The following is a 72,089-nucleotide window of genomic DNA, read 5'->3' as shown; positions in this document are numbered from 1 at the left end:
TTTGATTTTACCGAGGCTTTGACTGCGACTCGCTGTCATATCGCCTCTTCTCTTCTAGAAGGGGATCCGTCGATCAGGTCCTCACTCCTATTCTGTTAAATAACTTTACAATTTTGCCTAGCTCTTCCGTCTTACCCACCGCCAGGACACCCTTCAATTCGTCGACATTCTCATAGATATCTGCAATTCGCAGCTGTACTCTGTGAATTTCATATTTGGGGCATTGCAGTGCTATATGTACAATGTCCTCTAAAACATGACATTCATCGCAGAGCTGCGATTCGCTTCTTCCCATGAGGACATCAAATCTTTTGCCCATGGTGTGCCCTGTTCTTAGCCTCAGAATTAACTTAAGCTCATTCCTCGTCAAAGAAGACTCTACAAACCAGGGCACCTCTCGTGGTGATGGTAGAATTGACTTACTCCATTTCCCCTTTTCTAATGATGCCCTATGGTGAAAATCTATCCACATACTATGGCACATTTTTTTTATAGCCTCATTCCAGTCCAGGTTTTCTGGTATCCACTGATGTGGTACCCCTGAATGGCCGGCTTCCTTTGCCAGATCATCTGCCCTTTCATTTCCCTCAATGCCCATGTGCGATGGGATCCATTGAAGGCATAGATCTCCTCCTCTATTTTTCTTGGCGTCGATCTGGTCAAGGATGTGGTATGCTATGGTTTTACTGTTATGTGAGCGAGTTGCTGCGGCAAGATGTTGTAAAGCGCTTTTGGAGTCTGTTAAAATGACAGCGGATTGCGCCGAGAAATCATCGCTTAAAGTGTATTTAATTGCTTCGTTTATCGCGATGAGTTCCGCCGTCATTATTGGTATCGCTGGGTTTAGCTTCCAACTCTTGTTTATACCTACTTCTGGTATCACAAGAGCTGCTCCTGCTCTATTCTGATCTTTGGATCCATCTGTATAAAGGTGGCTCCATCCTGCGTACCTCTCTGTCAGCATTTTTTCGACACGCTCTCTTGCTTTATCGGATACTATGCTCCGTTTTGGTTTGTCTATTCCTTTGACCTCTAGTTGGATAACAGAGCTGAGGTCGTAGGTACCAACTGGCCTCCTCAGCGAATACATACCTAGGCATTTTGTATTTAATACCTCCCAACTTTCTGTGGCTTTAAGGATTCCTACCAGTAGTGGGAGCTTTCTTTTCTCATAGTATGTATTGCTTTCAACGAGCTCGTATAGGAGTTTCACCTTTGCCAATATGGGGTTATCTATTATAGATTTCCACTTCATCCATGTCTTGGTAGCCAGTGCCCATCTCCTGACATTCAGTGGAGGTACGCTGAGTTCCGCTTGTAGCACGTGAATGGGCGTTGTCCTGATAAATCCTCCACATATTCTTAATGCTTTGGACTGGATGCGATCTAGCCTCACCGAATTAGTTTCTGCAGCGGAGTGGTAAAACATGCTCCCGTAATCTAATCGGCTTCTAATGAGTGCCGTGTATAACCTTCTCATATGAATGGGGTGTACGCCCCACCCACCTCCCGCCAGTACTTTGAGTATGTTCAGAGGTTGTGTCAGGCTATTCGCGCAATGACTAATATGATGCTTCCACGTTAGTCTATAGTCCAGGTTCATACCTAAAAATTTATAAGTGTCTACTCTTTCTATTATAGTGCCGTCGATTTTTAAGTTAAGCTGGTTTTGTCTCTTGCCTCTGGCAAACAGTACCACCTTAGTTTTGCTGGGAGCTACTTTGAGGCCTCGCGTTTCCAATAATAATTTTATTTCGTCAAGACTCTTCTGCATTAACCTTTGACATTCATCTACTCTTTTTCCCGAACAAAAAAGTGCAAAATCATCTGCATATTGTACAATGTTGACCCTTGTTATTAACTTTAATATGTCAGTTGTAAGAATGTTGAATAGTAATGGGGATAGGGGGTCTCCTTGCGGAAGGCCTCTAGAGCATACCGTACTCTTCTTTTCATTATTAATGCACATGGTGATTTTTCTTTCATTTAAATACTGCTTAAGATATTTAGTGATCTTCCCACCGATTCCCCATTCATTCAACACCCTTGACACTTCTTTCACATGCACATTATTATACGCATCCTGGATGTCCAGGAATGTTGTCAGAGTTACTTCGTTTTTGACCTGTGCTGCATTGATGTCTAGTACTAGGTTGCCTATGTTCTCCAGAGTCGACTTTTGCCTTCTGAATCCCGTAGTATTGTGATGAAATAGTTGTTTTTTCTCTGCAAACCATTCGATTCTTCTTGCAATCATCTGGTTGAACGTTTTGCACATGCATGATATGAGTGCAATTGGTCTGACTGACGACACTAGGGTAGGGTCTCGCCCTGGTTTTAAGATTGGGATAATCATCGTTTCCTTCCATTGCCTAGGGACTTTTCCGGTTTCCATGATTAAGTTGAATATCTCCACTAGTTTATTTTTTCCGGTCTCTGGCAGCTGAGCGATCATGGAATATGAAACTTCGTCCATGCCGGGGGCAGTGTCTTTATTTTTGGTTACTGATCTTAGTTCCGCCACTGTAAGAATTTCATTCATTGTATCATTAGGATTATATGTTTCCTGTTCTGCAATTTCTTCCTTCGTTTCGTCACTTTTACTTGCTAGTTGTTCAAGGAGGAGTGACGCCATGCTTTCATCCAGTTGATTTTTGAATTTGTTTCCCGATTTGCCCTTCATCCAACTCATTTTTCTCCACATTTCTGAGTAGGAAGTCTCCGAGTTGACGGAGTCACAAAATGCTTTCCAACTTTCTCTTTTGGCTTTTAGGATTACTTTTCGAGTTGTGGCTTGCTTTTTCTTTAGTTCTAGGTAGTTTTCTGTTGAACTGATTTTTTTGAAGCGAGTATAGGCAAGCCTTCTCTCAGCGATTGCCTTTGATACTTCGGAGTTCCACCATGGTTTTGGTCTAAAGTTTGGGTGACTGCATACTTTGAGTCTCGGAATGCTTGAATTTGCCCCATTATTCAATATTGCCTCCAATTTATCATACTCTACTTGTACATCTCTGGTAGGTTCTGTAAGTCTGTCTATGTCATTTGAGATGATTTCTCGATATTGTTCCCAGTTTGCTTTAGGGTAATTTCTTCTTGGGATCATTTCTGTTTGGCATTGATTTTCCACAAACTCGATGATAATGGGTAAATGGTCACTGCCCATAGTATCGGAGTCTATTTTCCAATCGGTTTCCAGTACCAGCTCATTGGAGATAAATGTTATATCCGGTGCCGCTCCTCTCTGATTTGGAGGGGCGACCCTGGTACTTTGTCCATTGTTAATCGCTACTAAGTCAGAGTCAAGACATACGTCAGCGACATCCTCTCCTCTTGCGTCTCGAAGTATATGATCCCACATTGGGTGGTGTGCATTGAAATCCCCACCCATAATTGATCCCTCTCCCATTTGATCGAAGAGCCTGCTCCATGCGTTTTTCCGAATGGTAACATTGGGTTTACAATATATTGCTGTCACTGATTTTAGTTTTTGTGTCCCTCTGATTTCGACTTGACATGCCTCCAGTTCAGTTGGAAGGCCTTGTAGGGTCTTTTCTTTAGACGCCAGTGTTTTATGCACCAGTATCGCTATTCCTCCGTAACCATCCCCTCTGTCTTTTCTATACATCGTGTAATCATTGAATTTCAGATAGTCTAATTCAGACCTCAGCCAAGTCTCTGAGATTAATGCTATTGAAATTTTTTGTCTTATTAAGTAGAGTTCTATATCATCCTTCTTTTGCTTCATACTTCTGGCATTCCATTGTAAAATCCTAATTTGTTTTTTACTATCCATTTTGCTGCAGAACCTCCCCTAGAATTTCCCCTAAGTTTCCTTCTTTGAAGTGTTTGCATACCCAGTCCACTGCTTTAATTATTAGTTGTTTAATGATCTGCTGCCAATCTCCCCCTTTCAGCAAGACTTTCATAATTTCTCCCATCGCGTTAACCTCTGTCTTCCCTTTTGAATTTTTCTTATTTTTTGTAGGCTTTACGCTACTACCTGTAGCTATTATTGTTGAGCCTGAAGCTTCTACCACCGCTTCTTCTTTCTTTTTGATTTCCTTAGTTTTTTGAATTGTTTCGCTTTCATCTCTTCCTACGATTTTTTTTTGTTTTAATATGTCAGCATAGCTATTATTTAACATATTTTTTTTTGCTTCCTTGAAAGGTATGTTCATTTTTTTCATTGCTTCTTTGCAATTCTTTTCCTCTTGCCACTTTGGGCATTTTTGGCTATTTGCCGCGTGGTTGCCTTTGCAATTGATGCACGTAATTTCCTCATTTTTTTCGCAGGTTTTGTGGTTTTCACCACACTTAGGGCACGTTTCTACTGTACGTCCGCAATTGTTCGCGATATGCCCATATCGCCAGCATTTGTAGCATTGCATAACCCTGAATACATACGGTTCTACAGCAAAAGAGACTCCATATATGTAAATTGTTCTCGGCAATATTTTCTCCCCAAATTTAATACTGACTGACGAGGTCTTTGTCAGCTCTCCTGTATCACCTTTTCTTGTCAACCTCTTAAGGTTGATTACTTTTGCATCACTTTTGATTTCCATTTGCAGTTCTTGGAGGTCCATATCAATATCGACTTTTCTTATTACTCCATAAGAGCAGGAGTCATTCTCTTTGGTCACAAAACCGAGATCTTTGAGTTCTCCAGCTTGTTTCACTTTATCTGCTTCTTTTTCGTCTTCTACTTGGATGTACGTCTTTAAATTTTTATTGTAAATTTTCTGTACTTTTACTCCTGCCTTATGCAGCATCTGCGCTATTTTCAGCTTTAATGGAATTTTACTTCCCGTCGCTATCATGACGATGTTTTGGTTTCCCTTTGGAGTGACCCCAGAGTCTCTTCTGGGTTTTTTTCCAGAGGTCACCGTCTGCCATTCTTCTTCTTTTTCTCCAACCACTTCCTCTTCATCATCGTTTCTTTTCTTCTTCGTTTTTTTCGTTTCATTCACTTCCATTGTGGTGTTTTCCATTTTATTGTTTTTGCCGTTCACGCGGTCTTGGAATTCGCGCAACAGTGTGAACAAAAAACAGTGTGGACAACCCCTCGCTTCACAGCGTTTGACGCACTCCCCGCACAAAGTGCACTATCCGTGCAACAATAAATATTTTTCACTTTTTTCTCAAGCACTGGCACTGATTGTCAAAATCACATGGGACCACACATGTTGAGTTTATTGTCAAATTCATTTACAAACAATATTATTTTTGTTGTATCACGTATTTATAAACGTTCGCGAGTAACCAGGCGAATGCGACACGAATACGCAAGCGAAGTTGTACAACCTCACTCCACCGCTGTTGGCTTCCGACTGAACTTCTTCATTAAAAAGCTGTACTTTAACTGATACGGAGCCCAAATAATATACCTACCCATACTCCAAGCTGCCTTGAAAATTTTATACAACACTGCTGGCATCGCTGATTGGCTCATAAATACAGCGGAAAAATCTTTTTCTCTCAAACTCATTTTTATAACAATACATAATTTTCTAAAAGAGAAGAATGGCCTTACTCTACCCTGAGCGTAACTTCTGATGAAAACTTTTTTCAATGAGCCCTCGGCCACGGGTAAGTTGCAAACAACTTGAACTACCCCGTGCTGTGGATAAAAACTTTAGCAAAACGATGTTTATTCATTTTTGAATCAACAACATTTATTAATGTATTTGCAAAGTTGTTGTTTGCAAAATTGCTCGGTTAGAAAATATTTTAACTAAAACAATGGAAATTAAATTTAGTTTCAACATAGTTGGCGACTACTTTTAGCACTGGGTATAAAAGTTACATCATAAATTACGTTCTCAGTGAATAAACGCGGTTGAGTTCAAACAGATTGGAGCGACGCGGTTCTTGATTCGATAGCTAGTTGAACCGCGAAATTCATTTAAGTACAACACAAACATATCCCCTCCCCAAACCAACCGTCCTGCACCACACTCGGTCTTAGTCAAACATATCACGAGGCCCTACTTTGGGTGTAAACCATCGCCAGACAAATGTATCATGAACTAAATTCTGTGATATTTAAAGACTACAATGGGCAGATGAAATTAAGACAATACCTGATGACAGGGTTTCAAACATCCTAGTCCTGGTTCCCGAGCAAAAGAGACCCAACGAAAGGCCAAGAATTAGGTAAATTGTAGAATAATAAATGGGAGACTAGTGACGACTGGCGAAGAATAAGGAGTCAGTAGAGGACTTTTATGGTCTCCATAATTCTCAAACAAGACCTAATTGTGGCCAACAACACCGTCATCAAACGACAAAATCACAATAAGTGTTTAAGTGGACATGTCTTGCAGAATAAATCAATGACATCTTACCCATATTTTTTTCTTAATTTCATATCTAGCTACATGTATATTATATATATTTTTATAAAATACTTATTAGTGTTAGAGGTGTGGATGCATCAGTAGAATATGACATAAGTATGACTATTATATTGGAATGTATAGATATTCACATATTGACTCGTATTATAATATAGGTATGGATCATTTTTCAACTTATTTCATCGGTATTTATCTGCTTACGAACTCAAGAAAATACGGTTTGTATGGATATGATCATGCTATTATTATGGTCGGGCCCTTTACTGTTTCATACACTGCATCTATTTTTATATCTAATTCAGTAATTCAGTGAGATGTCCAATCAATTCTGCTATTCATTGACTATGAAATTTTCTATGTAAATATTCTGTGAAATTATAGGTTGAAATTATTATGAAATCATATTAATTCATAATGTTATGAAATTGCAGATCCGCTATCTCATATTATATATTGGCACTGACTGATTGTACGTGAAAAATGAATCTAATAATATAATATAAAAATCAATATTTGTTTGTTTGTTTGTTCGTATTTTATGCGCTGCCATACCGTTCATCCGATTACGATAAACTATTTGCTTATTGCTTGCACTTGCGCGAAGATTATATATACCTAGGCTATATCTTATACATAAAAATGAATATCTGTATGTCTGTCTGTCTGTCCCGTATGCGTTCCTATACCATTGATCCGATTGCGATGAAACTTTGGTGAGTTGTTGTGTGCACACCCGCAAAGGTTTCTGAATTTGAAAAATCGTCTTCTTCTTCTTCATTATATTTATCTTCTTTTATTCGTATGGGTCCTATACCATTCATCCGATTGCGACGAAACTTTCGTCAGTTGTTGTGCGCACACTCTCGAAGGTTTCTGAATTATAAAACCATCTTCTTTTCTTCATTATATCTTATTTTATTCGTATGGTTCCTATACTATTCATCTGATTGCAATGAAACTTTCGTCAAATGTTGTGCCAATACTCGCAAAGGTTTCTGAATTAGTACAACCATCTCCTTCTTCTTTTATTCTATATTCTTCTATTCGTATGCGTTCCTATTCCATTCATCCGATTGCAATAAAACTTTCGCCAGTAAATGTGCCAACACCCGCAAAAGTTTCTGAATTAGTACAACCATCTTCGTCTTCTTCTTCTATTTGTATGCGTTCCTATACTATTCATCCGATTGAAATGAAATTTTGATCAAGTGTTGTGCTCATTCCCGCAAAGGTTTCTGAATTTATTGATACAACCATTTTCTTATATTCTATCTTTTTCTATTCATATGCGTTCCTATATCATTCATCCGATTGCAATGAAACTTTGGTGAGTTGTCGTACGCACGCCTGCAAAGATTTCTGAATTAGAAAATTGTCTTTTTCTTCTATTCGTATGCGTTCCTTTACCATTCAACCGATTGCGATGAAACTTTTGTCAGTTGTTCTGCGCACACCTGCAAAGGTTTCTAAATTAGTATTATATAAAATACAGAGTTTGTTGTTTGTTTGTTCCATCCAATTTTGAATTTTTTTACTACATATTAATACTATTAATAACGTTTGCATATTTTGGATTGTTGTGTTCTTTTATTTGACCTTTACTCATATTAGAATTACTTTCATATTGCCATATTGTATTACACAGATATTTTAATATTAAAAAGATAATTACTTATTATTATTTTTTAAATATCTAAGACAATGTATCCACGAAGCTACCCTGTGCGAAGCCGGGTACTTCAGCTTGTATTTAATAAATAATATTATAATTGAGATCTGGGTTACAGGAATCCGATGACAGCCAGAGCTCTATTCGAGACGAAAATACTAAGAATAATTTTTGAAGAAGATAGCCTTAGGAAATCAAGGTACAATTCCGAATTTTATCGTTCATTAAGACTATTATTATATCTAAATTTACCTATTCAACGATACCATACACCTTACTTTAGTATACGTAGATACTTCATAGTGGACTTGCTTGTCAACTTCTCGCCCAGATGTCTATCATCCAGTTACAATGATGCATATAACATTATTGTCCAGTTGCCCCTTCAGCAAATTGTCCCATTCCAAGGACTTAAGTAAAATGTATCTTTATTGCTTTGGAAACGTTGAGAAAATAAGGAGGAAGAACACACAATTACAACCCAAAAAACCAAATATAAACACGGATACAATCACCTTTCTATACTTAAACTTCTATATCGAAACGTACACATTACTGCGGCCGTTTCTGGAACTAAAACCATTGCAATACCGCCAGCATGTAAAAAGCGCGTGGCATTTCACTGTAATCGCATACAGCGCCATGACGTAGATGTCAATATATAGAGCCGCTATATAATATTTGAGACTTTCACGGTTGTTTTTTATCGTAATAGATTCTTGGCTTTCTACGGCGTCTACTTCGCCTTTCTTTCTTGGAACGACGTTTGTATTCATACACCTACACTACACTTCATCATAACACATATATCTTGATAAAAGTCTCTGCAACGAGCCCGAAACGTCGAGGAAAGAAGGAAGAACTAGACGTGATGAAAACCCGATAATCTATTACGATATAGAACACGAACAGTTAGTACTACTACTGTACTTGAACTAATCTGTTGTTTTAGTATGTGCACTGTGTACACAGCACTCAAGTTCACTCGTGGGGCTGCCACCTTAGGGCCCGTAAACATGCTCTGGTTTTCTGTAGGGGTTTTCCTTCCCATAGCCAGAATATACCAGTTTTTAGGCGCTGGTGATTCGCCTTGTACCCTTCTCTATCTGCTACAGCATGCTGCATTGCCTAGGGACCCCCGCGAAGAGGTTAGAGGTAGGATTTATTGGCAGAGCTATCATGGATAGTCGACATACTCAGCATTTCAAATGGAAGCACACCTGATCTGGCACCAAGGCATACCCCATTGAAATCATACCAACCTTTGGCCCCTGAACAGTCAGTAGTCATTGTTAAAATTTGTGAACAATATTTAAATTAAAATACTTGAGAACCTGTGGTTTGTGGAGAATTGTTTTCTCACATTGGTGGAGCTAACCTCACTTAACACAACATTTTAAATGTTTCATGAGACGAGACGGTCAAATTAACTTCCAGTATCGATCCACTTGACAGAGATAGCGAGCCGGTTCTAAACTCGCCTCATATTTAATGCACCCACTACAAATAGTTCTTGGATTTTGTTTAACCGAGCGATTATGTTTGCAAGAACTCCACACAATAGCGGATAAATGACAATATCAAATCTTCTAAAATATAGTATTTTGTATATAAAAACGGAAGCCAACAGTGACAACACTTAAAAATAGCTATAGTGTGAAGAAAACGATTGAAATAAAGTTACTAAACTTGTTAATATGATTTCCTTAATACATTTATATTGATTATAATTTATTTTTTAAGACTCCAAGAAACTACACGATTGTTATAAATATAAAATTTTTACGTATTTAATTTAAGTAAAAACTTCAATTGAAATTTAAAATTTCCGCGTCTAGTAAATTAAGTAAAATATAGATAGTTTCAAATAAATCCTATTTTTACATGAATAGCTTAATTTATAGTAATAGCAGAATTATTAAATTATTTTTTTAAAATTTCGTTCAGTTGCTCCAAAGGATTTTGACTATAAATAGAAGGAGCTTATACATATTATTATTAATTATTTTTCTTACGACAGTTTAAATTATTTAGTAAACGTTCAAGGTTATTTTAGTAAACTTCACAATTAATATGAACATCACTCAATAATTGACATTCCGATTCACTGAGACACGCAATGGCTGCCATTTTTTTAATGTTTATTGTGATTACTTACTCAACTGCAGTTTCCTTCTTTTCTTGCCTCATCAAAAACAAGTTGACCCAAAGCTATTTGCCATTATGTATTACATTAGGCTTATTCTTTAGGGCGGTCCGGTGTTCCGTAGTCTCCATAAAACATTCTTAAAAAAAACTATTTATTAATTATTAATGTTCATATCACCTGAAACATTCACTAATACATTTTCATGGATAGTTTCCAGTCAAAAAATGTAAAAAAAATAAGGATGTTGTTTATTTTTGTATCGAGATTATGAGACTTAAACATTGCATTAATTAGTAACGAATAGAAGGTAGGGGTTTTGGCTAGCTTTCTGGTGTTGCTGAGTCAGGGCAAGGGGGTGGAAAGTGTATGCCTTTAATAGTGGGTTTAAACTGCTGTAGATCGCCCGGGTGGCGGATCTTCGCTAGTATATTTAGATATAAATCTATACCAGCGACGAAGGCTAGAACTAGGCTGTTAATATACGATATAAATAGTTCAAATATAGTTCAGTCATACTTTTTGTTTTCATTGAACTAATAATACAATTTTCAGATGGTTCTGGTTAGTTTATAAAATTCGATTAAACTCTGCTTAAACCAAATCATAATAGTTTAAGTATGCCATGGGCGATCCGATAAAAATAGTGCATACTTTTTTATTCATACTTAATTGTTTTCGTTAAATTAGGAATACATATTATTACGGATGGTTCGGATTATTACGGATGGAATACATAGATTAGTTCAGTTCAGACTATAATATTCTTCTATCTCTAAAATATCTTAAATTATGTATGGTTTAATGGCATAATTTTAGATATTTTATAGATAAACGAATATTTTTTGACTATTATCTGGCTTGGATTAGGCAGGGTTAAATTTGAAAGACTAACAAAAATTATATACACATTGTCATACTCTTAGTTCAATGAAAACAAATTACGTTCGATTGACAAATTTTAGCGTGCACTATTTATATCGGATCTAACCCTCTACCCTTCGCCACTGATGAATACATATTATAATTATTAACATTATGAATGTTTTTTTTTAGTGTTATTAACTATAAAAATATAACATTTTTTCATTTCCGAGCTCATTATTACTTATTTCCTGAATACTTTATATTTCTGAATGTACATAATATTTACAATATTTATATCAATAACAAAAATATTTTTTCTGTATATTATTTCTGATTTGTAAAAAAAAATCATACTTGGATACTTTTTTATAATTAAAAGAAAAAATATATATATTAATATGATCCCATATTCATTGTTAAGATTTTATAGACACGCTATACTATTTCGGTTTAATATTGTGCAATGATGGTTCTTCCGTAAAAGAGCGTCATAACTATAGTTATATTTAATAAAATCATACAAAGCAGTGGTGGCAAACCTATGGCACGCGCGATGATTTTGAATGGCACGCGTTTAAAGAGAAAAAAACAGGTATACTAATAATAAATGACAGATCGCATTTTATAAAAAAAATAGCAGGCAAATACTCATCAAGAATAAGCATTACGTTTATATAAATATATAATTGGGTCACATATAATATTATCGCACTAACCTCATCAGGCGGCGGGGGATGCCGCGCCGCGAGCCTCTAATTGTAATCGATTTACAATGCTTGAGACCACTGTAGCGAGAAAATGCCTCATCTAATCAGAGCAATTTTTATGTAAATTTGTGAGATATGAACCAAACAATTTCATGTATATCCACAAAAAATGACTGCACCAAATAAGAGACAGAAACTTGGCAGAGCTAGTAGTAGTAATTCTGGCAGACAGTTTCGTAATTGGTAGATCGAAATGTCTGATGTAATCGAAAAAAGTGATAAAGTTATATGTGTGCTCTTTTCGGGGGATCTTAAAAACTATTTGTACCCCATGAAAAACTGTTCGGCACGTCAGAGAGACAAAATATAATATTTGAGAAATTTTGGCACGCGTACGTAAAAAGGTTCGTGAACCTTGGCATTGAGTAAGAAAAACGCGACGTAAAAAAAGGTTCAATCTCAGAGTCTGTTATGCGGAGTCAGTACCTAATCTATTTTGCCCGTGCAAAAAAAAACACGTTGAATCGAGTCAAAACATCAAGTGTTGTAATATTATTCTAGATAAAAACTATTTTTGAGCATTATCTCAGCTGTTAATTAATTAATCACCATTAAAATTTGACGAGAATATAGACAATACAATTATCTATCTGATTAATTCAAATAATATTGGAACAATTTTACTCATTTTATAGAATGAAATTAAAAATGTCATAATTTTAGTTTTTTTCGCTCACCTGAACATTTGTGATTTCAAACATATAGCGGTTTTTCTGGGGCCCGACGATATATTATAGATTTCAAGTGAAGTTAACATGGTTAACAAAAGTGTCTAGTGTATAGCTATTCGCGGCATATGTGCCTACTGCCTACTCGTCAATACAACCGGATAAGATAATTTATTCAGAGGGAGTTTGACATGTCGCAATTGGACTCACAAACACAAACAGACCGGTCACCGCAAGCGGGAGAGTTAAGCTATTTGAGGATGAGATAACAAAGATTAGCTAAGCTTAGTAGATCAACGCCCTCAAATTGTTACAGTAAATTTTTGCATCCTTTTTGAAAATAGAACAATCGAATATTAGCCTAACTCACCCTTTACCTAGAAATAATTCTCTTCACTAAAATTTACTAAAAATCGACACTCTTCCATGATGCACTACGGCCGCCATCTTGGAAGATGGTTAACCTATTTGGGTTTCAATATATATTTTTTTCAATTTTATACTTTTAGTTTATTTTCAAATTCAATTTTTTTTTTTACATATCGTGAACATAACAAATTACAAATTTAAGACGTTCACAACATGACATTTAAAAACAAAGAAACATTGTAAAGAATAAATAAATATATGCAGTATCACAAAAACAGTATGAAAAGTAAAGTAAAAGGTACAAAAAATAAAAAAAAACGTATTGTTTTTGAATTCTAATAGATTTAAGACGTGTACAAAACTTAAATCCAATATAATTTAAATTGAAATTCCATTACGTACCCTCGGTCGATAGTATTAATTAAAAGTATTGTATTTAGTCTGAGGTGTTACAAATTAAACAAAACTTGTCTTTTACATCACGAAAAAATACTCAGTTTCCTATTCGTCCTGAATATTTAGATCTTCTTTTGGGGACTCAATAAACTCATCGTCAAACTATTCTCTTTCTCTCAGTCATGCGACAGGCTGTGAGTGCTGCAATACGAATTGAGTGATACGACGAGGCTACGCAGGCTTCTTCATGATTAATTTTATTTAAAAATGACTTTCACGTAAAATTGTTAAGGAAATAAAAATGGTCATGGTTAATACTTCCCCTTCAAAAACGGAACATAGATACTTTTTACATGAGCATATTATATTATGATAAGATATTATTTAGAAGGTATATTTATTTAACTATATATTTTTTCTGACTTATACGCGGCGTAAATGTGAACTCTGCCATTCTTGGTGGTGTTAGCTTGTGTGTCTGATAATTACCTTAGGAATCGAGGGCATCCGATGTTTTTTATCCCAAGGTGCAGAACTAACCTGCCATTAGTGATGCCAATTGGGAGGGCAATAACCATGTTGAATGAAATCGCTTCGGTTATTGATATATTCCACTTACGTGATGGTGAGTTTGAGTGAACGTTGTTTTGTAAGTTTTTAAGATAGGGTTTATCGATAGTTCAGTATGTATGCTTCCATCTACTTTTATTTTTGTAGCTTTATTTTATTTCTTTTCTTATTTTATTACTTATTGTATTATTAAGTCACATTTATTTGTATTTTTATTTTAAAAATGGTTAACACTTATTTTTTGTCTTGTCATGAACGCTTTGAATTTGTAATTTGTTATGTTCATTATATGTAAAATAAAAAATTTGAAATTTGATTTGAATAAATATGAATAAGGGATGTTTGCAATGTCAGGCTAATACAGAAAGCAATAGCACCTATAAATATACTGCACGATAATGCCAATGTCATAATATCATTGAAGCTCTTCCGATCCAAAAAAGGATCGCTCTATTATAAGAGTTTGAAAAATACATCAAGATCTAAAAGTTAGGCATCTTAAAAAAACTTTTAAATTAACATCGTGTCATCAATGACACTTATCAGGCTGGAACTTTCCGTGCGAAATTAAAATAAAATGACCAAAAGCCGTTTTCAACGCGCCGCAATAATTAAAAAAAATATATATCAGCTCCCCAATACGATTAAAAAAGTTTTATCGTATCGAAGATGGGCGCCATCTTTTTAAAACATCTGACAAGCATCAACTTTATAATCGAAATTAGCGAAATCCTTAAAAGTTATTTAAATATATCAGAGATTATTATGTGTATGATATTATGTTATACAACAGCATATTTATCTGTTTGTTCCTTCCGATTTTTTTCTACAGTTTAACAGAAAGTTTGTATAATAATAATTATGTTGAATTTGGAGTTCTTTTGTTTGACTTTTACCGATGTCAGAATTATTTTGATTTTGACATACAAATAGCATTTTACATTAAACAGCTATTTTGATATTAAAAATATAATAGTATTGTTTTGTTAAGTGAGATAAATGTTCTACTTCAGCTTATATAAATAATATACTTAAACATAATTAAAAAAAAAATGAACTAGTGAAAACCTAAACCATTTCAAAATACTGTAAGACTGCGATGAGTGAACCACGTTTTAAAGAATACTAAATGACAGGATACCAAAGATCCTGACTGCATAATTAGTTTCAGGAAACAACAGTGCACTCATTAAAGGCAAGGTTTACTACGTAAAAGGTCAAACTTCTTCTTCTTCCACCATTAAACTTCCATCGGTCGGCCACCATCAAGGCGATCTTAGCTTTGTCATCTGCTACCCAGAACAGTTCAGTGGAGCTCCACTCGTACCAATCACGGTGGTTCTGAAGCCACGACATGCGTCGGCGTCATCCTCTGCTACGCTTACCATTGATTTTTCCTTGGATCACAAGTTGGGGAATCGTGTACTTTTGTCCTCTCATAATATGGCTGAGGTACTGTAGGTTTCGATACTACGCAGAACTTCACGGTCCTTTCCCATTCGATTGAGAACTTCAGCATTTGTCACTCGGTCAGTCCAAAAAAATTTGAGGAAGCGTCTATACAACCACATCTCGAAAGTTTCAACTCTCCGTGACTTCTCTTAGTTTGGCGTCCATACTTCCACACCATAGAAAAGGTCAAACACGATTTCTTAAATAAAGAAAAAGAAGTATAACTTTAATATTATTTTGATAAACGATACCATAATAAGACCAATGGTATGTTACTGTTATGAATGAACTTACTTACTTCATTGTAATTAATACGTTTTTATCTTTCTTGATAAGCATGGATTTCTTATGTTAGATTATTGATTGCTTCCGTATTTGTGAGAATATAATAAATTCTTTATTATGAAAATATTATTATACATTTTATACAACATAAGTACATAAATATTATTAATTTAAATGTTTTGAGACTTGTCACAAGACCAACAAGTCCATATTGTGGCGGAGAACTACAGGAAACCACATCCTCTGCGAAGGCGCTGAAATGTGTACCGAAAGGGTAGAGCTACTCAAGTCGGTCAAACTGTGTGTTGGAGGCTATCGGACCATCCGACCTGGTCGCCACAAAGGCCAATTTTTTTGATTTAAAAATTCAGCGTCATAATGCACTTAGATCGTTTGGCAGTCTTTTATTGACGTTAGATTTATATTTTATTATTAATTTTTGTCTTCCGTGCTTCTCTCATATAAACTCAGTCAAAGCATACTTGAGTGCGTGGTGATCTCAATCTTGGGTGAGATAGACTCTTGAGATATTTCCAGGTATAAACAATACTGGTGATTCTTTACATTTAAACGTAGGGCCTTATGATTTGCTCGATTAAAACCGAGTGTGGTGCGGGACAGATTGGTTTGGAGGGGTCTTTATGTATTATGTGTTGTCGCGTTAATAGATAATCTGATACATGTGATAGATAACCAAAAAATAAAATATAATTATCGGTGAATATTATAGCCATTTTCGGATTTATTCTAACTTGGAAACATTTATAAAACCATTACAACATTAATTATGTATCTACGTAAACTTGTTAAGTTGTTGGCAAAGATTATACAAAAATTTGGCATTTTTCCAAAGGGCCGTGGCGTTGTTTCGAGTAATTATTGTAAAAACTTTACGGCGCGTACAAAAGCGTAATGGGAAGCCAGAAAATTCGCGTATTTCGGTGATGACACCAATTTTTCCACAGTTTTTTTCTACTTGAAAGTGTATTTTTGTCATTAGGAAAATCTCTGACGTCAGGTTTACACAAGTTGTCAATATATTATATTTTCTTATATGTAATTTTCTAATTTATAAAATATTAAAACTAATCATAAAAGAGTATTATCGTAAACGTTGTCATTTTTAAATTTAAAATAAGGCTATCTTTATATTAGATATCGGTGGTTAGAAGCATTTTTTCAAATTATTATTTTATACATTAATACAATATTATACACACTTTTACGTCTATTATATAGTGAAACATATTCGGTAATTTTTAATTAGAGTTTTCAAATGACTCGTAATATTGGAGAATTCGGAATATTTTGCAAACATTATTTTATGAGGGATTGATTTTTTATCTCAAGGTCTATAATATCGTTTAGGATGCCATCCCTTTGCATTAGTAGTATACAATTGTATGCAAAACACACCTAGCTGTTGTATTATATCTTTATTTGTGGCTACATTCAACATACAAAAGGCAGCCAAAATCTGGAAAAAAAAAACTATATACACGTCACCATCTGCTACCTAATAGTTCCCTCCAAACCAAACCGCCACGCACCACACTCATTCTTATCAAGCATATCACAACGTTCTACATTTGTTATGGTGTTGGCAGTTGTTTACAGCTGGAAATGTCTCAGGAGTAGATGTCCAAGACGGGGGTCACCGCGTACTCAAGTGTGCTTTGATTTTACTAAGACTACTATTAATAAGTGCCCATTGGAGAGAGAAATACGGAGAATCAACAAAAATAAATGATTCTAATTAATTTACATATAATATTGTCATGTTATTTGATGACATGACACACTGTAATTCATATGGCAACAAAATGCCAAAGGACAAACTGAGTGCGCATGCGCAGACGTTAGTTTCAAAGAGTGCAAAAACTATTTCCGGCGCTAAACAAGAAAGCAGGTTTTTAACATGAAGGCGCAGCGGGAGTCGCTCTCTCAGTTTTTAGCTTTCGAACGAAGCAGACGTCTCTCTTAAGTTCCGAGCCAAGGGAACCGAGGCACATGGCCTTGATTTCCTGACGTTTTGGAGACGTTGATGATGGCCCACCGAAGGTCGTCCCCATTAGGCCAGGAGATCGAAGGAAGCCCCATGGACCTGACGCATTCGAGGACGGCGAAGAAGACTGAAGAGCATATTTGTATTGGTATTACTTGTTATATCTTCACATTACGGTCCACCGAGCTAGCGTTTTTATTTGTATTTCTAAAATTGTTTGATTATTATATTGCGTTAGGCGCTCGTAATTAACTAAATTAATATTCACTTTTATACACTTTCACCCGCGAGCAATTCTTATATATTAATTATACTTCTGATCAATTTCTTTATACGCGTTTTATTTATATTACCTTATCACTATTGTCTCTATGCATTTCCGATGCACTATTTTCTCAAATCCGAGATATCTATTAATTCCATTTTTATGTCTTTTATTAATACAGGAACACACACACGAATGAGTGAAGTAACCGGACAGGTAACAGAGGTCTTAGAGGTATTGTCAACCACCCACGACCCAGCACCTTCCCCCAAGTCTCATGCTCTCCGCGCTTTTATCCCATTCCATATCCCATATCCACTTCTCCATACCCAGGCGCACCTGCCTACATACATCCCATCCAACTCCAATCCACTCCTCTTTTCCTTACGTCACAATCTGATCAATTGTCACAATTCCCACCCATCTTTCCTATTTATGACAATATATAAATGCATAGCTAAAACAATAAGGATTTACTAAACTATGTAAAGAGATCTTCACGTCTGCAATAATACACCGCTAATTTATTAAATTACTGAGGAATAGAGCAATACCACGAAACCTACTCTCACCAGTAGTGGGATTCGTGATAATTCGGAGGTTCTGACAAGTTTGGAGGACCCCTTAAAAAAATTACATTTCGGTATTATCTAATGAAGCAACCACATCCTATGCTTCATATAAACCGTCACTGTTTTCAAAAGTTGTTATAATCGTATTCGCTTCTTCATTTGCCGTTCTTTTATACTGTGCCGCTTCCAAGCAATACATGATCTGCCTACCTCTCACGGGACGTCACTGATTTTACACTCAAAATAGACCTTGACTAAAATCTTCTCTTGATACGCTCGAGCGAGTCAGGCAAAGTAGGTTGTATAGATCGTCAAAATATTAATAAAAAAATACATTGATGATGACAGTTGAAAAAATCTTTTCATTTCCCCAACAATGAAAACTGTCATTGTTGAAAAAAGCATTTAATCACCAGTATTGTTTGACTGTTCGGAAAAGCCGCATTGTTAATTCCTTCATACCTAGTATGACGTTGATAAACTAAAAATACCTCCGAAATATTACAACGACGGGCAATGGAATGAGTAATTCAAACCATTTCGTGTTTTTTCGGTATTTTACTCTACCTTTTTAAAAGCCTAAAATTACAATTTTGTTAGTCAAATAAATAAATTTTATTTCTTTTATATTTTACTGGTTATATTCAACGACTACGTCTACAGACTTATCTTAGAAAAATCTGTACATTTATTACTTTTTAATGTACTGATCGAATGAATAATAAACACTGTAAGTATTTAAATTATGCGTTCTTTATAGATATATTGTGGGGCTGCTGCCAAAAGTTAGTGTCGATAATTTAGGTAATATGTATATATATATAAATAATATGTGAGATAGGAAAAAACTCAAGGTCATCCGATATACAGAACATGCACATAAATAACACATACATTTTGATTTTGCCTGATTTTAGAGGGCATGTCAAGCTTCAAATTGCAAGTTCTCCATAACACGATTTCTAGACTTACCAACTTTTGACAGTAACACCACGATATACAATAGGCTATGTCGACATTTGATCAATAATTCTTCAACTTCAATTCAATTTTTTAACTCTGCTTTGTAAGTAAAAAAGCCGAGTAATTTTAAGTAAACTTTTGGTGGAAAGCGTGTTATGCATCGTGTTAACTGTCTATACTACTTGTTCGTCAAATAGTTTTAAAATTTTACGGGAAGCAATATTGTCATATTTTTACATACATACATAACACAAAGGTATAAAAATTATAATATTTAAAAAAAAAACTATATTACACAGAATATTTCTCGTTTCGTTATAGTGTAATATACAATTATACATTTTTCGCTGAATCATTCGGTTGGCAACAATGACGTGATATTGAAAAGAAGTCCATCGATGCTGGAACTAGGCGTTAGCACTTTTCTCATGAAAAACGGTAATTTTGAGGCAGGCAATGCGCAGGCTATGCTTGCACTGCTACGATGCGTTCATCTAGCAAACGAAAAAATAAAAAAATGTAGACAGTGTTTAGTTTGTTATAAATGAATATATTCATAATGTCTTAAATCTAGATTATTCATTAGTTCTCATAGACTGGGTGCTGTGATCGAATCCATACACTTAATTGGTAAGACGCACTTTCTTCGATGATTCGTCTATTTGAAACGACAGTATACATAAAAAGTCATGGTGCCAGACCGAGGGCGCTAGGCGCAATTTCTTTTAAGCAAGCTCTAATCAGTACCTTATAAGCAATGCACAATCTACTAACCTCTGAATTTGAATATATTTTTTTTCTAAAATATATTCAAATACTATTATTATTACGCTTTGAATACCTATATATTTTGAATATATTAATTATTAATTTCACATATTTCAATGATATGCTGTAACGGTACTTTATTTACTAAGTTATTTGCTGGTTTATTACCAAAAAAATCTAAGTTCAGTTTTGTAGCAATATTTTTTAAATTCATGTCATTTAAGACAGGTGGAACCCTGTTTCTGAATCACTAATCTAGATTGCTGGCAGACGAAAGGATAAAACGGGAAATAGAATATCACAAACCTTCATAACTTGCTTGAAGATATACACATTTAAATATGAAAATCAACAATTGAAATATTGATGCTGCGAAAGAAATTTCTTTATAATTGAATACGTGTATTAATTAAGGCGCTAAGTACTAAAAAAATAAAAACTGACATTTTTATAGAAAGATGTTCTACATACCAACGCCAATAACTTCAACTATAGTCTAAGTGCCTCAAGCAAGTCAAAAAAATACAGCAAAATAATTAAACCTGTCGACGTTGTAAGTCCGTTGGCGTGTTTTATTTATTATGGTGTAAGTAGCACTGCAGTGGTCAACGGCATTCAATATAAAATAGCTGACGATGGTGTGTTGATACTTGCGAGTTCTTTATACCTAAAATTATAGAAGCTGCCGTGATTGTTTCACACTGTAAAACTACATTTTTCAAAAGGTCTACTTCATGAAATTTTACTGCAATGACTCGGTATTTTGTAACTACAGGCAATACTACTTTTTGGTACTTAGAGCCTTATTTAATACACGTATTCAATATATTCTGTATTTTCAAGACCATACAGAAAAATCACAGTGTGAGTAAACATCAATTTAACTGCATACGTAGAGAAGAAAACATATTGCACGCATGTAGGATCTAATATTGAAATATAGTACACATCGTCTCGGGTATATGCATATAGGAACTGTTTTCAACCATCCGTAATAATTACTACCACTTATAACTATCATTATGTCGGTCATTAGCTGAAAATAAGTCACACCTCTTAGCTTAACAAAAATACAAAATATTGAATCCAATAGAACAATGAGTTACATTCGATATTTTAAAATATTATCGGTTTGACAATGGAATAACGGAATAAACAACAGCATTTTATCGGTCAGGTTATAGCATGTTAGATAAACCGACTAGCATTTAAGCTAAGCAGCATTAGATTAGTGTTAAATATTAATAGATGTGATTGTTTATTCTAATTAGTGTTATATTATTATGTATTGCAGATACGTAATACCAACATACCGAAGAAATTTCTTCGATGTCTTTATTTTAAGACAAATAACTATTTTACTTTCGATAATTCGTCAAAATTTGACGAAATTTAATGATTATTTTCCGACTGCCTTTCTACACGGCATGCTCACTTTTCACTCTATTGCATCACGTAGGTCACTTCTGCTCTTGAGACATTTTTGCCTGTTATCGCGAGGGATGGTTCTGGTGTCCTAAAGAATTTGTATTTACATGCGCCTGTCAATTACCTACGTGATCGTGGCCATGATATATTCTGAGTCGGAACCGTTTCCCCGTTTCAAGCCTATCAGTCACCATTAGCGAGGAGTGCCAGACTAGTCAATGAGCTCCGCAAAGACGTAGACTTTTTTAGTGACGTGCTATGTATTTTGTTTTCGAAACTCGATTTTTCTGTATAAAATTGTATTATATATAATATACTTATATGTTTTTTTCTCTTGTGGCGGTAATATTTTTTTAAATGTAAATCTCATATTTTGAACGTCTCAAATTGAGATCTGTTATGTCCACAATGTTTTGCATTCCAATAAATAAATATCAAACAAAAATCACACCATCGACTCTCCAGGCGGGAAATAATCCTTTATCGTTTCTAATCATATGTACGAGTAGCAATCGCAAAGTTGACCAAATCAGCGTCATCCCTGTTTTGAATCTCTCAGCAACCACTCCAAACAAAATATTATATATGCTTAACTTTTTTTTATTTTTTAATGATTGTTTATATTATGATAATACCTTGTAAATTGCATTATTGTAAAGAGACATTATTATGCCATCGATGGATGTATTTTTAACATTTACCATTAATATTATAACGTTGTAACTCTCTGATAACCTTTAAGTCATCAAATTAATGAAAACCTTACACCAGAAATTTGCACATACATAACTAAATTAAGTACCAAACGATGAAACTCCTCGCATTTAGTGTACTGAAAAAAAACTTTCAAGCCCAGGGAGTCATTAATTAGAAGGAGAATGAAATACTAATGAAAATCAAGGAATCTACATGAGGCAGCCAAGTTCTACCCTTAACTATAAGGCCACAAAAAATAATCATTCTAATCTTAGCTAATAGCAATTGAAGTAAAGAATACATCATATTTATACATAACTACAAAACATATAAACTAGTAATTTATTATCACCAAAAAACCCAATGTTCTTTTTATCGCACCATCCCCTAACGGAGGTCGGCCACAGTTGTGCCAATCACGGAAGTTCTTAATCCACGTCTTCTGCTACGTGTATCGATCTTTTCTTGAAAAACAGGTGAGGAAATATTTGTCCTATCATATTATGGACGAGGTACTGTAGTTTTCTTGTTTTGGTACTAGAACTTATCGGTCGTTCCCATACATTTGAAAATGTCAACATTTTTCACCAGATCAGTCAAATCAATTTTGAAGATGTGTCTATACAGCCACATCATGAAAGCTTCAACTAAAAAAAACAACTTAATAAATTCATTTAATTATTATAATAAACATTACTAACACAGTGCGGATGCCTACTCTGCAATCAATAAGTAAATATGAAAACAATTTGAAAGTAATATTTGATAAAATAAAACTTTTAATAATATGAGCTTTGTGTGTATTTAAATCCGTAGATCAACTTCAATCTATACAACCTTGTGTAAGCTCTTAGTTAAACAAGTATAGCCTTAAAGCTCGAAGCTTCCGTCTACTGAAGTATGATATTTTCAAGAATATATTATTATATTTCCGAAGTTTATCATTTTTTTTTGTTTTAAAATAATATGTACCATGAACAGTATTTTATTATGTATGTCGATCTCAAGATTATGACTTGCTTTAACTTTCTACCATTATCATCAGTATCAACGTCTTCAAGAACCCTCACACTGCATCTTCTTTATCTACAGTCACTACATCCTGCTCATCCTGGTTTAAAAGACGGATGCCGATAACCAAAAATTAACACGAATTGCGTTGCATTGTTAAGAACTTCAAGATATAAAAAACTACTAGTTAATTTTGTTGCAATTCGATACGACGTCCGTGGCATAATTGGTAGCACATTGACGTGAACCCAGTAGATACAGGTTGAAGTTCCGTCAGACGGAGTATTCTTTATACAGTTTTTCTAGCATATTTGTATATCTGAGGTACTCGTATGTACAATATAAAGAATGTTACATTTTCAAATCTTGTGAATTTTTCATTAATTAATAAAAATAGTTTGATTAAAAATATTTTTTTTTATACTTCATCATTGACTTATTTACATGTATCAGTTTTTATGTCTATTATATACCTACTAGGTATGATATTATATAATATTCATCTCAGCCACTCTCGGCCTACTACTGGAGGGAGGGTTCTAATTCCTGTCTCTAAGTGGTAAAGCAACCTTTTCGCAATAAATAGTATGCAAAGCGGTGTAAAAGAAAACTCTTCCATTATTGGCAGTATTGACCTGTGTATCCCTATGTATTTGTATACTTGTTTGACCTGTGTATTTAGAAATTAGGAAGATCAGTGGTTTGTTCTTCCGAGGTGCATAACTAACCTGCTATTGATAATGCCAATTGAGAGACCAATAACTGTGTTCAACCAAATCGAATAATGATTTATTCCACCTATGTGAAGACGAGTTTAGGTGGACATTGTTTTGTATTTTTTTTAAATATGGTTTACTTAGCAGACTTAGCTCATTCCGCGTACTTTTTATATTTACTATTTATTCTGTTTATCTAATACTGCTTCTTTTTCTCTTTTTCATACTTTTTATTTGTTTTTTTTCACGTCATGTTGTGAAAATATTGAATTTGCTATTTGTAAAGTACACCATAACAATTTTTGTTTAAGAATACAGTAGACCTCTCAATGGTATTTGCATAGGGCCCTAATATTTCTACATACACCCACGATGGCCGCGCGGCTTAAGGCTATACTTCAGCTGGGGCGCGGTCTAAAACGATCGTGATTACGCGACGCGAAGATTGTGCAAACGACGCGTGCAGAATAAAACATAATTTGTCATAAAAATTCAACATACGTCCATTTAATATTATGTTTACTGTCCTATTAGTAATAATAATAATAATATATTCATTGACATTTTTTTCTTTTTCAAGTAAATGGGTAACGTTTTTTAGTCATCTTTGGTCTTCTTCTCCGATTGGCAGCGAATCCGAAATTTCGTCGCACCTATAGTTGAAAATTGTTTGCCGTTTCACTGAATTATGCTCTTAAGCGTCGGTTTATACCGTCGTGAGTCCTAGGTTCCAATCCTGGGTCTGGAAAGTCCACATTATTTTTCAATTTGTGTATGAGTCAGAGTATGGACTTAATATGTTGAGCAAGTGACTGACATCCATTTCTCGTCTGTGGAGGCCCATATGATCTTATTAGGATCGGACATATTATGATTTAATATTTCTAGCTTCACCACAGCTTTCTCCACTCTTCTCAATCAAGCTTTATTTATTAATATGAAATATATATATATATATATATATTGAGTAAGTACATAGAAAGTTATTAATTTAAGACGTTCACAACATGACATTTAGTCTTTTGATATACGTACTTCTGCAATACTTAATTACCTCATCGATCTATCGAGCAATGTTGTACAATATAAAAACACTCCTAACATGATAAATATAATATAGTATAATTCAATTTTTATAATATATTTTTTTTTATTTTCCGATATCTCTAAAATCCACCATAAATCTAACGGTCTTAAGTTAGTAGGTAGGGCATCTGTACATAACTAAATATTATAGTATTTTTCCAAACATCCATTTTTGTTATCTCTCACACGTAATAAAAAAACTAAGTACTTAGATTAAAAACAGTAGGTTAAGATAACGGATGGAATAGTATGATGACGTTTACTAAGTAATCACAACAACCTTGTTTCTATACCAGTATTAATAATAGTCCGTCAATATTACCCAGTTAAAAAATATCAAACAATATAATTCTCATCGCAATTATTTAGCTTATCCGTCCATTCATAGAACTCATAAGTAATATTCAAAAAATATATGTAATATGCTTCTTTATTTATAGCATAATATGCAAATGTATGCATAATCGTAAAAACGTCATAATTTTACAATGAGATCTGATTATTTTTTTGCTGGAGATGTTGGGCAGAGCTTCTTTCATGTTTGACTCACCTGAACTTTACGGATATTAGCAATTACGATACCTCATTGGCTGCATTCAAAACTGATATCCCAATATTTTTCCATATCGAAATACTGGTTTAAAAATCAGATAATACCGATATATTCGGTATTGAAAGTGGAAACAAAATGTATTAATTAACGTGGAACGTTTAACATGACTGTATTTTTTGTTGGGTAACGCGATGTCTGATTTACTTCCGTTGCTCTTCAATGCCCTTTGAGAACAGCAATGGCAGGTGCTATAAAATATTATTTATATAATATTTATATATATATTTATTTATTGGTAGATACATCTGTTTTTCCACATATTTCACGAATACCGGTTTTAATATAGATATTTGTATTTTTATTCGGTATTTCAATCCCTAAACCACTAATGCCCTTCTCTGATTACTTTAAGAAATATCAAAAATTATGTACGCGTCAAATCTACTTAAACAAATTTATCTAAAATACTATGCTATAAGGGCAATTTAATTTAATTTTTAGATTCAGTCGGACTAGTGACGTTCTGTGAGGATAGGCAGATAATCCACCGCTTTCGGGCGGCACAATATTTAATACAAATAAATAAATAATAAATTAACAATAAATAAACAATATTAAATACAAACTTAATATTTTTTTAATAGTACTTCTAACCTTTCGGGTCCTTGTTCTGAATCAAATATAATTATGCGCCCACGGCTTCAAAGACGGGTGCTCTACCAACTACGCAACAATTAAAAATAATTTAAAAAAAATACAAATTCTCAAATTGTAGGTTCTATATTATTTTGGCAATCTTAGTTATGTGACGTCGTTAACTTGTTAAAACCTCAGATGTTACAAAATTAAAATATTACATCAGAGACGAATAATCTGTTTTATAAACTCAAAAATAAATGTAGATGCGATTTTTTCGTTAAACATCTGAATTACTTAATTTATCTGAATAACACAAATGGTAGAGTCTCGTCAGCATCGAGTGTCTATAATAGCTCCTTTTGGTGTATATATATATGTACATACAATACAAGCTTTACGGTCTTATTAAAAATGAGACATGGTATTTCTGAGGTTTATAATATAATTAGTCATATTTTTATTGTTGTAGAAGTATAGAATATTCATGGTTTTACTAAACTATGCGGTATTATAAATTAAGAGAAATTATTTTTAATTAAATTGACAAAATTGTCACATTCGAGGTTTAAACAATTCAACTACGATATTCTAATATGCATAGGTACATATTTAATAGTAGACCTATTCCGGTTTATACATATAATATTTTTATCAATATTTGAATAAGTAAGTTGGTTCTTTCGGTGATAGCTTTATAGATAAAAATAATCCATTAACTAAATCTAAAATAATCTTCATGTGTCAGTCTATAATATAACACTATCTACTTTATATTTTCTGAATACATAATAATATTATTACACCGGCACCCTTAAGTAATAGGTACTTTGTAGAGGAAAATCAAGAGAAATTTATTTAGAACCTTCAATTATATTATTAGTAAGGTAAACTAACATAATTATTAGCCGGGGTAGATTCATTTTTTTTTTATAAAATCCTTAGTTTCTTCCATCTATTTACTATGGTATCTGTAGCGTGTCCTAAGCAAAGCACAGATCTACATAGGGTTGAGGTTATACTAACATCATTTTTACAAATAATGTTTATTAGCCATTTGCATAACACACTGAGTGCATACACAGGATCACACTTGGGGGATTGGATAGACAATCCACGACCTCATTGACGGTCGCTCTACTAACTCGGCCTCCGCGGTGCTTATTGTCTAAGATTACCATTAATGAGAATCGCCTTTGTGTCACTCCCGCTATTCTTGTCAATATAATAATTTAAATTATGTGAACTAGCCGAATTATATCCCCAAGATATTAACCATACCGTGACCGTAATGTTCCCTTAGGTTACCTAGACCATTAAACTGTTAATATTTCAGTTAATAATATGCGCTTAGTCATCTTCATATTTTGGCTCTTCCCAGAATCAACAATATAACATCTAATTAAAATGTTATTATTTTCATAATCGACAGCATTAATTAATCCAGTAAATACATATAATTTATAGCCATCTGTAATATTTAATTTATCTTTCATTTTACATGTACATTGCATACAGAGCGTCGCATTCCATTACGAAAAAAAGAGATAGATTTAAAAGTTTATGCGACAAAGAGAGACATCCTCAATATTTGTGAGAAAGGTATATGAAAATAAGGCATGAAATCAGGATAGTATTTTCAGTTGTGGACTAAGAATATTATATAGAAATACTCGTATGATTATAATTAAGCTTTGATGCATTTTTCATCATTTTATATATAAACAAATAATGATTATGAAACCTTATTTGACCAAAATAAGCATTTCCCATTTTCCTATTGTACTATTGTAAATCTCGTATGCTAACCAGTGGCGGCCGGTGGTCTTCAAAATAGCATTTTCTGGTAGTGCGCAATGGTTTACCTTCTATAAAGAGAAGACCTTCTTCTTTCACCCTCACTCTCTCTGTCACAAGCCAGCATTGGATCATAGGGCAAGCACAAGTTCGTGCCACTTCCCTCGGTCCATCGCCAACTCTTGCGCCTCCCGCCATGTCAGACCTGCAGCACGTAGGTTGCTTTTGTGGCACCGCTGCAGGGTGAGGGAGGGCCGGCCATGGCAACGGAACCCTTGAGGCTGTGCCATAAGGGTAGGAAGTGTCACACTCTTTGGCGGCATCAGGAACACGTGTCCTAGCCACGTAGAGGTCGTAAAGCGTTTCTTTATGATTACCTTAATTATCGAAGGCCATAAGCTAAGATAATATCTTAGTGTTAAAAGACTGAAACGTCGAACTTCTCAGAAGGTAAATTAAATATGTCTTTGTTTATTTATTCTATTTCTTAAAAAACTTTTTGAACACTTAATGATTTAATATCAATAAAGAAATACGTCTGGGTAATTCACTTTGTTAAAAGTGGATAGCAGTATGTTTATTTTTTAAATCTCACATTATTATTAATTTATGTGAAATTATAAAATGAACTAACATTACGTGGGTAATATTTATATTGTAAATCAACGTTCGTTCGAACTCAGTTTTATTTCTGATGTATTTATATGGCATTAAAAGTATGTTTCTCTTATATTATCGTTCTTATTTAATATTCAGCTACGACCTACTACTCGTCTAGTGCTGTTGTGTTTTTTTTTATTATATTGAATGTATTTGAGTGGTTTAGAAATAAATGCGGCGGTTCGTATTTTCGTAAAATGTTGGCGATTCATTAAATCTTAAATGTAAACATGTTAAAAATTAATTCGTCAACATTGTTATAAAACAGAAACTGGCGTTTTTGTTTCTAGAGTCCTAATTTTGTGCGCCGATCATAAAGTGTGTAAAAAAACTCTACACAAAACGCTACTACAGGACATTGTACCATGGTTTAAGAAGTATACAATGACCTCATTGTAATCCTTGTAAACTGAAAATCTATTTGGATCGCAATCGCTTTGCGCCCATGAACGTAGTATTGTTCATAATACTGCTACATGTTCTACTTCGCGATGTGAGTGATACACATATGAATAACAATGAAAAGTTGATAGATGTCTTCAAAAATGCTGATGAGGAGCTGGCGCTGATGCTAACCCAAGGTTACGTCACCGGAACGGACGGAATTCATCAACATCGTAAAGGGAAGGTTAAGAATATCATATAAAACATATAAATAAAACTGAAACATATCATCGATAAGAATACATGTTATTACATAATGAAAATCTGTCGTTTCCAATACTTTGGTAGGTACAAGAAAACAAAATATTAGTGAAAAATAGAATTGATGTTAATTTTTCTCACTTACTGAATTAGTAAAGTTTTATATTTTTTTTTTTGCTATATTTAGACCACAAAGTTAGACTACTTGAATAATTTTTTCTATAAAGATAAGTTTTTACTGTTTATTTACCCTCTTGAGCGTGAAAGAAATAAGAGAAATATTGGTGAATACAAGGGTGTTACGTAATCGAGATTATTTTAGGCCAACTGTAATGATTTTTACAACAAAACAAATGAAAGACTAAAAAGAAATTTCGATATCTGGTTGAAGCTATTATGTAATCTCGTGTTGTGGATTTAAATAAGTACGTTATCTGGAGCCTATAAGTAAGGTGACATAATAATAATATTATGTCACCTTAGTATTCTTAAATTATGTATGTGAAAAAGACGACATTTAAAAAACTATATTCTTTTATTGTTTTTGATTACCATCACAATCGCACCCGACTCACTGAAATGCTACAATGAAAACTAAATCGGCTTAATGTTAATACTCCACTCCACCTGCCAAAGAAATAGAAGCGTAAAATACGAACCTTGCAATAATTTATAATAATTTACATTTTAAAAGTGTTTTTGTTATTAATCGATTTCTATCCAAAAATATCAATAATACAAATATGTTTTATTTGAAGTCAAATTTTAACTTACAATAAATTATAAAAAATGTTATTACATAATATAATATTCTTCTTCTTCGACCGTATCGACTCCTTAGATGGAGCATAATATGGACACCACGTGGCACATCCAAGAATCTCTATCGCTAGCCAGTCATCTTGCGTCATTTCAGGTAATAAACCATATAGATAGTATTTAGCGGCCTTCCAGGACGCCGAATTCCGATTAGCTTAAAGAACAGGCAATCCAGGTTGATATTCTCTTCTGGCATCCGCAGCATGTGGCCGAGCCAGGAGGTCCAACGTCGCGTCTTTACTCTCAGCGTGATGAGAGGCTACCCAGTATCCGTCGCATACATATGTTCTCGAAGCTCAGTATACGGTAGGTCTGAGCCGTCGTACCATAATTCTTTACTGTAAAGCACCACCGTCAGAATGCAAGCGTCAAATAGGCGACATTTAGTATTATATTATGGTAATGTTTATCAATAAAATTTTCTTTAATGCAGACAAAATATTTTTGAATATTTATTAGTTTTAATGTAAAAAAATTTAAATGTCTACCCACTTATTCTTCATTTAAAATACTTTCTATTTTTATTTAATCAAGTTTCAATATTGTGACCTTACTGGAATTAGATTTTGACAGTACTCTAAAAGGGATGAAGTGCTGAGCTCAAACCATTCTCTAAAATTATTTAGTCAGAACTGTTCCTCTTTTTCCAGGGCTTCGCTTACCGAACATCTTCTCTTGAATAATAACATACAGAAGTTGATACCTTTCGGGAGGCCGCATGATTTGTTGGCCCAAGGTTTACCAACGTTCTGTTTTTTATTTTAACTTTATTTTTTATTTTTGATAATATAATCTTAATATTTTCTTGACTTTCCTTTCAGCTGATATGTACCATGCGGATGTACATACATATTTCAAAAGTTTAAAGATTTTTGAGTGTTTTTTTTTATGTCCACTCCATACAATAGGACAAAAAGACATAGAATTTTACCATTTTAAGTCCCAGATTTAGGTCGCGGCTATATAGAATTTTCCTCAATCGTTTAAAAACATCCCTTGTCTTCTCGACTCGAAATTTCAGTTCAATGGTATGATCCCAGTTAGCATCCAGGGTGCAATCTAAATATACTTTTGTTGTAGCAATCGATGGTTCCTTGAGAACCAAAAAGTGTCTCCAGAATCCATGGCTTACGACTCATTCTCAAATTAATATTATTTATTTAAATATTGTTTAGTACGTGCATTTTCATTGAATACATTTTTCACTGAATTCTTAGTAAACACTTTTTCACCTCAGCAACGTTTATTATATTAAAAATGTATCTTCTCATCGAAGCCTGAGATACTCAGTGTAAGCATTTTCCATCGTGATGGGTTCAATAAAAAATGCTTTCACGATGGAACAAATTTCACGCCGTATCGTCGCGTTGAAGGCTAAACTATCTCACTCCTCATTGAATCTCAATCGTGTAACTGTCACTCTCCTTCGGATTATCTTATATCATGTAATACTGTCTCTATGCACCTATGTAAACTGTAACTGTCAAACCGCAAATAAACATGCAATCTAAATTGTCGTCAGGCTTCAGTTCTTCACTCCACCATCGCTCATCAACCTCACCTACTGCCAACGTGGTGACCACAAATACGTCGCCAAACATACTCTTATACTCTTTCCATAGACAGAATATTTCGCAGATTCTGTCATCTATAGAGATCGTCATGCGTATATATATATATTTATTTTTTTTAAATTTCGGTTTAAGCCGTATTTAGAGAGGTCACCATTACTATTAATGTGTATTTCCAAACCTTCCCGACTGCCTATTTATATTCTATTTACATTGATCCCCTCGTTTGATATCATTAGAACGTCATTAAACATAAGTATATTTTTTTATTATTATTATTTGTTTCTTTATTAAACGCCACAACAGGCCGTGAAGCCCAATAATAGTGGTAAAACTCCCAGGCTTGAGGAATTTACATATTAGATTATGTAAATATATTTTGACATCACCGGGATCGAACCCAGAATTCCGGGATGGAAGGCCAGCGCCTTGTGCACTGCACCACGAGAGCCGCCAATATTTGCTAAATTTATAATACATATTATTTAATATCATTGGGGATAAAATGCAGCTTTGACTCACTCCTTGTTGAATTTCGATGCTTTCAGTCACTGTTTTTCTGACTTTAACGGAGGCATTTTGTTGCCAAAATTATATTATAAAAATATTCGCGCACCACGCTTTGAGAGGTAGACGAAAATCTAGGGAAAGCCTTATTTACTCATTCACGAAACGCAAACATCGACCGAGGTCTTAAACAAATGTGATCAAAATATCGTGGAGCGCGATGCGGTGAGCGCACTCTGATTGGACCCAGCCGGGACTTAAAGCCGTGACCAATTATTATATTATCAGTAGGGTCAACACTGTGTGAGAGAATCCAAACACCGCAGTTTGACTATGTGCCTCCGACAACGCGCTCCGGGTGACTTTTAGGAGATCGCGAATATATTTCAGTATTAGAAACGTCTCTAAAGAATTTCCCGGTTGAATGAAAACAGCTTTTCCTCTTCAACTATTAAAGAGTATCATTAGAATCTCGTACTTATAATCGTTAATCTTATTATTAATATTTTTGTGATTATTAATTACCGTGTTATTAAAAATCCTGTGATTAAAATGTGAAAAAGTTTTAAGTGAAAAGGGAATATCACTTTGTTTATTAAATAAGGTACATATTATGAAATCATTTTTATAATAGTTGTCCGATTCCTATACCTATAAAAGTGAACGGTGAAATAATCTCCACTATGAAATATATTGTATTTCATTATTTCTTCAAAACTTGTAAATGAGTGCTTCATAATTTCATAGTGGTTATTAGAAAGCTTGTCACTTTGGTGTTTTGTTTTTTACATTGTTTCCAAATGTTTATGGAAGATTTCTACCATTAAAACATCAGTTAAACTAATAAATACAATTCATTTGATTTCTGATTTAATATTTCAGTTTTTTCTAGAAAAAAAACATGTTTAGATTATGACTGTAACTCACATTTATCGTAAGCCAGGCAGTGAATTTTACCGACTAAGCTACTGATCCAATTAATAATCATGCAGATTTTTCTAACTATGTAATAATTAATGTGTTATTTCAAATACTGATATTATATTCGACATTTTATTTGTAATTTTAAATCAATATACTAATAATACAAACTTTGTTTCCATGACAGCATCCGATTTTCTGAAAACGTTGGCTGTCACTTGCTAATATTGTATATTATTTATTGAATAATATACATACTTTAAAAATACAACTTTAGTATTGATTAAACATACATAATTTCAAACAATCTCAGAAGTATACATAACTTTATTTGGTAAATACCAAAGATGTGAAATAAAAACCGTCTTATATAGAGATTATAGCCTTAATCTATGAAATTAAAGCAGAAAAAGAACTCTGGCTTACTGATTAAGTTAGCTGCAATATAGTGAAATCACATTGCAGATTCAATCGAAGAGAATTTCACACTTCTTCTATGATATTCTAGTAAAATTTCAGATTCACCTAATTAGTTAATTACATACATGGTTATATGTGCAGATATTATCATATTAATCATAAAAATTCGTTCGTTTGGATAGTCTATATATCGACTGTTTTTTCATTGATATGGTAATTTTTATTTGACACTTCTATAAATAATATAAACAAAGCATCAAACTTCAAACTAGAACGTGAGCCACCATTTTGTTTTTAGGCATCCAATATAAGAATAAAATAATGAATTTGTTACCAATATAACCACATAACCTTTCGATTCGATGGTCAAACTGCCTTCGAAATTCCTTATGTGAAAATGTGTATAAGACTCATTCTATCTAGAGTCCAAATTATTTGGTAAATATCTATATAAGTACATTGTTTTTTTCTAATATTAACACTTCTCTTTATAAAATCTTCCGTGGATTTTTTTATATATTATTATTTATTTACGTCACTGTTATTACTTGTCAATATTTCATCCTCTTTTATAGATACTCAATCATCTCATATTTTATTAAGTTTATTATCTGTATACAAAAAGCTGTCGATATATACCTACTCCATTGTTTTATAAATGTTATTCAAAATCAATACATATCAGATTTCCCCATAAACAGTTATTCGCGATAAGCTACCACACATGTTATATTATAAATATGTTCGAATTTTCAAAACATTTCCATTTACAAATCGTGGCATCATACTTCATAATATAATATATTGTTATTATTTGAAAAATATACATACGTATTTTCCAGGGAACACAATTATATAGGAGATGGGTTGCCGTTTTGGTGAGTCTGTAAGAAGGTATAATTCTCGATTGCAAACTTAAACACGTGTTAAAAATGTGTTATTTTCAATTGTTAAGTATATATGCATAATATGACACTTAGCAGGCTTTATATTCTTTCGTTTTATGGTCTAACCGTAATTAAGTAATAGTACCTAAAGCGGTTTCAAAGCATTTGTCCATGGCGACTGGCTTTCGCATTTCCCTATCATTAATCTACTCTGTGGTGTTTACTTACATACTATTCGATTCTTATTACCTGCTTGAGTTAATGATTTAGATAATTGGTTCTGAACTTATTTCATTGCATTTTACACTAAAGAAAATATAAATATTTTCTCGTAACAGTGATTGATACATTTTACTTTTTATAACTCATAAATTAAGTTATTTCGTGTCATCGGCGTATTTCTTGAATTTCTCTCAGAACTCAAACTTTCAATAATAAAGTATACACAGGTAGAGTTTGGTGGCATGATTGGCTCTTGTTTATACGTTACACAGTATTACTAGTAATGGTACATATTATCAATTTAGAGTAGTATAATCAATTTAACCATGGCTACCAAGTAATACATAAATGCATATTGGCTGTAATGAAATCTATTGAAATATAGGTCGAGTTAAATTTTTTAATATTCTTAGTCTAAAGAAAAAATGAAATATATGCCCAGACTCAGTTGTGTATTATTGTGTCAATTACGAAGGGGCTAATATTTTTCATGCATACTATCAGTATGTCCATTTTTTCCATAGTTGTCCTGGAAATATGACCAAATTCAGCTATTTGTAATAAAGTTTTTTTTATTGTTTTCAATATAATTAAACATATGTTTAATAACCATAACAGTACATTATGTAAGCAGACATTTTACCTTACAATCTTACAATTAATTATTAGTTGATATACTCGCGCTTTTTTAAGATAACACAATGTCATTCATGTCTGGGTCGATACTTGAAAGAGCTACTCATAAAAAACAATATTCTGCGATGTATCAGCTGTAAAACTATCGCGGCACACTGGTTGGTACATTCTGACTTAGATTGCAACAAAATATAAAAGACGTATTCTTGCAAGAATCTTAAAAACTTTATCTGTAACTAAGGGGATTTTTAAATGCATTTTTTATTACAAAATTTATTTATGGCGATTCTACAATGTGTTTACTGTGGATGAATAATTGGTATTCCAAGCAAAAACAATTTGAAAGCTGATATTCTTTGTACACATAATAAAATACTGTACGTAACAAATTTGCTACAACATAATACAATAAAACTAATACAATAAAGTATATATTTTAATATAAACATACCAATATATTTTTTACTTTGTAATTAATCAAGCCATACGTAAATTGAAAACGTTAGTTTTTTTTACCTATAACAATCTTGTGTAGATAGATGTTTTTAGAGATTTTAAAAAAAGTATTTCAAGAGGTGCCACACCAATCAAAGTAATTGCGAATCATTAAGTTGTAAGGAAACGTGATAACATGAAGTAATATCTTAGTATGTGCATAATGCATTTTTCTGTTAAACGTTCTGGAAAAATACAATGTTTATTAAATATATTATTGTCTTCTTAGTATGATCACAGTGCAAGAAAATACATTTTCCAATAATATAAAAATCTTTTTCAACGCAGGGATCTCATTAGGGATTGCAATACCGAATAAAATTACCAATACTGGTATTTCGGTATTTCCTATTGAATACCGGTATTGATACCGGGTATTCATGAAATAAATGGAAATAATTACAAGATCAAAATAACTTTTTATATACTACGTTTTTAAATTTTCTGTTGAATCATATAAACTTGACAATTCTATGTATTAATAAATACTTTTTTTCGTACTGATAGAAATACTCAATAAATATTATAGAATACTGAAATGTCATTTTGACATTTCATATTGATTTCCATAGTAACGCACGTATATATTAATAATTTAGTTGCTAGGACCCACTTAGCGACCAATAATAGTGAGTAGTAAATATTACTTTTAACGACTTTTTTCCGAAACATACAAAACAGAATTAACTTAAAATGAATTCAATTCTGCTTAAAGATAGCCAAAAGTATTAAAAGAATGCATTGTCGTCGTGTTCTGATATATTCTAAATGTTTCAAATGTCTAGCTAGTCAGGAAGTTAGTTAAAAATCTTCAATCGTCCAATACAAATCTTGGACAAACAAGAAAAAAATTGTACTGGACACACAAGAAATATTCTGTATCGGAAAAACAAGAATACGAGCTAATAAAAACGTGGTAATAAAATTGAAGTATCTACCAACAATATCTACCAAAAACCACCAAAAAATTTAGATATAAAAATCTTTTTAAAATAATGTTTTATAGCGAAAATATCTAATATAGGTACTTACATATATTTAAACCTTTAAAAATAGGTGAATAGATCTAAAACCCGCGAACTACTGGCGAAAACATTTGGATAAATTTAAAAATAGGGAAGTACTTACCTATAATGCAAACGTATTTTCACAAATTGTCGTTGCTGCTCACCTAGGACGTGGCTGAGAAATGGAAGTAAGCCAGATATTACGTAACCCTACAAAAAAATTACAGCCCTGTTAAACCTTTTGCACATTTTGTTTCCGCTTTCAATACCAAATATACCGGTATAGACTGATTTTTAAAACCGGTATTTCGGTATCGAAATATACTGGGATACTGGTTTTAAAATACCGGTATTGCAATCCCTAGATCTCTAGAATGAGATTCAGAATTCGGGTGATTAGCTCATCAGACAGCCTTCTCTGCGCCTTTTTAGTCATTCAGTGACACACAGACTTTGTTAGTAGAAAGCCTATATCATTCATAATTTAACAACAAAGGTTTTACATAACCTATTTTTAAATAATGAAATATTTAGAAAATATTATTAGTAATATCAAACGCATAATTGAAGTACCTACCTACCTAGCGATAGTTATAGTTAGGAGACTAAATCCTGTGGCAACAATGGATGAAGGAATAAGATTTTAGGAATTGTGTGGTCATCACTGATGTGTGTCGAAAAGTATTATGTAGTTAATTATAATTTACGGACTATTACCATAAACGCCAGTGTAGATAAGTAATGTATGATTTATTTATGAATAACACATTATAAGCTGGCTGGATATTAAGAAATCAATCAAAACGATACAACTTTTAAGAGTAAATTCTAGAGAGGAGATTGTATCCATTTAAGATAGGCAAGCAGAAAAAAATTAAATGCAGAAGGATATAATAATATTACATAACATTTGAGGCTATGTGTATTACCAAATAGGCGGCAATTTAAGTCAACTTATGATTAGCATTTTACGTAAATAAATCTCTTCATACTTATTGACATGTCCCTTTTGTAAATTACATATTGTATGGGTCTTAAAAGGAGTCATCTAGTTAAGAGTTCTCCGATATTTTACAAAATTCTACAAGAACAAAGAGGTTTTAAAATCACTGTTCTTCAATTTTTAACCTGATCAAATACTAAAAGTTTCTTCAGGATATCACTTTCATTGCAGGCTATGTAAAAAAATTGGAAAGTCTGGTGCAGGTAGGGATTGCAATATCGGTATTTCAAAACCGGTATCCCAGTATTTTTCCAAACCGAAATACCGGTTTTAAAAATCAGATAATACCGATGTATTCGTTATCAACAGTGGAAACAAAACGTATTAATTAACATAAAAGGCTTAATAGGTCTGTATTTTTTGTCAGGTTACGCGATGTCTGGTTTACTTCCGTGGCTCTTCATCGTCATTGGTGACCAGCAATGACACATGCTATAAAATATTAATATGTTTATTGTTAGATACCAACATCTGCTTTTTTCTAATTATTTTACGAATACCGGTATTCAATATAAAATACCGAAATACCGGTATTGGTATTTTTATTCGGTATTGCAATCCTTAAGCGCAGGCAACCCGAGAAAAATATGAAAACAGACTTTTAAAAATTAGATATAGGTACAACAAATTAGCCAGAAATTCCTGCGTTTTATTGGATTTTAATGGAGTTTAGTTTATTTCAAGTTCAGAGGAAAAACAAAATAATAAAATTTTCAAATAACTGGCAGTAAAAATGGCATTATTTGATTACTCTCACTTGATGGACACACGCCAAAAAAATGTTTGGTACTAACATAAATAAAATTGGCAGTTGGTTACCGTTTTTTTCTGTCTCTATACTATTATATTATGTGTTTCATTAGCCATTTTTAACTACCGATCTGTTTATAATGTTAACACTTTTATTATTCATTCATAAAATCGTATTTTAATGATGTTTAGTCGATTTTATAACAAACGTTCAACGAATTTATGTTGCATTGATAATAAAAATACAAATTGATAGGTAATAAAATATTTATTTATATGTGTATCTGGGAAAACTGACGAAAATTAGAATAGTTGATAGTACCTTATTTATATACCTGCAGAGCTATTCTTAATAGTTAACACGGTAACACGATTCCGTTATTTTTATTGATCCAAAATAACACGGATATTACTCGGAGCAATTCCATAATAATTACGAGATAAAAAGAACTTTACCACGTTTTTAATTTTTTTGTTGAATCATATAAACTTGACAATTCTATGTATTAATAATTTGCAACAAACAAACAAACAAACAAACAAACAAACAAACAAACAAACAAACAAACAAACAAACAAACAAACAAACAAACAAACAAACAAACAAATAAACAAACATAGAATACTGAAATGTCATTTTGATTTCCATAGTAACGCACGTATATTTTAATAATTTAGTTGCTAGGACCATCCCCTTAGCAACCAATAATAGTGGATTGGATTACGGATTTCTTCTGAAATAACTTTTCATACAAAACAGAAATAACTGAAAATGAATTCAATTCTACTTGAAGATGGCTAAAATTATTAAAAGAATGCATTGGCATCGTGTTCTGATATATTCTAAAAGTTTAAAATGTCTAGCTAGTCGGGAAGTTAGTTAAAAATTGCAAGATTTGTACTGGATAAACAGCCACCGGACAAACAAGAATACGAGCTAAGAAAAACATGGTAAAAATGGTGGTTATCTACAACAATATATATTAATCGGATGCATCTGGAATTTAATTAATTATTAAGTTCGATATCTCATTAGAATCAAGTGTGATATGTTAAAAATATTTTTCAGTACTATTCAACAACATTAAGGCCCGTTTCACACGGGACACTTGTGTCCAGCCACCGGTGTGTCAAGCGGCTGCATTTACATATTAATGAATCGGCCCATTCAGACGGAGACACACGAGTGTCGCGTACATTTATATTATGTAAATGCGGCAACTCAACACACCGGTGGCTAGACACAGGTGTCTCGTGTGAAACGGCTCTAACAGCTCGCTGTTATCGTGGTCATAACCGGCCATGTTAAAAAAAAACCTCACGCCTGACAGTTAATTTCCCGAGTAATTAACTGCCTGAATACGACATAATATCATATTTATCACTTTTTTTATTGATTTTAGAGTTTAGTGATACGTTACAATACTGATGACATGAAAAATAAATTCACATAGCTATTTAATTATTATTCTATTACGGCAACACAGAACATCTGTGACACGTTCGGGGACCATAAGAGTGTTTTGAAACGGTCAACAATTTCAAATACTTAGGATTATCCATTAATAATGCTAGTAGCCTAGAAAATTAAATAAAGATAAGAAGTATATTGTGCTCGGTAACAAATGGCCCTTCGTCCTAACTAAGGTGCTGCATTTCTATGCATGGATGATAGGATTTCTTTGATGGCCCTAGTAGTGTAATGCGTAAGCCATTGACTTTTCATCCGGGATTTCCCAGTTCGGCCCGGTGGGGTCAAGTGCTTCTGTGATTGTTTCACTCATATTAATTATGTTATACTCGTGTTATCATACTGCTATTACGCCCACGATGGGCTATCGTGTCGGCCTAAAATGTATTGGTTCCGACAGTGGCGAAGGCTCCATACTAGGCGATTATTTAAAGCCTACCTTCTAAGAAAAATTATATATCTTCAAGTATTTAGTTTATATTAAAATAAAGTAAATAAAAAATATGTCATCTATCGTCAGAATTTAGAATACCGTTTAGTTTAGTTGAGTTTCGAAAAAAAATTGGTGGCCATAAGCGCCATCTATTTTCAACTGAATTAGCTTTGGATTCCGATCGACAGAATCCAAACAACATTTTGTATCGCTATGACGCCACATTATATCACGCATTTCTGTAAATTTAAACCGAATCTATAAGCGCTCCTACGCTTACTGTAGGCCCTACACTCTTTAAGAATATGTTTATTGTCGATGTCTGTCGCTTTAACCAAATAATAAATATACAAGATGATTTAAAAAAAAAAACATAATTTAAACTCATCGTTAGTGAGCTATTGAAATTTCATCGATTTAGTGTGTCATTGTCATTAGTGTGTACCTATTCATCAGTATTAATATCGGATTACCTTCATATTGCCCGTAAGTATATCTGACAAGTATATTTTTTTCTCATATCTCCACAGCCTACCTCTTTCCAAAAGTCACCCTTCGCCACTGGGTTCCGAGGTTAGAATCTTGGGTCTGTAAAAATCACTTGATGTTTTTCAATGTGTTTTGGACCAAATACGTTAATCAAATGGCTAAAATTCAATCCTCGTAAAAACAAAAATCTGTTAATACAATCTTCACTTTCTTGGGGCCCATCTGTTCTTCTTCCCATGATCGATCGGATATGGTTTTAAAAAAAAATACACAACTATTGTCATTAAGTCTCATGACCTGTTATAATGTTAACTTTATATATGTATACTGTATAATTTAATGTATTACTCACAATCCATTACTCCGATGGAACTTCTTTGTCATCCATCATTGATGTGTTATTTAATTTAAATGAAATCTACTCAACTGATTATAATCGATTTCATAGATACATGCATACAAATAATTTAATCATGACCAGTGCTTCCCAAAACAATGAAAAATCCTTTTATAAACTCTTATTAACTTAATATGGTGCATATTTCAACAGAAAAATAACTAGATGTAATTCTTTGCTCATACTATAATGCAATGGCGACGGGTGGAGGTAGGCTGTTAAAATCCGACATAAATAGTGTACATAAATTTTGTTACTTATACGTATTTGTTTTTATTAAACTAGGACTACAATTTACAAAACAGATGATGTTGGTTAGTTTTTAAAATCAATTAAACACTGCCTAAACTAAGCCAAATTAGTAAACACTTTTTCATTCATACTGATATTTGTTTTCGGTGAGTTAAGAATACATATTATTACAGATGGCGTTGGTTAGTTCTTCTATAGTTCTATTATGGCTTGGTTTTCGCTGGGCTTAATAGAATTTTATAACACCAATCTGTAATAATTGTGGTTTTACTTCAATGAAAACAAATACGTATGACAGATATAGTTTAGTGTGCACTATTTATGTCGGATTTTAACAGCCTACCTCCACCCTGGCACCACTGCTATAATGAGACGCGTATTGAAAATTCTTATTTTATTGCCTTGCTCTTTATTCTCACTTTGTTATTCCAACCTACACAATTATTTTATTGGTTGTACAATTCAATATGAATATTGGCCATGTTCTCGGTTTCTTCACCCTCTTTTTACGAGAAATGGATGTTAATATTAACCACTTCATTAACCGTTATACCTATCCATGCTCTAGGTTCAAATATTCAATGAAAAGCAATATGCAAATTTTTCGACCCGTGACTTGAACCTCCGAACCACGATTGCATAAATGGACAGATTGCCACTCGTCTATCGCAGGCACTATAATATAAAATTCAAAAAAACTATAGATACGTATGAACATTTTATGTCAACACTCGACATGCGTGATCCATAAAGCTAACATACCTACATATTACGTCTGCCCACTAATAAAAATAAACAATTTGTAACACACTAATAATTTAAAATTTGTATAACCATTGTTATAAGAACATATTTATACAAATGACTATTTGTAGTCCATTACGAATGCAAAATATGTGCAAATGCACTAACAAACAACAAGTGTGAACATCAAGTGTGAACGGCAGTTACTCGAACGGCGGCAAATTGAAGAAAACCATTTGGTATATATAGAAATAGCTACCTAAACTTAGTAATAACGAAAATATCTTAACATTAAAAAATTCAGCTCACTGGTTCTGTCGGGTTCGCGATATCTAGTTTACTTCGGTTGCCCTTCGACGTCCTTGGTCACCAGAAATGACACGTGCAGATTTACGAATAATTAGTCTGATATTTGTTAGTAATGTATCCATACAACCCATTTCTTAGATATAGGACTCATGAAAGGATGATAAAAATAATGTATAAAAAAAATGAGGCGGCATTTCGACGCTGCCTAGAGACGGCATTTTATCTAGGGACGTCACTGCGTATTGTATATTGTGAACTGTCCAAACTACATTTAATTTGATCACTAGTATGGACACGCATTACATTTCAAACAAATGTTTATGTACCTGCATAATTTATTTGTTCGTGTTAAAGCTTACAGAACAATATAAATTTGTTGTAAGTATAATTTGTTTGCGGCTGGGTAGATATCAATCATCATGTATGGTGGAAAATCATGCTTGTCGATTTATTTCGAGGTTAAAAAATACATGTTTTGCTTTTTTTATTGGAGAACAGCGTTATTATATGAAAAAAGATTTAAAGTTATAGATATATTATTTTGAAAAAAAAACGTTTAGGTATATGTATATAAATTACATTAAAACAATAAATTATGTACATATTGAAAAATATGTTGGCTGCATTGGGGAAAACTTAATTTACTACATTTCAATGATAAATATTATTTAAAAAAATAAATATGTAGGTAATAATGAAATTGGATAAAAAAATAATGTCTTTGGAAACGTATTGATTAGTTTAAACCATTGATAAAATGGTCTCAAATTGAAGCATCGTATTTTTTTATTGAGTGCCTCTTGTAAACGTAGCATTCACCCTAAATAACAATATTATTAATGATTATAGTACATAGTTTTCATTTTATTAAAAGAAAATGTATGAAAATCTACATACTGACATCTGTTTTTTTTTTCAGGTTCATCTTAATGCAGCAAAGACTCAACCCTTCCACATAAAATAGTACACATACTAAAAACGAGATGGCGTCGTTTTCAACAATGCTGTCGACAATGCGATTCGACCTGGCTCTGATAATGTCTTTCCAAATAATCCTAATCTTCCTCTACGGATTTTTGGGAGACTATGACGAGGCAGCCGATGCATCGATAAAAACCGACAAACCCAGGGAAATGGATGTCAATTATTCCAGTAAGTATAAAACTATATTATAATAATATGATCCACGAATATAATAATTATTATAAGTAGGTACTTATAGACTTTAATCCGAAAATTCATATATTGTAGTGAAAATCCTTTAAAGATTACAATCATATTTTAATAATATGATCTTCGACTTCGTCTTATTCTAAAATGCGATAATTTTAAAACAATGTAAAAACCAACATCAATCCCATAAATACAAACGTTTAGATACTTAACTACGACGTACCCAGTGGCGCACCCAGGGGGGGGCAGGGGGCCTTGCCCCCCCCAAAATATGAAAATCATCAGAATGATTTTACACATTGAAATCGAAAGCCAATAAACTATACCTTGGGCTTAGACGAACAACACGGCAAAAAAAGATTTATAATTCTCCAGCACCCTTTTTAGTAAATTTTTTTAGATTTTAATTTCTAACACAAAAATTTCGAAACACTAATGTCAGGTTTTTTTAGAAACCCGTTCCCTAATGAAATTCTCGGTGTCCACCCGAATTCCGGAGTGGCATAGGTCATGGCTGGGGAGGGTTGACAGGGCTCTAACCAAGGGGCCCGGGCTGTGGGGGGCCTGGCGTGTCGGGTTGACCAGATAAGTGAGATAAACACACATCATAAATTAGCTTTAATACTAAAAAAAGTCGCTATTATACTTCATAACTATGAACATTTTAATTTATATAATTGTCCAATATATTTTCTGATTATTATGTGTCGATACTCGACAGCTTTATTATTAAAGTAGATGTATTGAAAATTGGCAATAATTCACTGTATAATTACCCTCAATTTGAACTAAAACACAATTTGAAAAACGTTAATGTAGTATTTCACACTGCCTTTAATCTAAGCGGTGGATAGGGGGCCCGTCAAATACCCTAGCCCAGTGGTCGGCAAACTCATTAGTCAATAGAGCCAAATATCAACAGTACAACGATTGAGATTTCTTTTGAGAGCAAAATTTCTTAAACTTAAATTATATACGTAGGTAGTAAGTAGGTACACTGCTAATTTACTTAATAAACTTTAGTTAAAGTTTTAAGTCCTAATTAAGTTATAGGTAGTTACACTGAATAAAACTGAATATCATCCGTAATAATGATCTTATTTATTAATAAAAATTAAATTGTAAGTCAGGTATCCATAAAATTGAATCATGACAATGACTGACAAACTCAATGTGAATAATGGCCCTGCATCTCCTTGTAAAGTTTGGGTAAGTCAGGTTCGTATGTGGTTGATTTAATTCCAGATTCCAGATTCTCATCAATAAATCAATTTCTTAATTTACTCTTGATTTTCTCTCTTGGAAATCTTTTTACTAACCACAAAACTTGCAATATTAACATTGTTGACAGATTTTATTCAGTACCTAATTAAATACAGAACTTTATTTTTATTGACTCTTCTCCTCAGCTGCTTTCTTCCTTGCATCATCGACAGAATATTTAGCGCAAAATTACGAGTTTTTAGTTGTATCTTTCTAAATTTCAATGCGCCATTTTTCTCGACACATAAATACAGGTCGGTAAGCCATTTAAGTTTTGAATAAACGCGAAGTCTCGGTCTATTCAACATTACATTTACAGTTATCATCAACCATTTTCTTTGCTTCTTCTTTGTAGCCATGTCAAATATGGCAGAGAGCATCTGTGGCAGAGCCGCACTCAAGGGGCCAAAGAGCCGCAGTTTACCGACCACTGCCATAGCCTGAGGGCCCGTTTCAGGATGTGGGGGCCATGGTGTAGGTACACCGAGTGCAATAGACAAAAGACCGATAAACGAGATATTAGGCTGTATTGTATTGAGTAGGTTGTGTATAATTTAAATGCAATAATACTTTTTTGTCCATTTTCTATTAATATGTTGGAACCTTAATATTGAAAAACCAAAAATCTACGATAAACATTCGGCGAAAAGAACGAATACACCCACTACGGTGGTGGTGTACATCAAAAGAACATTTTTTTCGGTGGAATTCGGCATAAATATTGTAGCTCTCTAGACCAGTGTTCCCCAAACTTTCGACATCTGTGTACCCCTTCTATAATTTTCGTAACACTGAGTACTCCTCGTCAAAGAAAAATGCATATAAGTACTTTAATAACAATCAAAATATATTTATATATTCCTTTTGTAGTACATAAACAAAATAATAATAAACGAAAAATAAAATTCATTCATAATAAAATATAAATAAAAGTTATATTATAAAAAATAACATTCATTGGTTATTAATTTTAATCTGAGGTGCGGTTTCACACCCAAAAGGCTGTGCCTTTTTTTACGCAATGTCTACAAATGCTGAAAAAGCAACTTCACATTGATATGAAGTTGGAAAAGGCAAGATGTATTTCAGGAATGTCTCTGTTAAAACTGGATACACCTGTTGCATTTGCTAAACGATGTTTAAGTACACTCCTTATATTTATTTTGCAAGAATCCGTCTGAAGCTAATAATTCCAACAATTGCTCTTCTTCCGCATGCGATAAACCTTCTAGCATGGATATTGTATTAATGCTTGTTGCACCAGGCGTAGCCATAACCCGGTGCAGCGCATACCCCCACCAAACTCTTCCCGTACCCCAGGGGGTACGCTTACCACACTTTGGGAAACACTGCTCTAGACCAAGCGGGTAGCACAGCCGATATTATTTAAGTAATCTTTTAGCATACTAGGTACACATGTCCAGCATGGTTCGCTGTTCACTTACAATCCGCCAGTTGCTGATGACACGCTCAATGGTTACCGCCACTATGCCTCCAATTTAATAAAAACTAGGAGAAACTGTACAAATATATCGCCGTGTATTGTGAAAATATGTAAAAATATTTATATTAAAAAGAAAAAGAGCCTATGGGACTAATTTACATTCTCCTCCATGCCCCCCCCCCCCCCCCCCAATAATAAATCCTGGGTGCGCCACTGGACGTACCTATACCTATATAGATGTGTATCTAAAAATAAAATATATATTTAGTATTGAAATTCAAAAGCTTCCCTTGCATAAATTTATTTTCCACCCGAGCGGTTTTCTTCTATAAAAAATCGTCCGGTTTCAAACTCGAAACATTTTTTTTTTATTTCGTTTCGAATTTTTTACTCGTGGCATCACCTTTCCCCACAAAAAAATATGTCCAGGATTCATGTCGAAATCTTTTTTTAGGCTTTCCTCCATTTTTTTTTGAAAAGGCTTCTTTAGCTTTTCTCAACAAAAAAATTAAGTTCCGACAGCTTTTCCGCCAAAAAACTAAATTCATTCAGAATTTTACCAGCTAGTGCTACGTTTCATTCTAACCGTCGAGTTAAGGCTATACTTCAGTTGGGCATGGTCTAAATCTAAAAAGATCGTGACTAGGCGATGCGCGGATTGTGCAAATGACGCGTGCCGAACGAAATATAATTTGTCATAATAATTCAACATGCGTCCATTTAATGTTATGCTTATTGTTATATTAGTATTAATAATAGTATATTCATTGACATGTTTTCTTTTTCAAGTACATACGTAAAGTTTTTTAGTCATCTTTACACGATTTAAGAATATATTGATCCGACGCCATGACAAAACAAATTGACGTGCTCACACCTTGACTGTCGGTCTCCGATTGGCAACGAGTGTGAAATTTCGTCGCACCTACTGTTGAAAATTATTTGCCGTTGTATGCTGTTAAGAAAAAAAAGTATCAATAGTCTCTAAAATTAAAGTAATAAGGGTGGGGTTTTTTACCGGGACGATCCCGACTAAACCAGGATGGTTTATTAATTGTACCATTATTATAGCAATATGACTTATGCAATAGTGGGAATAGTAAAATTTAAGCATTAGTCGTTTGGCATAAAATAATCGTAATGCATAATCACAATAATATATTAATATTCATTCACGTAGTCAGTCATTGACATGAACCAACAGTACAAAGAAAATGTCAAAGAATGATTCTATTTTGGACCAATTGTGTTTTGAGCTAAGATCATAAAGATATTTTTTCCAACAGAAACTACAGCCACACGATGAATTGAATCATTAACTATCTACATTTATATTATTAAAATATAAAATAATTTAAAAAAAAAAAAAACTATGGTAAACCAATAAAATTATTTATTTTTACATAAATATAGTCAACTTTACAAAATATACTCAAAATTTAAGATATTCACAATATTACGTCCCATGAGCTAAGCATACGCCAAATGAGCTAAGTAAACTATATTTAAAAATATATATCGTGGGTAGCTGCCAAAAGTTGGTAAGTCGATAATTTAGGTATTTAGATTTAACAACGAATTATATGACCATATTAAATAAATATGTGTGCTAGAAAAAACTTCAAGGTCATCCGATATATAGAACATGCATATAAAGTACAAAGAAAATAGCATTATGCCTGATTTTAGACATAATATATGACATGTCAAACTTCAAATGGCAATTACTCCATAACATGATTTCGAGTCTAATAATGTAAGATAATGTCCATCTAAACTCATTTTTACGTAGGTGAAATATATAAATATCTGCAACTATTCGGTTGAATACAGTTATTGCCCATCCAATTGGTATTACCAATGGTATCTTGGGATAACAAACAACTGATGCTTTCGATGTTTAAGATAGTTACAGAAACGCACTATCGATAATGACAGAATTGTTCTCATTTACACCGCGTACAAAAAATATGTGGCCGAATATTGATATCTTCAAGCGTTTAGATAAAAGTATGTCAACATATTAAGTCAATCGGAATCAATTAAAGGGGTCTCATAAATTTCCTTTGAACCATAATACCTCCATACTGATTGGGATGAAAATGAAAAGATAACGATGAATGCTTGTGAAGTCTCAAGTCACTAATTAGGTATTATTATTATTAATTACATAATTATCTACGCGTAATTTTATGTCATTATTATGCATATTATAGGTTTATGATACTTATTGATTACCTGAGTCTTAGTAATTATGTAACTGATATAAATTATTAATCGTGCATTTCAATAATAACATACAATATTATGCATACAGGTAATTGTTGATATCTAATGAGGTGTATGATGATATTAATTATTTAAATATCTATAATTGTTATTGCATATTAATTTATAATATTATTTAAGTACTATTTTCTGATAATAAATGGTTGAATTATTTAATAAATTGGTTATAAATATGGGTAAACGTGACGTAAAATACACCAAATCTTATCACCATAAGCAAACGTTCTCACTTACATCTTCTGTGTACGTATTTAGGGATCATAATTATTATATATTATCACGTCTAACCTTCAGTGAAACGGAAAATAATTTTCAACTATAGGCGCGACGAAATTTTGGACTCGCTGGCATTCGGAGAGCGAACATCGAGGCGTGAATACGTCAATTTGTTTCGTGATGGCGACGGGGGTATTAATTCTTAAATTGTGTAAAGATGACTAAAAACGTTACGCATTTACTTGAAAAAGAAATCATATCAATGAATATATTATTATTGTTACTAATAGAACAATAAACAGAACATTAAATGGACGCATGCTGGATTTATATGACAAATTATATTTCGTTCAGTATGCGACATCGCGACCCGCAATCCGCGCATAGCCTAGCTACAATCTTTTTAGATCATGCCTCAACTGAGGTATAGCCTTAAGGAGGAGAGGGGCTCTGATATAATGTTATGATTTGTGACAAAGAGAATAAAAGTATTAGCGAAACTATCAAAATAAATGACCCCATTTTCCAAAAGGCCATAATTTTCAACGAATATGTTTTTAATGAAAGGGGTAGGACCTAATTAAGACGGGGGGGGGGGTAAAATATTTGTCACAAAGTGTACCGATAGGGGCAAGGAGGGTGTCAAAACTACCGAAAATAATGAGACGCCATACATGGATGACCCCTATCCCGCCTCGTGCTGTACCTATCCATGGTACCTATAAGTATAAAAATCACTCATCTGGTAACAGTGGGAATCTTTAAAAAAAAAAATGTGCAGTCAATGGGGTCTAATTAGTGTATTTTACTACATTCTAAATTCTGTTTTTTTTTTGAGTTGTCATATTCTATATGGAATTATTGTTGCTTAAAATGTGGTCAAATTTATAGATAGTCGACGGTAACATAATAAAAGCTTCAATCAAATCAATTCGACTAAAAACAAAATAAATGCATTGGTCGATGCTATAAAAATCAACTTATATTTGCATTATACTAGTCAAAATGTCAGGGCTTTGTAACAAACAATATACAAGAATAGTATTTTTAGCTTAAAACAGATACATTTTCTGTATCTCAAAAGCTTTTGACGATACAAAGAATGTACGCTGTAAACTTGGCAGGCTCTGATTGCTACATGACTGTGTTTACAGTCAAGGTTTTTTTGCAGAGCTTTTCCGTCGGGTCTCTTCTGTCCATACGACTCACATACACGCGCCTGAGGCTGTACTCTTGTACGCTGAATCTGACACCTATCTTGGTTTTCTTTTTGCGTCCTCATGACAGTGTACGCAATTTTGAACAAACTACACTTCAAAGCATTTTCCTGGTGCCTATAAAGTATGCATTTGAAAGCCCAGTATGACTCTTCATAGCGGCTTATTAGACGCATTTTGTGGAATGAGGTAAAATATTTATATCACAGTATGCAATTACTTTAGGATTAAAAGTATTATCATATTGTTACTTTGAATATAATGACGTCTACTATGACAGCTATTTTCATCACTAATAATTAATTGTATTCTTTCGTTTATTTGAATAAGGCTCATAGAATTTTTTCTTCAACGTCTTTGGTCCCAAATATTATTATTTTCAATATGTAACCAATTTTTACAAATATAATCCGAAACTCACTAAAATATTTACAATAATTTGAAAATTTGTGGACCTGAGATCCAAAGTAAAATGTGTTTTTTTTTCAATTGTTTAACAGTAGTTTTAGCCGGCTCTCACATCAAAACTCGTCTCGCCCGCAACGTGTCGAATACATCGATGTGACTTCATCGTTATTCCCAAAACACACATTGCCAAATGGAGCTGTGCAGATTGGTCGAATGCGACTTTTTAGTTTGAAAAAAACATCTACTGTTGAAATCGACAAGTTGCATGCTTCTCGGGCTGCGAGTCGACGCATACAAACACCTACGAATTGGTCATTCCTATACCGGCTCGCCGATTGCCGCATTCAAATATCTATACGTTTCGAAGGTTAGGTGCGACTGTCGCTAGGTAGATGCGTTCGGTATTCATATGCAACACCGGATCGACGTTCTTGTAAGGTTTGATTTATGGCTGTGCGGCAGACGGGCGAGTTTAGATGTGAAATCTGGCTCAGTAGAACTCTGCGGATAAGGCAATAATTGATGTCTTCGAAATGTGTTGTTGACGCTGAACACTTTGTATTTCTTTAGCAAAGCACAGGACAAATTAGCCAATCGTCTAGAGCAAGGGTTCCCAACCCCGTGCCCGCGGGCACCATGGCACCCGCGGAACGATTCGTATGTGCCCGCCATTATTCGACAGAGACATAATTTTCACGCTAGCTTGACACACGCAGAAAACCCGAAGTGAACGAACGCCATGAACTGAGCCGATGAACGCCGAAGCACGTGACAGTAGTCAAGTGCTCGTACCGTCCCGATTGCTTCGGCGATCATCGGCTCAGTTCGGGTTTTCGGCGTGTACAAGGAGTGATGTGCAAATAGCATTCCCCGCCTGGAACCGCGTTGTTGTCATTGTGATTGCGATTGCTGCCCCGTTCGGGTCGCGACAGTTAGCTAGGAGACATCTTCGTCTGACGAAACACGAATTAGCAGTTTTGATATTCCTTCTATATAGTTCTAAAATGAGTGGACCTAGTAAAAGACAACGAACCAATAATTTTAACACTGACTGAGAGGAATCATATTGTTTCTTTAATGTGAAAAATAAATGCGTCTGTTTGTTGTGTGGTAGTAGTATTGCAGTGCCGAAAAAACATAATGTTGAACGACACTTTCAGAAAATTCATGCCACTTTTTATGTGAATTATCCACTTAAATCTGAAGTAAGAAAGAAAAAAATATGTCAACTAAAATCAAGTCTAACTGCACAACAGACTGTTTTCACTAGACATGTGGAAAATTCTAAAAATGCCACTATTGCTTTTCTCACATGCTCGCAAAAATGAAGAAACCTTTCATTGATGGTGAGTTGTTTAAAAAACTAGTTTTGACTGGTGCCGATTGTTTGTTTGATAGATTTTCTAACAAACTTGAGATTGTCTTAGCAATACAAGACTTACAGTTGTCAAATAACACCGTCACAAAAAAATTACATGCAATTTCAACAGACATACAAACTCAGTTAAAGACTGCCTTGGAAATATGTGACTGGTTCTCGCTACAATTTGACGAGTCAACAATATATCAGACACCGCATAGTTAGCAGTTATGGTGAGAATGGTATTTAGTAACTTCACAGTAAAAGAGGATAATATGTTGCAAATATTACCTATGAAAGGACAGACAAGGGGTGAGGATATTTATAATACATTCAGAACATACGCCAAGTCAATAAATATGCCTTTGCACAAGCTGTCTGCGATAACCACCGATGGGGCACCAGCAATGGTATGTAAAAAAACTAGAGTTAGAAATTTTGGAGCTTAAGAATGATATTTTGCTTAAATCCTTAATATCAGAGGACTTTTGGAATACAGTGGACAGAGAAAAGTTCCCATTTTTGAAAAAAGCTGCATATAAAATTTAATCATTTTTCGGTTCGACATATTTATGCGAATCATTGTTTTCAAACATGAACTTAATAAAATCAAGATATAGATCTCGACTCACCGATGAGATGATTGTTTGCTAACAGGATTATCGTCATACTCTCCTAATCATGAGGCACTGGCCAATGATATGCAATGCCAAAGATCACATTGTCATATTGATATTCTATTTTTTTGTAAAATGTTTTCTTTGTATTTGTGTTTTTTGTTTACTTTATTTAGGTTTTGTAAATACATTTCTCTGTGCGTATGCAATTTGAATAATAGTTTTATTATTTTGAAACATTTTTGTTTATTATTTATTAATAAATTATGAATATAAGAAAATAAATTATGGGAAAATGAGAAGTTATGGAAGGAGTTTGTCGATTAAAAATAGGTGGTGCCCGCCACCCTACCGATATTTTTGAATGTGCTCTAGAGTACAAAAAAGTTGGGAACCCCTGGTCTAGAGACTACAGATGATGATAATAATATATTTGTTATGCATTCAGCAGTTTCCTTGAACATATGGTTCGGCGCGGACTATATAACCGAGAGAGACTGGTGGTTTTGGGTAGCCTCCAAGGAAGGGAAAACAGAGGAAGAGCGTTGACGACACTTTGCCCTGAGAGATAATAATCAAGAGGGGCGGAAAGTCTTGGTCGCTCAAAATATGTCAGAATTTCAAGGTGGTCACGATCATATCACATCCATAAAGAACGACCAAGAAGAAGATTAAATTTAATAAACTATTTTACTGCCAATAGAAGAATACTAACATAGTATATATTATTACAGTCCTAATGGGGATTCATGGCCGCGATTTGAAATTGGGAGTATTGTGACAAGTATAAACTTTTTAAACATTAATAATTATATCTAAAACCAATATTCATCACAATTTGTGTTATAATAAAGTGTTATATTAAAAACATAATATATTATTTTAAATATTATACCTTTTGTTTCTAGGAAGAATTTTTTTAAATGTTCAAACATCAATATTATTTTATATATTATTTACAAAAAGTGTTACATAATATGAGTTAGGTACCTACATAAGTTACCACAATATCGGGTCTTCTTCTGATTATGTCATCCCCTAGCGAGGTCGGCCACCATCAAGGTGGTCTTAGCTTTGTCATCTGCTACCTTTAAAAGTTCAATAGAGCTGCACTCGTACCAATCACGGAGGTTCCGTCGTCCTCTGCTACGCTTACCATTGATCTCTTCTTGAATGACAAGTTGGGGAATGCTGTACTTTTGTCCTCATAATGTGACCGAGATACTGTAGTTTCGTGATTTTGATACTATGCAAAACTTCCCGGTCCTTTCCCATTCAATTGAGAACTTCAATATTTGTCGCCTGGTCAGTCCAAGGAATCTTGAGGATGCGTCTATAAGCCCACATCTCGAAAGCTTCAATTCTCCGTGACATCTCGTGGTTTGGCGTCCATACTTCCATACTCTAGACAAGAATTATTGAGAGAACATAACAACGCACCATACGCAGTCTCAGACCTACGTTAAGGTCTCGATTGCTAAAGAGGCGTCTCATTTTGAGAAAGGCACTCCTTGCGATCTCAATTCCAGTTTTTATTTCCTGAGACTGGTCCCATTTCTCATTGACACAATACATGTACCTAAATATTTATAATGAGCCACACCTTCAATTGGTTCGCTGACAATGACATAACTTGTGTTGGTGTTTGGTGTCGCTATTTTTACAATATCGGGTAAATTCTAGCAATTTGTCACTGTCAAATATGCCTACTGTAACGTTTCTATACGTTACACTACGTATTTGATTTAAAAGCATATTTTAATCGTTCCTAATAACTGTTTCATTATGTCAGGCTCACCAGACACCAATAGCAAGGGCTGCGCGGCTGGTCAATGCACTCCCTAGAGATGTAGACATTTTAAGTAATGCATTATGTATTCTGTTTTAAAACTTCTATTTTATTGTTTAATTTGTATTTAATTTTTTAATTATTTTTTGCTTTGTTTTTTTTTCTCTACCTTGTTTTTCTCTAGTTGATTTACTTGTACTTCTTATTCTAAATGTCATGTTGTGAACGTCTTGAATTAATAATTTGTTATGAGCTCAACGTGTCTTTTTTTATAAACAAATAAACAATTATAACGTAAAGACAACACTGCATACGTCCGTAATATTTTATATGCTTTTAATATTATTTAAGATTTTTTTTAAATATTTTCCAATAGAAATTTATATGTTGTTACATTTTACACATGCCTCCTCTATCATAATACAAAACTATAAGGTACCTGGGTATAATAAGCTCTGGTTAAAAATATGTTTTTACAATTACAGTGCTCATTTTATTTTGTATGTCTGCTCTAAAGCTACTTTAGGAAAAGCGGATCGGAAACTTTAGTTTCGCTCGGCGGTGGGGCTTAAATTTTTACTTTATAATGGGAAACCCCCGGGTATTGTCGGAAAATTAAAAAAGCAAAATAACAGGCGAACAGGTATCGTACCGGATTATTTTAACAAGAGACAACCTTTGCCATTATTATATAAGGTATAAATTCCCTAGGCACCTTGTTGCCGGAACAGCGTTTCCTTTTGTCTGTACGTAGTCGAGATTACTTCGGTTGGAAGTAAGTAGTATCGCACTGAAAGTATCAGGAGCACATAACATCAAATGTATCTCAGAGGAAACAATTAGTAGAAATAATTGTTATTGTGTGTATTACAATATCTTCGAAATAATAATTACAAGCTCCCCTCGCATTAATAATACATTCAGGCCATTGTTAATGCACACAATGCCACCCTCCCAATCGTCGTCGGAAAAGAGGATCGCTTTTAAAAATTACAAAGAGAAATCTCGCTCCTGTAAATTGCCTACTCGAAAATATAATGCTGTGATTATCAACAAGGTACTCAGGATTAAGATGTCTTTGTGCTGCGGGTTCTTACAGTGTGCCATTATTATATTTTATATCGGTTTTGGTGATTATGCTAGAATCGAAGATAAGCAAAATTACGACAAAGTTACTACAGTTGCTAAGATATTGGGTAAATACTGCATTATATGTCATCATTATCATCATCTAAATTGCACATGTCAACAAAATCGACACACAACCACACCCATGCACATTAGCCGTAATGGCATACTATTCTCTACGCCGCTTTTATGCGTGCCCGTGATATCAATAAACCACATATATAAGGAAAAACGGTACTGTTCGGTTATCAGGAATACAGTGGAAAACACATTTTGAAAATACCCGATATACTGGATTATTTGTTAGGTTAGGTTAGGTTGGGTTAGGTTAGGTTAGATTATGTTAGGTTTGGTTAGGTTAACCTAACAAATAATACAATTTATCGGCTATTTTCAAAATGTATTTTCCGCTGTATTCATGATAACCGAACAGTACCGGAAAAACATAGCCACATTACACAGGAAGATTATCACGCAGATCGTCTGCCACGATCATCCCCCGTTCATGAAATGTCACTTTGGATCGTTCACAAGAATCGTGTTAAAAATATAATAATTAAATTATCATTTTCTCTAATAACTCTGATAACACACGTTAATTGTTCACCACCGATCTTCGATTGAGTCGTTAGTGAAAAATATAAATTACCATGAATTCAGTGAACGATACAAAATGATATTTCATCATCGATCGTGTCAGACGATCAGCGCGAGAATCTTCATGTGTAATTTGTCCTTAAGATTTTTTTAATCAACGCAAATAAAGTATTCATAGCTCCCAAGAAAGACTACTATTTGCGTATATCATATATTTACTATTTCAAGCATTCTAAAAATTATGTAGATACCTACCTAATCTCAATCAAGTATTGTTATACAAAAAGTTCATAGGTATCACTATAATAGTCCTCACAGCCTATCTAGTCACTTCGTGAATACGAATATCATTGTCGCTTTCTCTACGCGGATTGCTTAATATAATATTTTATGGGCAAAAAATAGGTTCTACACTCAGAGTAATAATATAAAGAGAGTGGCTATTATTCGGCAGAATTAAGCCGTATTTGTTTCGTATAACGCACAGTAGAATCTCGATTGTACAACATAGATAACTATATTTTTTCTACTAAATTAACTAAAAATAGTTACATACCACTAATTTTATATTTAACACAAAAACAATACATTTCAGCAACACGTGCTCGCAGTTTTTAAATGATTGTAGTCATCCAAATCAATATTTACCGGCGACATGTACAAAAAATATTTAATTCAGCCGTTGAAATTTTATTTTACTCTAACGCATATTACGGAGATATACGCGTGCCAATTGCTTACTCACTCGCACGTATGGTTCGTTTTTGTTCAGGCCTCAGTTTTACACTATTTAAAATCACATATAATAGCACATAATAGAACCAGAGATAGAAAAGTTGTTTCGCCAAGTGACATACTATAAAAATGTGACTATAACTCCCTCTATTATTGTTGTTTAATTCTACCTTTCTTGATTTAAATAATAACAAAGAATAATTATTATAATCAATTTATTTTTCTAGTGTTCCAGGATGTCCACGTAATGATCTTCATCGGTTTTGGATTCCTCATGACTTTCCTCAAGAGATATGGCTACAGTTCAGTAGGCTTCAACCTTCTTCTAGCGGCACTCATGATTCAATGGGCTATTGTATCAAGAGGTTTCTTCCAAATGAAAGAAGGGAAATTCCACATAGGACTCAAGTCATTGATGGGTAAGTTAAATTTACGTAATTATTACGAGATATGAGTGACAAAGTCTTCTTGGTAAACGATTATTTAGCTCTTAACTTCAATTGTGAAGAAGTTATTTAATTACGAGAATCTATCTCCCACTATAATTCACAAAAATAATATTTTCATGGGTGATTATTTAATTTATTTAGTGACATATATCTAACTGTAATGCAATCTTTCGATTGTAAACAAAATACAATGATGACATCCTAAACAAAAATTTCACCATATAAGTAAGGATTAAAAGAGATGGTTCCCGATGAGCTTACAGTATACCAGAAAAACGAAACTGTTTACTTGTATAATAAGCATTTTTATAAAATGGTAATAATATAAATATAACAGTATGATATGGAGTCTGACGACGGTTTTATTTTTCTGCTGGAAACATTTGGTTTGAAACTCGGGTGTTTCAATCGATCAAAGATTTGATACTATTTAAATGAACACAACAACCACAGTGGCCGGGCTGTAACGTGTTTACTTATAATATTGTGGGTCCCGTGTTTGAATTTCGGGTCTGGAAAAATCACATACTTTTTTTGCACACTTGTGCTTGGACCTAGAATATGGACGTAATAGATTGAGCAAGTAGGTAGCTAAAAATCTCTAAATATAACCTAAGGCCCATTATGATCCTTTTATGATCTAACACGGTGGTGTTATGTATAATTTAATTAGTAAATTAAAAATAGTACATAATTTAAAGAAAATGTTCACGTGTGAATAAAAAACACGTACATACCTATACTTATTTTTGATTATCCATCAATGCCTCCCATGCAACCTGTGCTCTTTGCCACACATATGAATTAATAAAACTTAACACTTGAAATGATCGGAATTATACGTTATGTTAAAATCACATCGATTGAATAATTACAAAGTCGGTAAATTTTTCTCGAATTGCAACAAGCTAGGTATTTCTAATAAATTTATTCATTATTTACATAGAATAATTAGTATAGTTCAGTAATATATTATATAACTGTGTCAGACTCAGGACATATTTATTCATTAGTTACCTACTCATCCGAGGAACACGTCTACCTTGAATCCATCAAACTATTAGCATTATGTAACAATATAATACATTATGTTTTAACCTTGGTGTTATATTATCTCATTATAAAGGTATGTTACATAGCTCCTTACTGGAACCGATTATTGTAATTTATTACACACTGTTTGCATACTGCAAGTGCATAAAATTTGTAGCATTATGGGTGAATGGTAGTAATTGTAATGTACCTAATATACATGCATACATAATTATGTCTTCAATAGCTATATGCAACAAACAAACGCAGTACACTTCGATTAATTATCTAAACATCAGGTGAGAATAGCACCATACAAATGATAGAACGATATCCTGTCAGCTAACTTGAATGCTGAAATCTGATTGACTCTAATGAATTTGATAACGAGATGCGTGTGACTTAGACATTTTTGATAATATAACTATAATTTAAAGTCGATTTAAACATAATTTTAGTAATATTTTGACATTGAAACTTATATTAAATACCTATTGAAATAAAATGAAAATTCGAACATCGAAAAATAACATAACCTAAGAAAAAAAAAAATTAATTCCTCTCGCGAGACTGTAATTTAACACATTTTGAATTTGAAATTATCAATAGATACTGATATGAAAGGGTTTATATATAGGAAGGTTTGTTTACACTTTAATTAAAACCATGGATTTGGAGAGATTAAAGTATATTTCGCTTTTCACACGAAATTCATGACAAAGATATTGATTGAAGTAACAATTATTATCTATATTTCACGAGCACCCATACGGCGAGTTAGGTTAGGTTAGGTGGTTTCAAAGACTAGTCCCCGACTGTCCATTACATACCCTCTATCTTCCTTCAAGTAACAGTACTTTATCTTCACTGTGTCATGATTCGTGTATTTTTTTGTATTGTTGTGCATCCCGGCCTAGTATTCCTCTATCGTCTCGTTTAAAGTTACAAATAGTATTATATACGAGTTTTTTCTTCCTAAAACTCTCGATTGGTGGTCGATTGTTGGAGGAGGACTTAAGCCGGGTCTCACACCTAAGCGTCTCGTCTGCAACGTGTCGAATACGTCGCTGTGACGTCATCATTATTCACAAAACACACGTTATCTTATGGAGCTTCCCACACTGCTGGAATAAGACATTTTAGGTTGAAAAAAACATTTGGAGGCACATGCAGCTTTTTCAGCGAATTATCGCACTTCGTCATTCATGTTGGCTTGGCGTGTGACGTCACTGTCCTCGCGCGGCCTTGACTATTACGCACATAAGAAAGTTGTATGTTGCGCTCAGTTTTGATTTATGACTATTATCCCAGTCGAGACGATTTTCAGTGTGCGACTGAGCTAAGCATTTGTTGCGTTATTTGGTATCAATACATATCTTAAAACAATTGTTGTAAACAATTTGTGCATATGTCCTAAACTCAGTTTGACATTATTATTATTGGGACTTTAGAAAGTAAAAGGGGCATAACCCTCAGTAATTTCAAAATAGGTTTTATTGAATAATAACGTTGTACACGACTATATTATTAACGTTGTGGCCACAGGTTGTAAGCTGCAAATGCCGATTTTATTATCTAAATTTAGCTAGCAATTAAAAAAAAAGTGACGTGGGGGAAACGACTTAACCATCATTTTTGTAAAAACAAAATTATCAATTATCATGCCCTTTAAGATTGTGTCTATTTTCTATTTTTACTTTGACCGAAAACCATAACAAAAACGTTTTCGTGCCTCTTGTATCAAATTTGATTTGTGTGGATTACGCCTTTTTTCCTTCCCACAGTTGAATTTTGTATTACAAAAATGGCATATTTCTATACGTCTTCCTCAACGGTTTTACCCTTATACTAATGTTGATTTAATTTGTTTACAGGAGCCGACATTGCCGCTGCCAGTGTTTTAATTTCTATGGGAGCAGTTTTAGGAAAAACAACCTTTTTCCAATTGATTGTGATGGGCATATTTGAGATCATTGTCTTTGCTGCTAATGAGTACCTTGTCGTCGATTTATTTAAAGTAAGGATAATGCATGGATTGTCATCAGATAAACGGATAATCCCCGCTCAATCTAATCATTATCCAGCCATCGGTCGGCAACCGGTGGCCTGCGAGCCATAAATCGTTGTTGACCTTACTCACATAAAAAATTATTATGTAGAATTATTTCAATACCTAATATTTAGGTATATCTACAAAATGTCACATGTTGCAAATTTCCAGATACAGTTCTATGGCAAACACAAAAAGCCTCAATCGTTGATACTATTGAAGATTCGCAAATTAAATTTTTAACAAAACTTATAGATTCTCATAAAAGTCTACGAAATATTACCATGTTAACCCTTTTAGCGTAGAGATGAATTACGTACTAAACCAATTCCAAGATATAGATATTTTGGAATCACAACATAATACATTAATTAACTATTTTTTTATTCAACGAATAATTCACATGCTTTAAGAATGTATCATTCTAATTATTTAATATACCTCCATAATTTTGAAAACACTTCTGAAAAATATATTATAACCCGATCGCCAATAGTAGCTCAATTTGGAGTTAAAATTTGTGGTAATTAAATAATATGGCGCCTTAAGCATAGTAGTTGAGAGATGCAGGTTCGATTCCTTTACGTTTTTCAAAAGATTTTTGTTTTGTTATAATATATTTTTCAGAACTGTTTTCAATATTACAATACATTACATTTCTGATAAACACGTATTTCAATTTGAATTTGCTTACGAAAAAAAGTATTAAAATTTGCATTTAACAGGAAAGGAGACAGTGATCTTGTATTTTTAATCATAACTGTTTTTTAATTTTTGATAATATTTGATAATATTTTTCAGTTGGCTTCGTTTTTATAAATCAATAATATTGTGCATAAGTCTGGAAACTTTGCCGACTCTTGATTTAGAAAAATAATCTTAATTTCCTTGTATTAAATATTACATTTTATTTTCAGTATTTTTAAATAGAAATTGGGTGACGTACTGCCAATTTCCCAGCTGACCCGTCATGTCCATCTTTGTGGCCGTTTCATCAACGAATTCATCACATGTATACTGGCTGAAATACGAAAAGAAGTACTGGCCGAGGGTGGCCTAAAATATGAATGGTCTTCATCCAGCTGCGGATCGACGCCAATAATTACTTGTGTGATTCTGTATCATAGTATTATTATGTACCATTAACAAACTACATCCACATGAGTAAATAAATTATGATATATTTATTATTTTTTTATAGGTAGCTGATGTTGGAGGCTCTATAGTTGTTCATACTTTCGGAGCATATTTCGGTCTAGCTGTTAGCTTTATGCTTAGACCAAAAACGACTGATGCCACAAGCCATGAGTTAGAAGGAGCTAGCTATAGCTCTGACCTGTTTGCTATGATTGGTAAATTGTTATTTTAAATTATAAGAGTCATTTCTAAATAGTATTGAGCCGCTTAAAAATTAACAAAGAGAACTTCCAAGATGGCGGCCAAATTTTGAATTTTCTATAATTACAATCTGATTTAATCAGGTAACACAAAATTTACAAACCTAGTGTGATAGAACAAGGAACAGATCTTGGATGTGGAAAAATATGATATAAACTTAAACATGTGTTAAAGAATATGTTATTTTCAATAGTCACGTCCGTCTCAATATAATATGTTTGTCATGTAAACATAACGTCCATTCAATATTTACGGACAGTGGACATGCTTTGTGTCCCTTGGTTTTATGAACTAAAATATCTTTAGTGCTTGTAATAATTTTGGTCAATATTTGCAACATAATTATAATTATTATACGTATCGTTTCACGTATTTATAATTTATTAGGACAAATCTTCGGGTATGAAATACCTTTTTTATTTAATTCAAGAATTCTATATTATATTTCAGGTACGATATTCTTATGGGTATTCTGGCCTTCGTTTAATGGAGGCTTGGTGTCCGGAGACGAGCAATACAGAGCCGTCATCAATACATATCTCTCCCTGGCCGCATGCACGGTTGCTGCTTTCGTAATATCCTCCCTCACAGCCGAGGATCGCAAGTTTGACATGGTGCACGTGCAAAATTCAACGTTGGCTGGAGGAGTGGCTGTGGGTTCTGTCTGCAACATGATGCTGCACCCGTTCGGCGCACTCCTTGCGGGAACAGCGGCTGGTACTCTGTCGGTACTGGGATATAAATACATAACTGTAAGTCGTTTTATTGAATCATTATGTTTATACAAAATTGTCGTGCAAACCCGTACATTTATAACACTTCATTACCTTTACCTCTTATTAAACCCGCAAAAATAGATAAACATTAAATAATATGTAAGTTGACAATAAATTAATATTATATTGATTAACTCTTCGATTGAAGGAATGAAAACAAACATGTAGATTCCAGTAGTTCAGGCGTATGGTTTAGTTATTGGTATCGGTACTTTAAAATGACACTAACACCATTGCAAAGTGATTTCGTCGCGGCCGCAATGCCAGAAGAATCTGTCTTCATCTACCTAATTTTTTTATCTTCTTCTTTCTCGCAATAACCATAATGGGTAAATATCCCGATCACTATCAAATAGTGCCCAATTCTGAATCAGCTTCCTCCATATTTTATTGCCGTTTATGGCTTTCTGGACATCGACGAATAAAATGTGTGTTGAAAGAATCGTGATGCATACATAAGACATTTTTCATGAATGTGCAGGTCTCCCAGTATCAAGGCATTGATTTTATTTTCTTTCTTCTTCTTTATATTATACCATCCCGTCTTATATACCCAGCCATCATCAGGGTGATCTTTAGTTTATCATCTCTGTTACCCGGAACAGTTCTGTGAAGCTACACTCGTACTTAATACGGAAGACATTATGACATTAAATTCGGCGACTTCCTTTTCCTCTATTTACCGTTAATCTTTTAATACTAATAAGTTGGAGCATGGTGTAGGTACTGTCTTCTCATTATATATAATTCTTTCACGTGTCAGCGAACAATAGTCGCCCGATATTATTCGCTGCGTGTGAAACGGGGGTTAGGGTTCTTAGTGGTAATTATAAAATTGGTGGTATTTTTCAGGAGCGATATTACGTATAATTTCTTTTCACTTCGCCAAAAAATAATGGGTTCAGGAATAATATTATGATTGATATAAACCTAATAAATTATTTCTAAGCTTAATTCATAAAATCTGTTAAAAATTTACATTTAAATATAATAATTAATTCGCCGATTGATTTGGACCACAGCATTAATAAATTAAACCGCATGATTTTGAATTCAATTAAAATTTAAAAGCGTGCACGTTTAATGTTATACATTATTGTTTTATTTGACGTAGCTATAGGTATAGTATTATCAATTTCGGATAGCTTTGTGTTATCCCGAGTATTTTATCGACTGCTACCTTCGAATGGATAAAATAAACTTTCCTCAAAGGAAAACTTTGACCAACGCTCGATAAAACGTAGGCCTCTACGTTTGTTGGCAAATGTTTTTGACGTAACTTTTGCTTTGAGAAAATAATTAAGGTTCATATTCACGAGGGTGGAGTTATCCCAGACGTCTATGATATTTACAACATAGATTTACCAGTTTTCGCGTAGTCCAGTGCACTGTGCATCCAAACCCTACCTATAAGAAAGCAAGGCAGAGACAATTTGTGCGCCTAAATCGATGTAATTTTACAACCAACATATCGGAAATCAATATCTACAATTCAAGTTTGCCGCCAAATGAAAAATAATAACATTTGCATATTTTTGACGCCGTTGTCATAAAAAATGAGTGTACACCAAAATATGTATCACATACATGGCGAGTTTTACCCTTTTGCTGATGTATGACATAAATATACGTTTAGACGATGCATTTTTAATATTTTTTGATGGCTACTACATCCCTGATAAATATTTGGATCGTTTTCCCTCAGGCCAAAAGTTGTCAAAAACAAAAATTAATACATTCTTGCCAAAGAGTTGAAAAATGATTTTTAACGACTATGAAATACTTTTTACGGGCGTTTATATATTTCTACTAAATATTATTTAATATCAAAGTCTCACTCTATTCGAAGTAAGTAAGATAATATTTCTAAAACTCAGAGCCAAGCAGTCGTCAGGTCCTTTGTTAAATTATGGAGGATTTATTATTATCAATATAAAAAGGTTGAAAAAAAGGGATTTGTAATTTCAAATCATAATCTAGTTAGGGGTTTATGGTACATATTTGTATGAATCCTGTACAGAATCCACGATGTTATATGATTTCTTAAATCTTGATTTTACGTCGACTAAATAGATTTTTATAGTGGGTTTATATTACTATTTTCATTGTTGTAACATACGTACAAATATACTTCACGGTGAAATGTTCAACGAAGAACTCGTCATTTGATTGAATGTTACACGAACTCATGTTTCACGTACTACGGCGCACGAATAAGTGTCCTGCGGTGAACTGTTTACGTTCAAATTTCCGGATACGCAAAATGACTGTAACACAACATTCTTCCATATTTGATTTTAATGTATTATAATCTTTCCAGCCTAAATTGAATTCGGCTATCCGTCTGCACGACACGTGTGGTGTCCATAATCTGCACGGCATGCCGGGAGTACTATCCGGACTCTTGGCAGCAGTTCTTGCAGCCCTCGCCAACACTGGAAATTACAAAGTTACGCTTTTCTCCGTCTTCCCTGGAATGAATTCACAGCACGAAGCTGATGCCATGGTGAGAGTCTTGTATTACGATTTTTTTTATATATTAATTTGTTTACTGTCATGTATGTGCTACCCTAGATCTGTTAAAAGTCACATATTATGGTAAAGAAATTATGAAAAGGAGTGGAATAATAAATTAAAAAATTGCTGAGTAAATGTTACGGTTGACCCTAGAAACGAATAAAGAAAAACAAAAATGGCGTATGCTACCATTCACCGAACGCCATTTACGATAAGAGTCAATTGATAGCTGAATAATTAATAATTGCAGATTAATCAAGAAATAATTTGGCTAATTTTAATTGAATAATTGGACATTAGAAAGATGTTTGCGAACTTTTAAAGATTACTTCGAGTACCTGCAATTACTATGAGAGACTTTCTGGACAAAAAGCAATTACCCAATTAAATTATCTTGCATATTCACCTGATGTAGCTTCCTGCAATTTCTGTCTACATCCAATATTACAAGATATTCAGAAGGGACAAAGATTTTACAATATTTTTGATATCTATCAGAATCTGAGACAGATTGTAACAGTATTTTGAAGTTCCGAGTTCCAGCTCTGCTTCCAAAAATGGGAATACTGTCAAACTCAGTAAAATTTACTGAATTAGACTGCATTCCTATATTTCCTTTTAGACAGCATTGCCCATATTTAATGTACATAATATGCACAAGGGGAATACTTTGAAGGCGTCAGCAGTCACTATAATATTAATTGTATATTCCAAAAATTACATTGTCACAAAACGTTTGTTAAAAAACAACTTTATTACTAATTTTCCACAATAAATATGAACTAGAATGCGCATGCGAGTACGACCGCCAAGACGCTGAACACGTCCTCTGGGACTGCCCGCTGATGGAATCCGACCGATTGGAGCTATTTGCGAGGGTCCGACCACATGGTTACAATATGTAAATTGTACGTGAAACATTTCACCGTGGCACGGTTCACCGTGAGCTTTCTTATCGGAAAGAGATGACCGTATACTATACGGTCTCCAGTTTTATTAGATTCAATATGAACATTAATTCAATTTTCATAGCTGATTTTGGAAAAATTCATTTAATTCAAGAATGAAAACTTAACCTAACAAATAATCCAGTATATCGGCTATTTTCATAACTTGTTTGCTGCTGGCTTCCTGTAAAATGTAAACCGACAAGAACTGTGTTTTAGTTAGACATGAATTGTATGCATGAACCGGACACGCGACCACACACGGTCCTAATTTGACACGCCAACTTGGTATCAACAAAGGCCAGAGACATTTGAAAAGGTTTCTCCCTTTTCAGATTCATCACTTTCAACTCCTGACTTCTCTGTTCCGGCAGAGTTTCAGTTCACGGTGATACTTCATGTCACTAAAGATAAATGAAGGCAAAGCAAGTCAAGATTCTTTTATATTTTCTAAACTCTTCCTTTAAGCACCAACATGGATCGTGGCCACATCAGTTCCGTACAACTTCGTTTCGGGACATTAAGTATGGCAATAAAATCTTTTCGTTCTGACACGTTTATATTGTCAAGGAAGACGACCGTACACGACGGGTGTAGATAAGGTAACTCAAATCATTGGTCCAATGCGACCCCTCGCCTAAAAAAATATATTCAAGTTTATTTAAAGTATACTTAATTTACAAGATCATATTTAACAGCATACAATACACTTTAATCGTGTTATATTATTATCCTTGCAGCAAGAAATGACTCCTATGGACAATGCTACAGATATAATGACTCCTGCCAGGACAAGTAATCAACAGGCAGCATATCAACTTCTTGGTCTTGCTGTGACTCTCGTCGTTGCAATCGTTTCTGGAATTATAACAGGTCAGTTCAGTAGAAAGGTCCAATCTTTTCTTTTACATACATACAATGTTAACATTCAAACAGTTTCCTCACACTTATAAACCCGGTGATTATTTTTCAATGCTAATTACATTCCAACTACTTAGGTACTGGACTTTTTAATTATGTGACACTCAAGCCAAATTCAAATAATATGTACCTATATAACTTCCTATTAACTTTTACATTGTGACTTTGATTTTCCTTTTATCTAAACGAATTTGAGGTTAAATCTTGAAAGATTAAAATTTTGAATACCGAAATCATTAAGACCGAACCCCGAAAATGTAATATATCCAATTTTAATCATATATAAAATTAACTCAATTACAACGGCGTTTTTTTTCAAAAAACTAATAAATAAAAATAGCTCAGTGATCACTGTTTTCAGAAATGTGGCAAATGATAATATAATTATAACCATTCAACCAAGTACAATTGTATATTGTAATCGAATGCACTTAACATAATATTTAAAGTTGATACTTAATGTAGGCCTTTGTGATCTCTGCTTTCGGGATTTCGGCCTTCAGCAACCCATCTAAATACCAACATATTTTTGATATTCTTCTACTCAAGATCACTATCTGTATAAAGTATTATCCGATTACAAATGGATTTTAAAAGCTCAAATAACATCGCAATGCGTTGTAATTCATCATTCTTTTCCTGCAGGCAGAGTTATGCGCTCTAAATATGCGGGCGCTCAACCAACAAACGACCATCTATATAAAGACGATTTATACTGGAATGTCCCTGCAGAAACTGAATCAATTTTTGTTCTATCTCCCATAGTGGATAATGAGAGAGCTACCCCTACGGTATCAACGAAATTACTTAAAATTGCACTGATTGAAATAGAATATTCAGGTCTAGCGAATAAAAATGGACGCTATAAGTATAGTTTTGCTTTTTTTAAGTATTTTTATGCTGCTTTTCACAATGTAATGTAAGCATTTACTGATAGAGAAAGAAAACAATCACATTAAATAGATTCTGAATATTTATCACTGATCAAAGTAGAGTTTGAAAGCAATTGTAGTTTCGAATCAATACCTATATTAAAGTAATTACTGCCAAAAGTTTTTAAGTCTTATAAACATGGTATGAGGTAATTTTAAATAATAAATTTTAAAGTTTGGCGTCTTCTATAAAATCAGGCTTAACCTAAACCTTATTTAATTAAAGTTTTTTATTGATATATTGGAGTATACGAGTATTATATTAATTTTGTAATAATTATACAAAAGAGGTTAGGTATTTATTAAGAAATGGTTAGTTCTACCAAGCTTTGCTAGACAATATTATTTTACACGTTTTGATAGTACATTCGTATTAGAATCGTGAAAGAAAATCATCAAAAGGTTTATCTCTGTAGCCCCTTTATTAAAATAGTTAGGTTATGTAGAAAAGATGAATTATGTTGTGATGTTTAACCGGTTGGCTGCAAATGACGTCTTAAGATGCGAACTTTTCCGTGAACGGAACGCCGCTCATACAAAAATGACGTCTTTGGACGTCCCGCTTTAAACGAGATTTTACTAACGTAAATCAAGTATTTTAACATTTTTTTTTAATTTTTTTATGTTGAACACACAACGACACATATTGGAAATATCGTCACATACCCAGAATTGAAACCTAATTCTTTTTTACCACTTGAAACGTATATTGATTTTTATTTTTTATTTTTGCAATGAAATTTGCGGCGTGCCCTTAAGGTACCACCATACATACACCTATCGGCAGTAAAAAGTTAAATTTATTTGATTTAATTGAATTAGTCATTTATTTCTTCCATAGATGGCAAAATGAATTATTTTACACTTTGTACCGTAACATTTTTTTAGAATGTTATATTTTGAGACCGAGTTTCATCTACAATTACAGTAGGTACCTACCTAATTAGTCCTATTTATTTCCAACAATTGAACCTAAAGATATTGATAAATGTCGACTTACAAACTATTCCCTGACCACCTATTATTGGAAAATCAGAAAATCAAAGAAAAGTACATCCCCGTGATTAAATCAGATCTATTTTTAGGCATATATACTTACGTTTGTCTTTTCTTCTTCTTTCACCCTGTTACGCCCTAGCATTGGTGCATAGGGAAAGCGCAAGTTCGCGCCACTTCCCTCGGTCCATTGCCAACTATCGCGCCTCCCGCCATGCCAGACCTGCTGCGCGTAGATCACTTTTGTACTACTGCTGCAAGGTGAGGAAGGGCCGGCCACGGCAACGGAACCCTTGAGGCTGTGCCACGAGGGTACGAAGTGTCGCACTCTCTAGCGGCATCCGAAACACATATCCCAACCATGTAAAGCGCCTCTTCGTGATTACCTCAATCACCGATGGCTGCTGTGGCCGCTCACAAACTCGAGTGTTCATAACGCGGCCTTACCAATGTACCCCTAATATTTCGATATTTACTAAATTACACAGTAATTAATCATTAACTCAAAATACCTCAAATGTCGACTTATCAACTTTTGGCACCACTCCCACCATATTATTATCTGTGACAGCAATATACTAGAAATAGCATAGCTTACATCTGCAGCGGAATAAACAAAAACATAGGTTCAAATAGAATGTGTATTTATTTTCAGGCTGATATAATTATGTCGGTCTAGACCTAGACGAGGCTTTAGTAAACTTTAGTCACATCATTTTATTAATATTACATAATGTATAATAATAATATATTATGTGTGTTTATGCACGTATACTTATTGCATTCTAAACTGCACTTAAATGACCGTGGATACAATAGTCATCTTTGTATTATTCATATGTACACAATACATTTATATATTTAACTGATTTCTTACTCCAACTTAGAATGCATACAACATAATATTATCATACCCACTATAAATAATAGTCAGAATAGAAAATAGTTTATTTACAAAACACTTGAAAAGGTTAACCTTCGCCTATTGCAAATATGCACTATTTCACAAACTGTAGTTATATCATAAATCAAACAACATCTGTTCATATATTATTATTTACTTTAAAACATAAGTAGTTTCAATAGTTCAGTAATGACACAATCACCACACCTGCAATATCTGTATATTATTTCAGATTTTTTTTTATAAATTACGAATCTAATATTATTTTAACTACCTTGTACTTATCCGTAAAGAAGCAAGTGTGCTATGGGACTTGCTATAGTTAATTAAAAATAATATTAGTATGTAGGAAGGCCAAAAAAAAAAACGACTTCCAGATGCAACGATAACACGAAGTAAGCGACTGAATCAACACGATCGCTCAAGAGTCTAGGATATGTGGAAAAAGATTATTGGCAACGTCTGTAATATCAGTTATCGCCATAGTAATAAGACAAAAATTATGAATATAATATTTCACTATTGATGCCATAATTTGTAAATACGTTAATAAAAATATGCACTTCACCCCCTCTACGCCAGCGTGTTATGCTATGAATGAATGAAATACTGTATTATTATTTTTTTAAATCTTTTGAATTAGAATTTGGTGAGACAAAAAACGTTACATATATGACATGTATAGGTACATATTTCTTAAAATACCTCTTAATGTGATTCTAGAGATTAAAATAAAATGAGTGGCCTAAAACTTAAACAATACAAGCCCCCCATAAAATCGAGCGTGTCAATTATATTTTTAATATGTTTTTAAAAAATAATTGCTTCCAGGTTTATTCGTTAAGTCACCATTAGTTGGACCATTACCCGATGGCAAGAAGTTCGATGACGAGTTCTCTTGGGAACTTCCTCACTCCTTAGAAGGAGGCTCGCAAGTGGATCACTCCAGGGAAACCTTTGGAATGCAAGCTAGTCACAGCAAAAATCATCAAGACGTCACCACAGACACTGTTTAGATTTATAAACAAACAATCCAAATATAATCGAAGTGTATAAATATAGGTATTGTTTCACATTTTTTTGTTCAGTTAATGATTACAAATTATAACTATTCAAAGCATCAGCATTTTTATAAATTTATGTAGTTTAGTTACTTCAATAATAATAATTGTTATAAGATTCCTTTCGGAGCATTTACTCTTTCTTTGATATTGTTTACTAACTTTAATAAATACCAATTTGTTAATCCAGCAAATATAAGTATATTTAACTTTCAAAAGTCATTTTAAATAAGTCGTTGTTTTAATTAGTTTACGTATACATACTTAAATTTTGTTATGTCTTTGCAGGGCCAAATCAAGACATGGGTTTTAAGGGCTACAGCCCAAGGGCCACTTATATAATTTTATATTATTTTGCTGCATTTTTTTAACATAAATAGAATATATTATATCAACTGCCAATATCTCAACGAATTTTGTCGAATAAGAGATAAAAACAAATATTTTTTTAATGCGACATATAATTGCATATTATATGTATTTTATAACTTCATATTGCTTATTTCATGATAGTAATTGTTGTAAAATCGTTAGTGAAAATAACATTATGTAATAGTAAATAATATCAACTAGAGTCACTGAATAGAGGAGATACGTCTTATTTTCGATATGAATCATTTAAAGCATGTACGTATATCGACAATGAAATAAGAACTTTACAATACAAGTACAATTATAGGCTAAGAGGACCAATAATTACAGTACCTTTTAAAACATACAAACTAGAGAGAATCTCATATAATAGGTAATGTGACCTCACCCTGTATCGAATCCAAAACCCCCTGTATGACAGTCCAATACCTTGCATATTGAAAGACAATGAAAAAAATCTTTCTCGATTACCTGAAACGTTCTTTGTTTTGTGAAAAAAATGTATCCCAGAAAAAAATACAAATATTTGATTTATTTATTGTTTTACAATCCGATGTGGATGTGTATAACAAATAAGTTTCTTAACAGATCTACAAAAAAAATATATTGGCCACTGGGTTTGAATACAAAATGATTAAATAATGTCAACAAAGCCTGGAGGGACCGCATAGTCGAGTTCAACTGCATTTCTGACAGGGTCGCAAGCGTGATACTTAAAATCAATGCTAGGTACCGCATTCAGATTTTGCAAGTATATGCTCCGACACAGAGTTATCCTGATGAAAAAGTGGAAGAGTTTTACGAGGAAATAACATC

The 72,089-nt window shown here is 33.5% G+C and overlaps 1 protein-coding gene across 1 annotated transcript; it reads left to right on the top strand.

Moving 5' to 3' along the window:
- Positions 1–32,398: 32,398 nt before the first annotated feature.
- On the top strand, positions 32,399–71,867 carry Rh50 (Rhesus blood group-associated glycoprotein Rh50). The gene is made up of 9 exons (XM_085948889.1): positions 32,399–32,850; positions 43,602–43,834; positions 57,146–57,337; positions 60,274–60,416; positions 61,651–61,801; positions 62,298–62,599; positions 64,944–65,129; positions 66,828–66,960; positions 70,672–71,867. Exons 2-9 carry the CDS (start codon positions 43,666–43,668, stop codon positions 70,854–70,856), a joined length of 1,461 nt encoding a protein of 486 aa, XP_085805015.1. The 5' UTR covers positions 32,399–32,850; positions 43,602–43,665; the 3' UTR covers positions 70,857–71,867.
- Positions 71,868–72,089: the final 222 nt, after the last annotated feature.

This window comes from Rhyacophila brunnea, unplaced genomic scaffold (assembly GCF_057557595.1).
Source record: "Rhyacophila brunnea isolate RB1 unplaced genomic scaffold, BYU_Rbru_1.0 scaffold_21, whole genome shotgun sequence".
NCBI classification, from domain to species: domain Eukaryota; kingdom Metazoa; phylum Arthropoda; class Insecta; order Trichoptera; family Rhyacophilidae; genus Rhyacophila; species Rhyacophila brunnea.
The sequence above is the reverse complement of the archived record's forward strand: the minus strand, read 5'-3'. Positions and strand labels throughout refer to the sequence as shown.

Excerpts from the sequence above, each read along its gene's own strand:
- Rh50 (XM_085948889.1), top strand. The coding sequence starts at position 43,666 with ATGGCGTCGTTTTCAACAATGCTGTCGACAATGCGATTCGACCTGGCT. Across the intron at positions 43,835-57,145 it reads AATGGATGTCAATTATTCCA|TGTTCCAGGATGTCCACGTA; the intron begins GTAAGTATAAAA and ends TTATTTTTCTAG. Across the intron at positions 60,417-61,650 it reads TTGTCGTCGATTTATTTAAA|GTAGCTGATGTTGGAGGCTC; the intron begins GTAAGGATAATG and ends ATTTTTTTATAG.